This window comes from Dermacentor silvarum, chromosome 1 (assembly GCF_013339745.2).
Source record: "Dermacentor silvarum isolate Dsil-2018 chromosome 1, BIME_Dsil_1.4, whole genome shotgun sequence".
NCBI lineage: Eukaryota > Metazoa > Arthropoda > Arachnida > Ixodida > Ixodidae > Dermacentor > Dermacentor silvarum.
Window position 1 is genome coordinate 258,897,237 of NC_051154.1, and position 72,089 is coordinate 258,969,325.

The following is a 72,089-nucleotide window of genomic DNA, read 5'->3' on the forward strand; positions in this document are numbered from 1 at the left end:
GATGTAACGTGCAACGACTTATCCTCGCGCGTCTCGACTCTGAAAAGCATGTCTTTTTCGGTCTCGGGCCGGGTTCGGGCCGGTTTCGAGCCGGGCTCGGGCCGGGCTCGGGCCTAAGGTTAAGGGGTGGTGGGCCGGGACGGGCGGGTAACGTAGATAATTTTCCGGGCCCGGGCCGGGCCCGGGTTTTGCCATAAAACTTTTGATCGGGCTCGGGCGGGCCGCCCAACGTAAAAAGGGGCCCGTGCAGTGCTCTAATGCAGACAGAATGTACTAGCGCTCTGCATCGCTCAGACAGCTAGGCCTTTCCGTCTAAACACGATCGCTCGCAACAAAATGTTGTTTAGACATGGCATTCGGAAATGGGTATTGGTTAATGCTATTTAGAGAAACGGCACCTGTGTATTTTTATCAGATTAAGTCAGAATACATTTTATTCCAACGTACTTTATAAAGTAGTGGCATCATCTACCGGCACCGTTTGAACTAGAGAAAGAAGTGCTTTTTTTCTCTTTGTTGTCGCCGCTGACGACACACATGTCTGGTTTGGTCGCGAAGGTGCACACAAATATTAATTGGCCCACAAGGTTTGCTTTATTAACTTTATATGATAATGCATGACCACGTATGCTCTGAAGAGCCCTGATTTTGCAAACAATCTGCTTAGTTGTTCCTAAATATTCATGTGTACTTTTAATAAAACATATTTTAATGTGCAGTGAAATGACATAAATTGTCTATTGTTGTGAATATTAGAATGTAAAAATTGTTTCATATTAAAAATGAGAAGGCTGAACAATATTTTCGAACTATTACAAATATTAAGTTCGATTTTTGTTTCAGCACTGTTAGATTTGTATTTGATTCAGTTCACTTCTGGCACTAATCGATATGTGTACGATTCCGCCTCAAATACTACTATTTGCACACCCTTATTTGCTTATTTGCTTTGTATTTAGAGCCGCTCACACGACTATGCTGGGTACATTGACTCAATTTTATAGGCTGCTCTGTGCCAAGCGCGACCGCTGGTAATATCCGGTGACTTCAATGCCTCACATTCTACCTGTGACTACTCTCACTACTTACCAAAAAGTCATAAACTGCAGACGGTTCACAACAGCATACACTCACTCTCCTCGCTCATCCACATGCACTCACTTGCATCGGCATAGTCCTGAACTTTCCCTCCATCACGTTAACACACATGAGCTTGGCCTAACCTCGGTGAATAACGTAGGAGTGATCGCTGCGTGTTGGTTTTTATTTCAGCACCCTCGATTTTTCCTGAGGGGCAGTTGGCTGCAAAAGCAACAAAGCCAAACGGACGCACCCTCACCTTCCGTTAAATCAGCTGTATAGTGGAAGTTGGTTAAGGTTTGTGTTGTGCCAATTGACTCTTGTATATAACTAATAAAGTCAAACTAGACGGGTTCTGTCAGAATTTTATTTGTTTCCGCTATGTGTTGGAGATCACAACGTGGACAGGAAACACCTCGGATACACGACCCCTCTTTCATGAAACTTGACTCACTGATCTTCAGTTGTGCTTCGGCAATACCATCTGTCAACCCATGACTTCACCCGACATTAAAGACATCCACAAACACCTCCTCCATCTCTAGGATGCTCATTGGTAATCTGTTCATCGGTGGCATAAGCAATGCCAGGACTCTAAACTTAAGCTACAGTGCTGCAGACTCTCAGAAAATTTTTCTATATCTAGGGAGGAAAAGGGGAAATTTGTGAGAATCAAAGAAACTTTGGCGCTGAGACACAGCGGAACCAAATAAATTCTGACAGAACCCGTCTACTTTGACTTTATTAGTTATATACGAGAGCAAATTCGCACAACACATACCTTATGGAACTTCCATTACAGCCGATTGAACGGAGCGTGATGGTACGTCCATTTGGCTTTGTGGCTTTTGCAGCCAAACGCAACGTGCGTCTCTGTAGCGCTTCTAACACTCCACGCTCGAGCAGCGTAGGCTTGTTGGTTTCACGCTAGCATGATTTTAGCGGGGCTCTTACGCACTACTGTCGCACGTATTCCGCGCACCCTTATCTTAACTGTTGGCATCGAGTATAGGTACTTGCTTACCACGTTGCAGGCCCGGGTTCCATTCCACGTATAGGGGCTGTATTTCTTCTTTATACGCAGTCTTCGTATGGAGACCTCATATGCAAACCAAAATAGTGTGTAGGGTAGCCAAGGAAATGCTCTCGATGCCTTGTGTTCATTAACAAAGCACTCCAGCTGCGCTATTGCTATTCGTTCTTCCATCTGTGCTGGCGTTTTCTGTGCTTGGGATTCTAAAACAGCGACTATGCAGCCGACTATGCACGCGTGTACTAATTATAGAGCACTGCACGGGCTCGGGCTTACCCAAAAGCCCGGGCCCGGCCTTGCCCGTGGGCCAGGCCGGGCCGGGTAGGACAGTTTTTTCACGGGCTCGGGCCGGGCTCGGGCACGGCATGTGCTTTTTGACAGAGGCCGGGCTCAGGTATTTTGGCGCGGGCCCGGGCCGGGCTCGGTCTTTATGGCGGTGCGCATGTAACGTGCAGCAAGCCCAACGCAAAAACAGGCCCGGGCGGGGCCCGGGCTGAAAAAATCGGCCCGTGCAGTGCTCTAGTTCAGAGGACCGCACGAAAGAGCTCCCAGGCTGTATACACGCTTCTTACATGATGCGTTTCGGCAGTGTTGCTATGGTGTGTCGATACATTGATTCGATGCTGATCGAATTAACGTCCACGTTCATCGTGAGATGTGTTCAGTTGTATTTTCAGAGTATAGAGCACTGCACGGGCTCGGGCTTACCAGGCCAACTCGGACTTCTGGCGGTGTGCATGCAACGTGCAGCGAGTTATTCTCGCGCGTCTCGACTCTGGAAAACCTCATGCCCCGGCGCAGCTGGAAGCTGGCAGTACAACTCCTGTGTACTTCCCTTTGCCTCTTCCGTCGTATTTTGCGCTGTTTGAACAGAATGTAAAAGTCCAGAAAGACCGAAGTCGCCTCAAATCAGAGGATGCCATTGTATTCCTTACCAAAATCATTGTAATTAATGCTTTCAGCGCGGTGCAAGCGCGTTCGCGACTTGCTGATTCTTCAAAGGCGAATTGGTAAAACGATTACTGGTAAGATAAGATAATTGGTCACGCGGCTGAAATATGGCACTACGTCCATCTATGATTGCACGCATGTTCTCAACCGGCCGCCAAGCAGCAGCGCATTAAGCTGCACCATGGAGGAACGAGAAGCTTTCTTTCTCCATTTACTCCATCCATGCGCTGCGCTCAGGACCTGTCGTGGCGTGGAGATCAGTGGTCGTGGCTGTGCTTCTGCTAGAGTGTACTAGGATACGGTTGAGTGGGACGAGCGGCTGGGGCGGCGCATGCTTTGCAGTGAGGCGCCCGACGTGGAAAAATACTGTGGTGGCGTGGCGATAGAAGTGGATTGGGCTGCATCAAAGTCGCGCCGTTGGAAAGTGCTGGCGATACTGCTCGGCAGGGTCATTCATAGTACTTCGCCCGCTGGTATTTGGGTTCAGACCACTCAAATGGTGTTCTTAATTGCACATGACATGAATTTATGCCTTAAATATATATTCCTTTCATTCTCATCTTTATTTTATTTTTTAATGCCACTCGGTTATATTTTTCGGTCTCGGGCCGGGTTCGGGCCGGGCTCGGTCCTAAGGTAAAGGGGTGGCGGGCTGGGCCGGGCGGGTAACGTAGATTATTTCCGGGCCCGGGCCGGGCCCAGGTCTTGCCATAAAACTTTTGGTCGAGCTCGGTAGGTCAGCCCAACGTAAAAACGTGCCCGGGCCGGGGCCGGGCTGAAAAAATCGGCCCGTGCAGTGCTCTAGTACTAATATCTTCCGGGAACCAACCATAGCCAAAGCCACCCTGCACAGAGTCCCAGAGGCCAGATGTTTGGACGAGTTTTGGCATGGAGGAAAGAAAGAAATTGGTCACTTATCAGCATGCATCACTGGAAATTGCGTATAATCATGTAAGTATGGTGGTCCGTACACAGCACGCAAGAGAAATTTATTGTACATATTTTACAATGGTGTTGTGAAGTGGCACACTGTTTAGACACTGCTACATTCTGTAAGATAGGTCCAGTGCCCATGTCCTTACAATTTGAAAGGTTCCATGCCAGTCTTGGTATTTTCTTGTTGTTGTTCAACCTTCTTTTGCGTGTAGAGCAAAGTACAGACGTGCTGAAGTCTTTTTCTTTGAGTACGGCTTCAAGAAGCAGGATATGGTGTCCTGCCACACGTAACACGTACTAATTCAACCAAAAGCAGTTAGAGGCACTGATAACAGAACCGAAGTCATCTTTTAAGAACTGTTTTTGAAAGTTTTGTTATCAGCTGATGTGAAGAAATGGGGTTGTTGGTGGGGTCTGTTGCGGCGAGTAACGATGGCGTTAGTACGACTTTTGCCTTCTCGTACAGAACGTTATGCACATGCGTGCAGCATCTCTAGCCTTGGCTAATGTGCGTTCCATTTCCCGCCAACCTCAGCGTTCAATTTTCCCACCGCATTCCCTGCTATGTATAAGACGACGTTAGTAAAGCCAATATTCTTGAAGGAAATGTTAAAAATTTATGTATACTATACTCGCGTACCACGTTCTGTGGCAATGAAAGCAAAACTACGTTGACAAAGTGCGCACAAGTGAGATCACACCTTATAATGATTATCGTATATAACGAAAGTGTCTTATGTGTTGGATGAGACAATGTTTTAATGAGGTTCGACTTACAGTTCTCGCTTTTTTGTCCGTATGCTTATTAATTTTACATGTGCTCCATTTTTATGCTTGCTCTGACAGGATTTAACCAAGTGTATGGGCGGCTTTTTTTCTAATCTACTATGCAGACTTGCTGCTTAAGTATTTCTGAAAGGCCTTTGTGCACATTGATGTGTGAATTAGTACACTTGTATGGTGCTTTTTTTTTGCATGACTCGCCGGCAATCTGTAAACTTGGATGGCGCTTCTGCTGCATATCTGCTGATTTTACCTTGACATCCTTCATGCGTATAGAAATGAACACAGAAATGTAAAGTGAAGAAAGTTCAGTTTTATTTACTGCTTTTGCGTTAAATATAACGCAGTGATGAATAAAAGAGGCCTGTCATTGACCTCATACAGAAATTCAGAAGAAAGATGTCATTCACAAGACTGATGAAGAAGAAAGAGCTTCGAAGCAGAATCTATTTATCTTTTTATCTCCAGAGTTGCATGCATGAATAAGTATTTATGAGGCTATCATGAAAATATGCATATAAATATACAGGCAAGAGTTCTTTTGATATATATGTTGGATTGTTTGTGTTTAACAGAGAATGATGCAGCTTCTACAAACAGAAGTACATATTGTGAAGAAAATGTGCTTTGTTGATGCTTACCAAGAAGCCTGCCTCGACACCCGCATTCCCTTCTATACCAATGTACGAGACGACTTTAGTAAAGCCAATATTCTTGAAGGAAATGTTAAAAATTTATGTATAATATACTCGCGGACCACGTTCTGCGGCAATGAAGGCAAAACTACGGAGACAAAGTGCGTACCACACCTTAAAAAAGGTCCAACAGTCTCATCCACTTTAGTTTAAGCTGGCGAAGAGAAAACAAATACTTTATTTACGAAAGCAAAACAAGACAAAATACACAAGTGAATGTTAAGTTTCACTTATTTTTCGGTTTTTCTTTTTAACATTTGCGCAAATGCGAAACCGTCGCACGTTGAACCTACGCTGATTCGCCAGTATCTGTTTCAAGAAACGGAAAGAGCTGTGAAACAATGCCGGAGTACTTGGCGCAGTAACACATCTGCAGAAGCTCTGCCCCTGTAGTTCTCCTTTCATTGCCACAGAAAGCTGTTCTCGAGTATAAGGTACTATTTCGCAGGACTGCATGGAACTATATTCGGAAAGTAGCATTTTGTCGATGGAAAAACATTTAGAGTACCACACAACGTGTGTTCAGCAGTTCCTCTATGAAAGATGACACTTGAAAATTAATGTCAATCGGGTCATACCAAGGACATAAGTAGTTTTTTTAGAAATTTATTGAATGCAATTTCATTATTCTCCCACTACGCACAATGTAGAAGCCTTCTGAAAGGTAATGCTATTGTGCTTAGTCTGTGATGGAGGTATTACTAAGAATCTTTCATTAGTGTTTCTGTATGGCACATTTAGTTGATATCTTACTCATAAGAAACAAAAGATAATATGAAGTTCGGCTCATTCTTGCCTTCATACGTAAAATGCTTTTATCTTGCATTAAGGTTCTATTCACTCACCTTATCGTGAATCTTTCTTTTGCCTTATATCGTTAAATCTGCACCCCTTGCCTGACACCACAATAACCATGCCACTAACTATAGATACAGCTATAGCTGACAACTCACATTGCCATTTTTATAATGAAATTCATTAAATACTTCCTTGCTATTGTTATCTAGTACTGGCAGGGCAAACTTGGTGTCTGTGAGACTTGTGATGGCGCACGGCAGTTTGTGCTGGGCTCCGGTGGTTTTCGGCAGCTCATTTCCTTCTTCCTTATCCGCCTGCTTCCGTCGAGGCTCGAAGATGAGCTTGTCCAGCTTGCCTGTCGGCGCCTCGCAAAATATAAACAGCAGGTAACTTAGCAGGTAGCTCCAAACTAGTATCGTGAAGAAGAAGGACACCTGCAAGCAATGCAAGGACGAAGACTCTTGCGTTAATCTTGTTGTGCTGCTACGTTGCAGTAGGGCGTAGAGTATAATTGGCTAAGGATGTGAAACAAGTGATGTAAGGGCATTGCTCTGTCAACTTCTTTTTTTCAAAATTGTGGAAGCTAGATACACCCTGACATTCAAGACCAGAAGCAATGCCACCAAGAGCTGTGCTCACAACACAGTAAGGATTGTCTTTCTGGTTCATGAAACGCGAAACGAAAGATGCCAGAGTGATACAAGGTCATTTCCAGTTCGGTAAATAGTTCATGAGAGAGGTATTCTGACAGCATTGCATTTACACGAATTTAACGCAAACTCCATTCAAGCATAGGAGAAACCTGCTGTGTCGTTTATTCTCACCTACTAAAGTCGGCTCTTTAATACTTGCGGCGCTCTTGCCCACGTGATGAAAACGCAATTATGATTTATGAAATTTCATTTAATACAGCTACAGCTGCGTCGTCGGGCCATTAAACGAAGCTGCAATAAATTCGGTACATGTAGGCATAGCAGGAAACACTGAAGCCGACAAAATGGCTAGAGAAGCCCGTCATTTAGCTCCTGTCCCACTAATTTAATTCACGAGGGCTGACGCTAACATTAGAACAAAAGAATTATGCAAGTATAAAACACAAGCTTATCCATTCTACACTATGAACACTCTTCTGTATTGAGTTGACCGCCATCTCCAGTTTCAGACTTTTGCGGGTGCTGGCCGTGGCATAAACTCTCTCATTCATCGTATCAGGTGTGAAGTGGCATATACAGGTAGCTTTTTGTATCGTATACGTCGTTCAGCTATGATTTGTTGCACGTACGGTCATTCATGGTAGAATGTAGAAACTGTTTTATTAGGCTGTCCTAACTTTGAACAGCAATGATATGATTTGAAAGCGACGCTGATCACCTTTGATAATCGGCCTTTCAACATAGAAAAGTTGGTTGGGCCATGGGATAAGGCATCATTAGATCGTTCAGCTCTGAAAGCTTTATTAACCGAATTATTTACTGAAAATGGGATTGTATCAGTGTATTAACACTTTGTAAGCCCTTTGTGTGTTATTGCTATGTCACAGAATTCTGTGTGAGTTATAGATTAATTTGTGTGCTGTTTTATTTTTTATATTGGCTTTTGTTGCTAATCATGTTTCCGAAATGTGCTTTGGTGCCGTACCGTTTTTTTTATATCACTTCATGTTATCATCCTTTCCTCAATGAACGATCTATTGTTTGCGGAGAAGGCGGCGACACAACAGTTGCCCATATTTCCAATGTGATCACAATAAATCACTCACTCAAGCCTTATAACTCCTGAAGAACACTAATTTGAGTTTGAATAATTCTACTTACTATGGCTAGCAAGCTCTCTCAAACGCGACCAGGCCTGCTCGGATGGACAAACTTACTGCTAAGCTATGCTTTTCTGAACCCCGCGCGGGAGGCTAAATTTAGCTCCTGTGGAGCTACAACGGCGCCATCTGCGCACTCGACACATCCATGATCGAGTTATGACTTGTCTTTTCTACACAAAGATACCAAAGTAAGGCGTGTAACATTTTGTCACACAATAGAAAGGTTACATGCTTAACTTATGATGCGTGTAGCTGGGGGGGGGGGGGGGGGGTCCTGCGGTCTAATCTTGCAATGACATGTACTGTAGCGTAGCGAAAACAAGGACACAAGAACAAACAGAACAGTACACCGCCGTGGTGGCGTAGTGGCTTTTGCGTGACGTTGCTATGCTCGAAGGAGCGGGATCGAATCCCGACTGTGGCGGCCGCATTTGCATGGGGGCTAAATGCAAAAAAGCCCACGTGGCGTGCATTGTGCCGACGTAAAATACCAGTATTTAATTTTTAATTTAAGAAACGGAGCATAGACAAAAGCGCTTGTGTCTGTGTTCTGTTTCTCTTTGTGTCCTTGTTTTCGCTGCGCTATTCGATGATGATCAACCAAGCCCACAGCGCCACTTACGTAGGCTATTCTTGGAATCGGGCTCGCTCTATATTCGTAGTGGGCTGACCACGGTCAAAGGCGGTGGGTGCCAATTGGCACTTTTCTGTCTTGCTGTCCTACTCTCTTTACAACATTTATGAACTCTACGTGTCGAACACGGGGATGCCAAAGCAGAGAAACCATGAAATGTCTGCAAGATATTTTACACCTGTAGGCCTTATAACATCAGATGAGCACATGTTTAAGTTTGATGGATTATACCTACTATGGTTGAGTGAGCTGTCTCAAACGCAACCACTCACGCTCGGATCGTCAAACGCACTGCACAACCTATGCCTCTCTGAAAGCGCAGCGAGAGGCTAAATTGAGCTCCGATTGCATCACGCGTTGCGCGACAACCGCACCGTCTCTGCACGCCACGTATTCATGATCGAGTAATGGCTGCTTTCCTCGACACAACGATACCAAAGTAGGGCGTGTGGGCACAGTACGGTTACAAAGATATAAACGATAATTTTCTAACAACGTTTCGTTACATGCGGTTTTAGCAAGCGACCTCTAGACCGAACTGAAAGACGTTACACGTCAAAAGCGCTTGAACACGATTGACAGGTTGGTGGTGTAAATTTTACAAGTGTCATTCCTGGTCATCAGGCTGCTGTGTTACAGTCTCACAATCTTGTTCATCATACATTACGCGCAACTATGTAGATTGCAACCAGTGTGGAAACTGACAGCGCTGGAACTTACCACAAAGAAATGCGAAAAGAACAACCGCTCCCGAGCAATGTGCAGTGAGAGTTGTAGGAAGGGCAGGTGGATGATGTACACGCCGAAGGTCAGCCTGCTGAGGGGTGTGAAGGCACTCCACGAAAGGAACGTGTTAAAAAAACCTGCATAACACAAATAAAAATAAAAATCTGTGATGCCCTTGTTCTGTGCACTTGGATAAAAAAATGAAAAACGCAGGAACGTGTTTGAGCGGTTTGAGTGCTCGCTTCGGTTCCAAACAGCGTTCGAAACTTTATTTATAGCCAGGTGTGTTTTTTTTTCAGCAAGATAAACACTTGGGCTGTTTGGTTCAACATTAGGAACGGTAAAGTAGCGACAAAGTCGTAAACAAGAGCTAAACGTTGCACACACGTTTACAGGCGCTGACTAGCAAAAGTTTGTGTTATCGCCTATGTGTGGAGATCATGGCACATCTTGGAGATCATGGCACATCTGTTTTAATGAAGCCGGCGCTCCCCTAGTTCGATTGACTGATGAAACAATATTTAGGTATTTGTAAGACTTATTATTTTACTTTCTGAATTAAGCTGAAGGATGAGCAAGTTAGAAGGGAAGGAACCATTAAGTGAGAGTGAATCAGTTCGTTCGTGTATTTTTTTCACTTCTTCGTAACATGGGCAACTGGATGTGAAGTCTGGAGATGATGACTGCCAAGAAATATTTGTTTACTCTTCTGCTTGCGGCTGCCATGTTGTTCAGGAACTTTAATTATAACATCGCGGTTTTAAGCATCACTGTCTTGTGAACTGATGCAAACTGTGGTAAAGCCAAGCCTGACGAGCACAGTGAATTTAGGAAGAAACATTGGGCATCTTATCACACTTCAAGATGTTACGTTGTAGTGACGGTTAAGAAAAGAGTAGCAAAACTGTCAATGACAAAACTAACTCTTTATTGGGGGAACTTGTGCCCCTAAAAGTAAATGAGATTCAAAGCACAGCAATAGCAGCGGACACAGTGGTCGATCGCCGAAAATTTGATCAGTGGGTCAAGAGCGTCGGCTTTTATAAATGACTCGTCGAAGGTTCCAACATAATCGCTGGTTTCCGCGTCTCTTCCAGAAAGTACTACACAATTCGCATCGGACCTACAGTCAGATTGCACAAGGTTCCGTGACGATATACAACGGAGAGAACCATCGATAACATTCGAGAAACTTCTGATACATGCAGGCGCGTCCTGCGCTGAGCGATAACAGTTATTATTTGTTAGCCGGTGAAAAGCGGTCACCCGAGAAAGATAATCAAGTACACGTATCAATATCATGATTTAGCAAAACTCGGTCCAACGACTTACTTTCTTTAGCGGAATCACATTGTTTTATATCTCGCTTCAAGAGTGTCCCAGCTAACATGGGCCAAACAATTAAAAAAATGTGGTTCAAGATACGAAGACCGAACCAACGCGGTTATGTCAGCTGAAGTCATCCACAAGCTGGCTTATTTTTTCCCAGTCATCTCTAAATGACGAATTAGCCGAAATTGATTAGCCAATTCAATAATTACTGGTATAATGTATAGTGCATAAGTTGGAAGACCAAAATGTTCTTACCAATATATATATATATATATATATATATATATATATATCAGGGAAGTAAAGAATAACAGGAGCTGGCACAGAAGTAGTTAAAAAAATAGAAGCACGTAGGAAAAACATAACAGGACTTTACTTGTTACGTTTTTCCTACGTGCTTATATTTTTTGAACTATATATATATATATATATATATATATATATATATGGGCATTCGAAAGAAGAATGGGAACCGAGGGGCTCCATTTTGTTAATCATAACCACATAAAGCCAACAGACAACGAAGTCAAGGAAAGCATCGGGGAAATTAAGTGTAGTTGACATTGGAATGTAGAAAATAATGAAGAAAAGGGAAATGAAAGAGGACGAAAAGATAACTTGTCGCCGGCGGGAGCCGAACCCGGAACCTCCGCATTACGCGTGCGTTGCACTACCAATTGTGCTACAGCGACGGCCATCAATTCGTCTACTAACTTGGGTATTTATGTTTACTAGATCTAGCCCTAGGAGTGTTAGCAAGCGCCACTCAGAACCATGGTGGGCGGAGGTGGAACATCCTTTTTGGCCCGATGGCGTCACGATAGACGTGATCTTGGGAGAGCAGGCACGTGGCTAATAAACCCTCGCATGCTACCTAATGACATCAAGGCTGCCAGATTCGAGACCCTCGTAATGAAATACGAAAGAAGAATGGGAACCGAGGGGCTCGATTTTGTTAATCATAACCACATAAAGCCAGGTGTACAGATAGTTCATATATGGGTATTGTTACATGACAGATTTATAGCTGCGACGTACACTTGTATAGTCGTGTACAGGTAGTTCATGCTCAATTTTGCAACAGCTAGATGTCATCGAAATCGGTTCAGCATCGAAATCTTTGCTTTACATGCATTGAATATTAGCGCCGAGCGTAGGTTTTCTTTTAAGATGGTGTCGCTGCGTATCTAGAGTCGATTCACATTGGTATGAACAACGCAATTTCAGAGCAAATCTCCGTGCCGTATGGCGCACGTATGATGCCCGTCGTGCACAGTGCGACATATCGTATACGCGCCATAAGAACATGGAGGTCTAACTTTTTTTTTTACATTGGATGCCATTTCAGTAATGTACGCTGTGTCCACAGGGTACACAATGGTGAGGAAACGTTTGAAAAAGCGCAGGCACCGGCAAAAACGCATTCTTTTTTATCGCGTCCGAGAGATGCAGCTTGAAATTAAATTTTAAGACGCAAATGCGCATCCTCGAGCAATGCACCGCATTTCCCAAATCGAAGCCGCACCGGAATGAAACACCCCTGATACCAAGGTTTCCACATCTTTGTTCGCGATTGTACAAGGCACCATGCCTTGACAAGGGAATGACGCTTGTTTGTAATCTACAACCTGCTGATCGGCCTTAAAATTGTAAACATAGTGTTTGCACTGCACAGTAATATTATGTAGAAAACCTTTTTTTTTGCTGTGCACTGTTTAAAAAAAGTGGTCAGTAGCAGATGTCAAAAGATCTCGTTTCGTCATTTTTTCCCTTTAGTTAAACAATCTGGCCTGGTCAAAAGCAGAGAGCTCAGAGGGAAAAATATTTCTGTTAGTTGCTGGACCACTGCAATGGCGACATTGCAACACAAGCCGTTCGTGAGGTACAACCTCCGTAGAGCGCTGTAGATTTGGGCTGTAAAGGAAAGGAAGCGCAATCTCACAGCCACTCTACATTCAAGATATATACGGTACTCAAGAATATACGTAGTTTGCAGGTTCGTGGTGCTTTCCTTGATCTCTATCACTATCTCTAAAACTCTAAATCTGCCCTCGAATGCATGATTCCTCTTTCAGTAGCGCAGCGTTCCATCACTCTATAGATGAAATGACGGCGGCTTAGGCGCCTCGCACAAAGTGTTGCAAGTAATTGTGCTTACCTCCTCTCCCGGTGGCGCACGCGAAGGTGATCCAAGACCAGCATAAGGACCACAGTATTCGGTCGAAGAACGCTATGGATAACTTTCCGGCCTCAGTCGTAGGGTCCTTAGCCTGGTACCAAGGCACCTTCATGAAGATGCAGCACAAGCCGCAGGCGATGGCGACGCACCAGGCTGCAGTCTGGAAAACCTGAGAATGCGTTTCCGTGTAAATTGAAGGTGAAGACCGTGGATCGAACTCACCGGAGATATCATTACTACTCTTTTGTCATAGGTTGAACACTGCTGATAAAATAATAAGTTTGTTGTCACGATTGGCCAAGACGTGTTTGTACGAACCTCTATTGCGTACGAACAGCTTTGCAAATTAAGGACCAACGTCCGTATTGATAATACGTAATAACGCCCCCTCATTGATATTGATAATACGTAATAACGCCCCCTCATTGGCCGGCGTTCCGCCGTCCGAAACCCACATCATCGACTGAGGCCCTTGCCCTCTATAGCAATGACCAATTGCAGTCGCACTGCTCCTACGCAAAATAAGCTTCGAGATACGGATCCTAGTTGTACCGAAATATGCATTGTCCCAATTCTCTTGTCTGATAGGTTGCAGAAACGCACGCACGTACACACGCACGAGCGCACACAGCAAGAAAACAAAATGCAATAGACAGTTTTAGCAGAGCGCCGCTTACGCTCCGCTCCGCTCAGATTTCACGCTCTGAGATAGTGCAGGGAACTGCGTAGATTTCTCATTCGATAAACGCGTCTTGCCGAGACGCGAGCGACGCGCTGTCAAGTCGGCTGCAAAACGACGAAGAGTAGTCACGCTCCGCTCAGTCGACTTTGTAGCGGAGCGAGGGATGCGGTCTTCGTTCCGCCGACGGTATGAGCGTTGTGCGCAAGCGCAATAGCGTTCCCGCTAAGCGGTTGTGTGGCATTCGCTAGCATATGAGGGTGTGAGCGGAGCGGACCGCAAGCGCTCAGCTAAAACACTCTAATGACTGCGCTCAGTTTTGACGAGGTTTTAGTCAACGCCAAGGTGCCACAGAGCTTATAAGCGGAAGAAAGCTGCAGTAAGTTATAAGTGTATATTATATATAATATGACAGTGCAGCGGTCTAAGGCAAACTAACTTGTATTTAATATAAACGCGAGTATAGGCGCGAAAGTCATTTGATAGCGAAATCTGCATTAGTATTACAACTCTCATATCGCACTTGATTTATGCAAGCAGTTGATCGGAGTGCCCGCACTTCGCGAGGCGAAACCCTCCTGTTGCGGTACATTACACGTAGACGTGCATTACATGACAATCCAATCAGCCACGAAATGTGCTCACCTTAGACATCTTTTTTTGCCTGAGCTCTGCGACGAAGAAAAACGTCATGCAGCCTGCGAAGTAGCACACAGCGTGGTAGAACGGGTAGAAGTAGTAGTGGAAGCCCGTCTTCAAGAAAGTTCTGTGTTGAGAAAACAAATTGCACAATGAGGTAATTGTTCACCAAATACGCGCACTGTGAAACTACTTCCGGAGCACAGCCGTAACCGACAGAGTTCCGGGTCATGACCCTGCACGAGGCAGCATAGCCGCCCTTGACGGGGCTAAGCACGTCACCCGCAGTCTGAGAACTTTCAAGGTCACCTTCTTCCAATGAAACGCTAGCATCATTTGTGACTATGAAGACTAGAATCTGGGCAAACACACGAGACTTTATACCAACTTACGCCATCCAAGTTTGTCACGGAGCGGCATATTTTCGAATGGTTTGGACGCTGATTAACGACACGCCGAATTACGAGCGTCAAAAACGTGGGCTCTTGACTGTGCAGCGTATAATTTATTCGACATCGACACGCCGAATTACGGGCGTCAAAAGCGTCGTGGCCGCTCGGGCTGCCATCTCGATTCCAGACGCGACACGCCGATTACGGACCCCGAAGTGTGCGTGTACGGCCACGGGGTAGTGCCGGGCTCGACCTTGGCCCTTGACATTGGGAGAGAGGATAATCTGCGGTTCTTCGTCCATGGTGAAAGGGACGCGGCCAAGCTTGTTGGGAGCTAAGAGCCCTGAATTCGGAGAACTCTACATACCGGCAGTTTCCCTACATAGGGAACTAGGGAAAGGAGAGGCTATTTAAGCGCTGGTTTTGGGCCCTGCTGAGGAGTCCAGAAGCTGATCCTGTAATCTTCGGAGAAGTAGTCAAGGAGCTAGCGCCGTCCAGTATCGCCTGGGCCGCCTAGCCGCGTCGGAACTCCAAGTAACTAGTTGACGTACGAGACGTCAAACCAGCGTCTGCAACGAAGTCCTCGGTAGTCCGCCTCAAGTTAGCTCAACCTGCTTGAGGGAAGTCGTCGGATCTAGACTCCCGGGAAACCCAGCCCAGCAATTCGCATCAACCTCGACAAGATCGGACCGCCAGCCTTCTTCGCGAAAGCTCTGTGCACCGACTTCACGGTCTATGGACTTGCTGCTGCTGCCCGGCCAAGCGTATGACACCATTTGTTTTCTTTTGAACTTTGACTTCTTTGGAACTTTGCTTTAGTCAATTACTGTTAAGTGTATTCTTGTATATTTGATCCGCGCCATGTTTCATTTGTTTATCTACTGTTAATTGCTCGTAGTTATTTGTCTTCATCCATTGTGTTATATTAAGTTCAAGTGTGTTAGTCTGCCTTGTGTTTTCTTTTTAGTTTACTTTATTAATTTGCGTATATTTATCAGCCGATAAATATCTTGTTTTTTGTTTACTCCCGACTCTGACTCTTTTCACTGTGCTCGCTTGAGTACGGAACGACCAACCAGCTTGTCTACCCCGTCGATCGACTTCGCGCCGACGACGAATCGGGGACAGCTGTGACAAAGTTCCCCCTAGTTTGTCTCGGCTTGGAAAAGTGCGGCTGTGGTGCATCCGGACTAGGTGCGCTGTCACTCCGGCTTTCCTCACATTCTGGAGAGGAGCCCGCAACGAAATCACTTAAACATGCGTGCCTACAGCCCCGACGGACCAGGTGGATGTGCGCCAATTCATATGGACATGTCCTGGAATGCGGGCGGACCACGTGCGCTATTTTTCCCAGGCGGGGACACGGGCAGTGGACCAAGAAGCCTACCTGACATGTACGAGTGTTAGGTGGTGCCTACCCGTCACGCCGCTAGGAGCAGCGGCGTGACGGGGATCGAGAGCGTGCTGATAGGGTGGCAACCTGGGAGGATAGATGGTCTATCCGGCCGCGAAAATGTTCGCGAAGTGCCTGCGGATCAGGTGCCGAGAGTCGAGAGGCGTCATTTGTTGCGGACGTCGTCACGATCGAAGAAATGGGTGGGCAGGCGACGTCCATCACGGAGTCGGCAAGTTGCGCGAGATTCGCCAGAGATAAACCAGTTGCAGCGGCGAGCACCATGCGGACAGTGGAAGGCAGGCGCTGCAAGAACAGTTCTCGGAGTAGGTCTTGATCGAAAGAGGCCGCCTTATCCCCGAGGAGCTGCTGAAGACGGCGCATAAGCTGTGGAGTTCTTCAGCTGAGAGTATCTGCTGGAGTCGTTGCTTTTCCGAGGATGTAGTACGCTTCAGGAGCTCGGCCGACAAAACGTCATACGGGTTTGTCTCGGGCGGAGTAAGAATGAGGTCTCGGATTTCCGCGGGAATCTCTGGAAGAAGCGCAGACACAACATGATTTAAGTTTGAAGTCTGCCATGTTATCCGGGCCGTCTCGAACTGGCTGTTGACTTGCGCTAGCCAGAGGGAGAGTTAAGCTGGCCAGAAGTTCGGAAGGCGGAACAAGAAAGCCGAGACTGCCTGGGACGCTGCGGGGTTGGAGGCGCCGGTGGATTCCATTCTCACCGTAGTCAGCACAAAGTCGCAAAGTTAGTCAGCAGAAAGTCGAACTCCGTGTTCACCAATATTGTAGGTGTAGCGTGTATGTGTTGCACGTGAAGAAGTGCCTTAAGCACGAGTAAGCACACATCTACAAACAGAAACTTATTTATATAGAAACGTTGCGAGGCGAGAAGGTGGCAAAGACTTCCCACGCTGCTCGACAAGTGTCCAGTTCTCATCTGGTCGAAAACCTCCGACCCGCCGCCAGAGGCACCGGCAACAGTCACGGACGCCGCGCGTGTTCGGTGGCAACGCGGGGAAAACGCGGATGGCGTCGACAACAGTTCTGCGCGTTGCTGGTGCTGCTACAGAGGTATAATATGACAACTGGAACAAAGTGCATGCAAAACATGCGGTAATTTGCAAGCTTGTATGACTGGTGCCACATTGGCGCAGTAACGTTATAGCGGTCACATACTGATCGCCCTCCCTCCCCCTTTCTCATTTTTCTTGATCGCTTTTTGGTTATAGAATAAAGCGAAATGCCATCACTCACGTTAGTGACTCGGTCACTGGTAGGATGAATGGTGTCATTTCATTCCCGGCCACCTGCCACGTTGCCACGGAACAGGATATGAGGGACAGCAGACCAAAGGCAGCCACGGCAAGCCTTGGGCGACTGTAGAATAAAAAAAATATTAAACTTGTTTGTTTTTGTGCATGTGGAGCAGACGTTGTACCAAACACGAGCACGTCTTGAATGCATTTTTGTTTCGCCTGCAGAAGATTTTCTGGCGAAAGTACTACGCTGTAAGCATTACTCACGTTTGTCAGCATTCTTTCCAAGACTACCGCGGTTTGCTAGAACAGTGTCTTGCGTGTTTGGGTAAGGTTACAGTGGTTGTCAACTTGTGAGATTAAGAAAATGTGACGGCACAGGGTATAACAAAAACAGTTGGAACTTGGCGCCCGTGGGTGTCTGCTGTATGTGTGTTTCCGGTTACTCCTGTCCTTGTCGTTGTTTCGAACCGCTGGCGTATCTGTTAAAAAATATGTTACTACGCGATATCAGCGCCATATTCCAATGGCCCCCATATAGCCACTTGTTAGGAATAGCATGTAGCCGGGGATGACCTATACAGCGTCAATCAGTGAAAACGACTAATGTGGGTGAGTGTGCGCTTTTACTTGCCACTGACTCTGGCGCTGGCTTGCTTCCACGATCTGAATGCAACGGTCCCTTTCGCACAGTGCTGTTGAAATTAATCACCGTTTCGGTGCTGTCAAAGGCGATGCATAAACACGGACTGGAACTAAAATAAAATGGCTGTATCATTCCTCAACAAGCTGCAACATATTGGGTTCAGAAGTGTACCACGAACCACAAAGAAGCTGCGAAGAAAATTAATTCCATAATGCCCAACTCGCGAAATTCGGACACTATAGATGGCTGCTTCGCGTATGGAATTGCATTAATGTATGCACCTAAAGTGGCTCTTTACTTACCTCTTCAATAGTAGGAGCACTGGCAAGCTCACGAGAAAGAATTGGAAGTCCAGGGACAGGTACCATAGATGACCAAACACAGGCTGCAAAGAAAAAAAAAACTGTCGTTTTAACTTTTACTTTTAAAAATAAAACAATCTTACAGGCACATAGGCAAAAGCTGCGGGCCGTTGCGCGTGTTAGGTTTGTGTGCGTTGTTAGAAAAAAAGGGAGGAAGGGGGGATTGCATAGAACCCTTCTATCGAAGGCTGTCGGTGTCCACGAGAGAAAATTTGAACGAAGACCCACCTGAAGACTGTTACGCAGATATTGACAAATGTATACAGCGTGCTTATTCTATATCGAGTCGTTCCAGCGACGCCATCGTTTGCGGCCCAGGAGGAGACGGTGTGGGGTAATGTACGAAATATACAGTCGCGAGGGGAGAGTTGGGAGACCACGGCATGGATGCATATAGGATGCCATCTATACCTTAATATATAGGGCAAGTGACGGTGGTTTGCTCCGGACCCCCATCAGTTGCACTTCGCTCCTCGAAAATGCAGGACGTGTGTCGAGTGAGCTCGTGCATAACATTTTGCCATGTGGCGAGCGCGGTTTAACTCTTGCATCCGGGACGTCAAAGAGGGGAGACGTATTGTTAACGCATTTCTCTCGAATTTACCGCTACATCGCCACTGAAGTTATTGAAGACGAGATGGCAGAAAGAAAAAAGAGCCAGGAGATTGATCACTACAGAAGACTTGAAGGTCGTCTTCCGAAGAGTTCATGATCATTTCCAGAAATGCATGCTTAACGCTGCAAATTTTTTTACAGCGTAATGAATTCCTGCCAGTTTCACATAGAAAGAGCAACTGAACAACGGAATAGCGCAACTGTCCCGCCCTCAGTAGAGGCCCGTGAGTCACGTGACTGCTTGCGCCTAACCGTCGGGCAAGCATCAAGCGAGCGAGATCACGGCTTGATAAGAACGCTCACTTGATGGTCACCCATCGTTGTGGCGCTGTCAGTCACCGGTCCGCTGCTAGCGGTTGATCCTAGGGTCATCTGTATAGTAAAAGCAACCCAAAAGAAATCATTAAATTATCCAATCTTCCTCATCTTCAAGAAATCGTGAATGAATTTCGTAAAAAACAAGTATTTACCTAGCGGAAATAAACGCTCTTTAATTAAATCGAAAGGCTATAGTAGAAGCCCTTCAAAAACTACATATCTGTCATAGATAAACAATGAAAGTGATTCCAAATCGTGTAGCATGACGCATGTACTGTGTTTGCACGCGACCTGGCCCGGGGAACAAACTTTGGGTGCTATAACGTCAAGCTATTTCAATCTGTTTCTATCCCGTTTCTGCCATTAGCCCTCCACGATTGATCAAAATCTTTCGAGCCACGCACACTTCACCTGTCTGTCACGCGACGTCCCGACAACTGCGAAAACTACCCATTTGATATGACGTGTACACATTGATTATGAATGATTAAACTGAACCGAGGGAAAAAAGGTTATTTGTGATTCTACGCCTTTTTCTCCATGAGTCCCCCACTAAGGGTCAAATTATTTTAGGGCTGTGCCCACTTCCCCTGTTTGTCACGCGATGTCACAATACAGCAACAACTAACCACGTCAAAGTGACGTGTACGCACAACTATGCATTATTGTGCGGAACAAAACTGATATATATATATATATATATATATATATATATATATATTCAAGTGACAAAGACTCTCTGGCACTGGCCAGTGAAAAGGGATTTATTCGCGTGTAATAAATATGTTTGCCTTTAATTGTAACGCTGTAACGCTGAAAGGGCTCATCACGTATACGACGTCATTCTGTCATCTCTTCTCCGCTGAGGACCCGTTCTATAGCGACACTTCTAACTCCCCTTTGCACGCCGCCGCGATTTTCGACCTGCAAGGGGAAGCGGGTCAATCACCGACGCCGGCCCCACTGTCCTTATCCGGTTATCTGCTTTCACTGCGCTAGCTCGGCCCCAGCAAAAGGTTATCCACTTTCGCGTGCTCCTCGCCTTATGTCAGCCAATTAGAAAAAAAAAATATGTCAATGAAAAGCAAATTCCATTCGCCTTGAAAGCAAACAGAAGTGATCTGCCATAAACGAGGAGAGCGTTTGATTAGGTTGTTGAAACAATGCTGCGGGTCACCGCCCGATGCTTGCGTCGGTCCTGATGTAAATTTGACGTCAGGAGATTAGAATAAAATCAGAATGGAATACTCAGACGTTAAACAGCAATTTATGACCCAATTTGTACACTTTAGGAGTAATAATAATGTTATTAGTAATAATAATAATAATAATAATAATAATAATAATAATAATAATAATAATAATAATAATAATAATAATAATAATAATAATACCAAAAAGCTCGTACGTTGTGGTCACACAACACCAGTTTCATATTGCTGGCAACAATCATGAACTCGAAGAACTTATTTTTCCAATGGCTCTTATTACCTATTACTATAAGGGAGCATATTGCAATATTAAATTTCCCGTAAAGATGGAGGTGTATCTGCATCCGAAATTATTCGGTATTGTTGTTTGCAACGAACTATCATAAACTTTGATAATTTTTTTCGGCGCTATAACAAAATTCAATTGAATTAATTTCTAGGGTATTACGTGCCAAAACCGCGATATACGTATGAGTAACACCATGAACAGGAAAACCGGAGTAATTTTTGCCACCTGGGGTTCCTAGACGTGCACCTAAATGAAAGTACATGAGCGCTTTTGCATTTCGCCCCCATCAAAATGCGGCCGCCGCAGCCGGGATCGAACGCTCAGCAGCGCCACGCCATACATCCACTGGGGCACCGCGGCGGATGGCTTTAAAGAAAGCTCTCGAGGTGAGAAAAATGTGGCAAGCCTAAGCGCTTGTACAGGTTTGGATTTTAGCTCTTTCACGTTCATTCACTAATAAAGAAGTCTTCATGCTGGCCGCAAAAAGAAAAAAAAAAGAAAGAAAGCAAATGGACAGGTCACGTGGTATCGGCCAGACAGCCACGCAAGAAACTTCGTCACGAAAAATCATAGGCGCGCAAGATAAATTTTAGCGATACAGGGTCGCCATTATAAAGGCTGCAAATTCTTTACTAAGGATGTTTATGCCCACGATGAAGGCTTCGTTTCTTTAGAATACACTGTAGGGTCGCTAAAGTCCGGACGAGCAAGAGCGTAGTGATTTCGTGTTTTTTATACATGGTAGGTTTTGTTCTGTGCCGGGAAAATGACTGGGGGGACACCTAGAATCTCGTTACAGTTTATCCTACAACTATGCTGTTACAATATAATGGCGTCAGGTAACTATGTTGTTGCGCTATCACGTTATCGTATGACTATGTCAAATAACTATGTCGTATATTATGGACCATCAGAATGGTGCGAACCACGCCCACCATAAAATAGAAGTCTAAACGTACCGAGTTGGCATTGACGTCGAAGTCGTAGTTCTGCACTTGCAGCAGTATAAGCAGCCACTGCCTCTGGAATTCGGTGTGCACCTTGTCGAAGTAGCTCTTTGCATCCGGTCCGGACGTAATGAGTGGCATAAGGTGCAGGACCATGATGAGAAAGAAGACCGGAGCCATGGTTCTGGAACAGCACACTCAGTTGAAGGCACGTCCCACAAATTCCGGCTAAGCATGCGGATGCGAGGTTAGCGTCAGCAAGCTACTAATACAAGCCATTGCTCTGAGTTTGCGTTTGTACACTGCTCGGAGTATAACCGTTAAAAGCTCCATCTATAAGGCTCAGATACAGCACAGTCATATTGGTCATAGCCTACGTCCGTTCCAGCCATTTTGACGAACGAAAAGAAATCATATGCGTTTTCGTTGATTCAAACGTCAGGGGTGAAGGGGAAGGGGGGGGGGGGGGGCTCTTTCGATAGAGCATTCCATACATGAATGTTTAGAGAGAGGTTTTTTAGCACTTTCCAATCCGCCATTTCGACGCACTACGTAGCAAAAGTGATGTGTGCGTGCGCACTCGGGCACTGCCAGCCACGCATCGAACTAAGGCAGGTGCGCCTGCGCAAATGGCATCGAAAATGCATAAACACCCTGGTAACTATTGTGTATCTGAAGCAACTCACGCTTCCGAAGCAAAATTACCTGATTAGCCTTCTGATCGTAGCAAACAGGAACAAGACGATTCCCGTCCTCTTTTGCTTGCACACGACATAGGCGAGGAGAAATCCGCTGCAAGAGAGAGACAGAGCATTGGCGAAGTTGGTCAAGCCTGTGACTGGGCACAAGCTAGCGCATGCAGACTAGCTAATGGAAATGTTTCGAACATCTCTTAATTTATTATTTAGGGACTAAGCAGTTCTCTCGCGTGTGTTAATTTTTTGTTTTTTTTTATTCAAACTTTTGTTTCCCCGTGACAAATGGTCTAAAACGTTAACTTGTTTTCAATTTGGAGGCATCGCGCCAGTGTTAATTATAAGATAAAATAACGGATATAATGAACTTAAGATACCAAAGAGTACATACACCAAACCAATTATTATGATGTGGAAAAAAGTATACTTTTCCCCGCGTAGCCACTTCGAAACGGTGGTCACCTGTAATTACGCTGAAGAGTGAAGCGACGGTTACAAGGCGGTAGTACTCACCTCAGGAAGAAGAAGCAGTCGACGCTCATGAACCCAACTGTTGTGATTACATTTTGCCACTTCTCGGCGTATATTATGACGTTCACCATGCGGGCTATGGAAAGTAGAAATAAAGAAAAAGGGCTTTAAGTTCTTAGCCGGTCACCGAATGGATGCATCGTAAAATTAAAATCAATAAACGTTCATCTATTTTTTTGCATTTATTTTTGTTGTTGTTTTATGGCAGAAAAGCGACTGCGCGGACGTAAATCTGTGGCTCGTAAACTCGAAGAATCCAGTTCTAAAACTAACTACATTTCAGAGGTTTCATAACATGGTAAATATAGCATAAGAGTTAGAGCTATGCACCGATGTATACGTTTTGAATGCGGTTCACATGCATTCGTGCCTTCGTACTCTGATTCATTACTAATACTCTCATAATCCAGCAAACCTGATGACCTGTCGCTTTCACATGCCCCCCGTACGCGCAAACTTTGACTCCCGTTCTCTGGCAAATAGCATTTTTGTACGAAATGGCATGAACCTTCTTTACTACACCTTCTTGCACCATTCGCCACCCATTTTTTTCTTCGTGGAACTTCAGCAAATCTTGCTTTTTAATTGGATCGTGAAAAAGAAACGCATCTATAGGGAAAAAAATGCCAGCTATAGTTTGCCTGAATGTGGAGAATTTGGCGCTCGTGAAAATGAAGTCACTGGGGATATTTAGGCACAGGTTTTACGAGAAAAGCGAGTAGAACAGTGTCACCAAAGAGCACGACTTTTAGTAAAAGCCATAAAAAGCCAAGACATAATGAATCTAAGGAAAGCAAAGGGGAAATTAACAGCTATACATTGTGAGGTTATATACCATCTAGCTTCACACCGGCCGCGAGACCTTCGACTCCTCCTTGGTGCCTCATTCAGCCAAAGATCAACCTGACAATATCTGGAATCCGGAAAAAAGCAGGTATGTCATCGCTGGCTCTTAACCACCCTACCTTACTCCTATTATATGGGAAGTACGGGAATTACATAGACATATACACCGACGGCTCCGTCCTGCGGAACAGCTCTACCGCAGCTGCCGTCATTCCAGAAAAAGTCACCACTATGAAGTTGAAAACAGAGAAATTGCAGCGCTTAGAGTCACACTACACTTTATTAATGACGAACCAACACACAAACGGTCCATTTTCTGCGACTCGAAGACGGCACTGCTGTGTTTACTGCCAGCCTTACGGCGCGGTCCGCATGAACAGTTGGTGTTCGAAATTACAGAGACCATATACCACCTGACTGAGAAAGGACATGAAAAATTTTTCAGTGACTATCAAGTTACTGTGATATTATCGGCAATGAACGTGCCGATCAAGCTGATCGTTTAGCTCATGTAGAAGACAACCGCCTTTCAATCCCGCTTTTTCGGACAGATGATGCAAGGTTGGTCCTCCTACTTGAACGCCAATGCACCACATTAGGGTGGAATGAACCACATTATATGCATTTATGCATTTATACACCCTGGATCCAACCTTAAGCCTTCGACTTCCACCAAGACTTCCCCGAAGAGACACGACCCTTTGCTATGGTTGGACGTCGCGTTTACCAATACCTACGCGTTCCGCATAGGGATCGCAGCATGTGGCGACTGCGGCGACGAGGAAACAATTCATGTTCTATGCCAGTGCCCGCAGTACAGTGTGCAGAGGCAATCGCTTTCTTTCGTGCTGAACCAGTTGGACGACCAGCCTCTCTCGGAAGAAAGAACTTTAGAACATCGACGCGACTTAAGGATCCCATCCATCGGAAGGCCATGCAAGTGCTATTGCGCTTCTTGAGATCGACCGGCCTGTGTGAACGCCTTTAACTGGAACTCCTTTTCTGTTAGCTGTTCCTGTTCTTTTTTACTTCTCTTTTCTCTCTCTCTCTTTGCCCTCTTTCTAACCTTTATATCCCCCATCCAGTGCAGGGAAGCAAACCGGAAACTCGCCTCTGGCTAACCTCCCAGCCTTTCCTGTCTCTCTCGCTCTCTAAATGTTTAGGCGACACTTTTCTTTGCCTTTCCACCACTTTGCGGGTGCTGGGCCGGTATTCCTTTCTCTCGATTCCATTCCGCTCTTTTCACCCGCCGCTCACAGTCGGCCAATACCGGTGATAATGTGGGCGTAGCCGCACTCAGACCACCGAAGAAGCGTGAAAAGGAATAGCATTGGAATAAAATCGTTACGTAATCCCGGTTCTGGGGAGCTCTAATGTTAAGCTATTCCAATATGTCTCTATTCCATTTCTGCCACTATCCCCTCCACTAATGGTAAAAAAAAAATGTTTCATGCCACCCCACTTCGTCTGTCTGTCCCGCGACGTCACAAAAACCGCGAAAACTACCCATCCAAAGTGACGTGTACACGCTGATTATGCATGATTAAGCCAACTAAAATAAACATAAACATTTGCAGTTGTGCGGCTTTTTAGCCATCAGCTATCCGATATTCAAAGCTTTTCGGGCTGCGCCCATTTCGCCTCTCTGTCACGCGAAGCCACAAAACCACAAAAACTCACCATGTCGAAGTGACATGTACACACTAAAGATAAATTCATACGCCATACACCGTGGTTGCTTAGTGGTTCTGGTGTTGGGCTGCTAAGCACGAGGTCACGGGATGGAATCCCGGCCACGGTGGCCACCTTTGGATGGGGGCGAAAGGCAGAAGACACCCGCTTACTTACATTTAGGTGCACGTTAAAGAACCCCAGGAGGTCCGAGTTATTCCGTATTCCCCCCCTACTACGGCGTGCCTCAAAATCAGATGGTGGTGTTGGCACGTAAAACCCCGTAATTTAATGTAATCTGCCGAACAAAACTGACAATTTTTTTCTGAATCACCGGAGACTAGCTGGCCCATTCCGAAAGGAATAAAAGTTCGGCAAGTGTTACATTATTCTACCACAAGAAGGTGAAAGCCTGCTGCACATTTGGTAATTCATGTAGTTATACAATCGGGGCTAGACTGCTTGCCAGACATAACGAGCCTGGCAGTAAGGCGACCTCATTAACGCCACTAATGAACAATTAACGTAGTACCTAAAGTGCACGCACTATAGCCACATATTTAGTCAGCGAGATGGCTGTGACGTGACGTGTGCAATCACGCACGCGTTAGGCACACCTTTAGTAAGCCCGAATCATGGAGCAGCCGTGGCTAGGTCGTCTCGCACCTCGAAGGCCCGGGTTCGATTCACACTCAGACCGAAATGTACCCAATTTCTTTTTCAAAGCCACTAATTTAGTTTGTTTACATGAACTTCCCTTAGAAATGTGACTTCAATCCGATAATTTTTTTGCGGCGTCGGTCAATTTTCGTCACGGCTCATGCAGTTTCGCCAAGGTCACCGCCAAGGGCAACGCCAACGAAGGCACCTAAGGCTTTCACCTTAAAAGGATGCTTACCCGCCAATCGCTCTGGCACCGGTTACTATATAGAAGCTGGCGGGCAGAATGAATTTATCTGCGTATAAGAAATTGCAGCATGTATACGACGTCGCTCATCCAACTCCTTTTCGCTGAGGATCCGTACCTTCCAGTGCACGCCGCGGCGATTCTCGACCAGCCACCGCTGTTACGTCTCAAGACAGCAAAGCACATTCTTTGGGTGTTACCCTCCGAGGCAGCCCCTTTCAGCAGCTCTGTCCAGATGGCGACAATGCCCGACACCGACCATGACAAGGTGACCGTCACCGAGATGCCATTGATTGATGCTAGGGGCCATCTTCCTGGAATTACTACCGCGGGAACAGTGACGATCTCAGTTTGCCAGATGGCCACGCAGTTGCGGCGAATACGAGGGTGGGGGTGCAACATTGGAGGCGGAGGCCAGCGGGACGGCGCGACGTCATCGGCGGGATATTGTGAACAGCCGACGATTGTGACTGGCCGAGACATAGTTATCAGATTCCCTAGACTGGTCCCCTAGAGAAGACGCCTTCTTTATAAGCGGACACATTTAGGGTCCTCGCGTATCCTGAAGTGTTCTTATGTGTACTAAAACATATAGTGAGGCAGACAGTCAAAGTGATCCTACATGGAGTGGGCTTCCATAGCTGGAACCGCTGTGCATATTGTACAATAAACCCTTTTCCTCTCGCTCCTACACCCGGACGTACTCATTCCTATGACTGAAGGATCATCGGCCTAAACGCTACCCCCGAGTCCCAACACCGCAAGCTAAACAAGGGGAAGCGAACACCGGCGCACCGCGCCTCCTCATCTGGTTATCTATTTTCACTGTTCTAGCTCGGACCCAACAAAGCAAACAAAAGTGACCTGTCATAAACGAGGAGAGCGTTCGATCGGACTCTCCAAACAACGGTGATGGTCATCGCCCGATGCTTGAGTCAGCGGCGACGAAAATTAGATGTCCGAAGATTGGAATAAAATCAGAATGGAATAGTTGCACGTTATACGGCTCCTGGCCATTGGATGCTGTCTTGCTCAATGGGGAAGTCTCGAATATTGGGAAAATCGAGGCGTCCCGGAACAACCAGGGGCATTACTCGCAGAGCTCAAACCCAAGCTCCAACACCAACAAAATGGGGCTAAAGGGGATAGTAAGTGCAGAGGAGGCTCGGAAGAAGCGTCGAGCGTAGCTGAAAAAATTTTGATACGCGGCCTGGTTTAGAACGCTAGCGCTTGCTGGCTCGTAAACGCGAAGTGGAGAAGCGTCGAGTGGCGGCAATGAGCACAGACAATGTGAACAATTCGCCCATAGAAACGCGAAGAGGAGCAGCGTCGATACTCAGCGACAAATGGCATGAGTGGACATTGGTTGGTAAACGTGAACAAAAAACAGCGGAACCGGACCATGTATAGTTTATAAATGTAAAGAAATACTTTTGAAAACACTTCGCGCAGCTCGAGTTCGGTTCTTTGTGCAGTGTGTGCGACGGCGACTCTGATTTCTTTCTGACATGTCTGCTATGTTGTAGAGCCCCAAGTTTACTTGTCCATGCTCGTCCTGTAGTCTATACTTGCAAATGGTTTCTAAACAAAGAACAGAATTCTTACAGCAAACACACACACAAAAAAACTTCGCCTATACCTATTGCAACAGCGCGTAGGATCCAAAGAACTTTTTTTATTATTGAACAGTGCAATTAATAAAAGACGAGCGTTAAATCTAGGATCTCAATCAAACAAAATAAAGCTCTGATGCCGGTGGGAGCTGCACCCACAACTTCCTCGTCCCGTGTGTGATGCTTTACTGATTGTGCCAGGAAAACGACTGCCCCTCCGTCTGCTTTTTGGGGGGCATTTACGTACATGTATTTTAGCTATAGCCCTGGCAGTCTTACGAAGCGCCACTCACGACCATGGTGGGGCATGTAGAACACCCATTAAACCACTGGCGTTACTGTTGCGTGATTTAAAAAAAATATAGAACTGGCTCACTTTGCTTTTCCTTTACTAAGATTATGAAGTTTATCATAAATATAATTTTGATCTTTATGAAATTGTGCAGTTGAAAAGTAATAATTAAAATAACAGGTAATTTCCTCTAGGCTTTTATTGGTTTCATTGTCTGTTGGCTTCTTAAGGTTCTACGTGAAGTATCTAATGATTCCGCATGTCCCCCACATGGGTCATCGAAAGTTCAAGGGTAAGCATAAACCAAGGACGGTTCACATACAACATGTATGAGCACTCTGGCTTTGGCTAATTATCGAACATTACGTATTCATGGAAACCTCATGATAACCACGTGTAATAATATTTTAGGTTCGCTTGATAAGAAAAACGCAAACGTTTGCTTCCGAGTGGGTATAACTATCGCGGATGAGCGCGAAATGCCTTTCACGTACATGTATGCCCGCAAGAGTGAAATTCAATCCTGATTGACATGTTCCTCCAGGATATCGTGCGGGCAGAGTTGCCACGCAAAAACACAATCACACAAAAGTTACAAAAGACGAGCGCAGAAGATGGGACCAAACCGCCGAAATTCGCAACGTGCCTTACGTAAATTAAGCAACAGGGTAATAATATGAAACTGCTCTATAAATAACCACCAGTCACCTACTCAACCAAAGGAGCTTAACGTGAGAACAAAATGGCGGTAATAAAATTATGTTTGTTTTTATCAATCGATCAATACCGCAGTCCTCTTTTTACAGAGGCGAACAGAAGGAGAGGTGAATCGCAATGACACAGCAGCTAAAACAGAAACGAACACGATACTATGACCTATCTAGTCTAAGGCGCCACCTCGCAAGAACCGAGTTGCATGTAGTGTAACAGACGTAGCAGTGATTCTCGCATAAACTGCTGCTAACTTTAAAAGAGTTGAATGTCGGACTAGTTGAGACTTTGACATGAGAACCATCTTGAAATAGCGCGCGACGGGACGGCCCAACAGAAAGGAAGTGCGCGGTGTTCGTCTTCCTTGTGCTGTGCCGTTGCGCGCTATTTCAAGATGGTGCTGCTAACTTTTTCAAGAAGGCTACGCGTCAGCGCATTTAGGTATGAAAGCCGTATCCTGCTTACTTTTCGACCCATATCTTATTTTCATCAGCTACCAAGGACGAGGTCACGGGCTGGATATACTCGACTGCTGCGACCACACTTTATCGGGGATGCAATCAAAAGAATAGTAAACTGAGTAGTAGGTATGTATTCAAGTTGAACTTTAAACAAGGACGAAAGGGAGACCACACGACTACAGCTCTCAGTCGTGCGGTCTTTATTTCGTGCTTGTTCACTTTTGGCGCTGAAATTTACATACGGGAATCAAAGAATAACAACTGCGGTGTTCTGATATTTCAGCTCAGGTGAAAGAAGTGACTGATTGAAAATAATCGGAGGTTCACGTACACCAGACATCCGAAGGGGCCCCATAGCTGTGTCCAACAAGCACCCAGACAATGCTCCAGAAACGAATGCCGTGCAGAAATTTCATGCTGTAGGAGTCGGAGGTCTTGTCTGTCGGTATGTTGAGCATCATTCGGGTATTGGACACCACAGAAAATGACGTCACAACTGAAAGTAGTATATCTGAAAACAAGACAAAAAAAAGTGAGAGAGGGAATAATGGTTAACGTTAGCGCGAATATCAAGAACAGAGAAGAGATTTCCTAGGACGATTGCTTAGATTGCTTAGGAAGCTTTCGCTAAATGTTATTGCAGAAAAACGAACAGTTATATCGGTTGTTTCAGGTCACCTCAACAAAAAAAAAAAAAGAGCAATGTTGTGCATCTTACACAAATGAGACCAACGGAAAATTCCTTGTAATCGTCTTGAGTTACACACACAATTTTTTTTTCATTTTGCATATACCTATCTAGCTATAACTCTAATTGCACCCAATTTTATGTATATTTTTTTGAAGACATAACTTTAGTATTTCAAAAGTGGTAGTGTGTGCTAAGAAACACCGAACAGGTTGTTTCTATTACGTTATCTTTTATGTGGCTGTTTTTTTCCGGTATTTCAAAAAAAAGACGCAAAATACGAAGAAAGAAATGAGGACGCTTATAGCGTTATCGGGCCCCGTTCGTATCGCATTTTTCTTTATGAGTAGGCTTCACTGCAACACGCAATGTGGGAAAGCCAGCTTACAAATACCAAGCTTACACCGATCCTGTTAATGTCGGCTTCACTTTTAAACACAGATGCATTGCTGAGAAGACATTTTTGCAGTGGCAATATATGCCATATTATATAAGAAATTGGAGGACGCTTAAGCTTCGCCTTTAAGAAAGGAACGCGATAGCGTTATCAGGCTCCGTTCGCATCACATTTTTCTTTATGAGTAGGCCTCACTACAAAACTCAACGTGGGAAAGCTAGCTTACAAAGACCAAGCTTACACTGGTCACCATAAAGTCGGCTTTACTTTTACACACAAATGCATTGCTGGGAAGACACTTTTACAGGAGCAATTTAAGCCATCTCATATCACAATGTGAAGGCCATAGGACCTTTTTTTATCATTTTATTAATTGTTTGCTACTGCCCCGACGCGCGCGCGTGTCCAAAACGCATTAGGCAGGCCAAGTCCCAATTTGACCTGCCGAGGATGCGAGCGCCATCTGGATGAGATTTTCGCAAGTAGCATACCCGAGCGCGCGGCTGTTGGTATAGTAGAAATGCTGGCAAAAGGGGTTTGTGTTTCAGTTTCCTCGTAACAGAATTATGTTTTCTCGTACATTCAACTAACAGTCCGACGGCACCATGCCTGTAGGTTGTGGTTAAGTCGTACTTCGCCATTTTTCTGACGGATTTCACTGTGAGAAATTCAATTTTCGTTCACTAACACCTAGCACCACGCGGAGGGCCGGCGCGGTCGGGGTGATTCGCGATGATTTTCTCCACCACGGATGCCGACACCCACGCCGGCGCCGATGCCGGATTTTCTGCGACACGGGGCCTTTAACGCTATCACGTTAAAACAGAACAGCAACAAACATGAGTATTTGTGTCTGAATGCAATTATGACGCTTTTATAAGCACTCTCCACTTTTCAAGGCTACGTGTCAGTGCGTTTGGATATAATGGTATGTTGCATCTCAAATGTCTCACTGATGAATAGGCAATAAAGTGTGTATTGATGGCGTTGGTGATTAGTGAGACCTTCGTTACAATAATACTGTGTGTAAAGCGCGAACGTGAAACTGCGAGTCATGAGCACGAATACACGAGGACAAGCGCTCGTCCTCGTGTATTCTTCGTGACTCTCTGTTAAACGTTCGCGCGTTACACACAGCATAATGCAGCACAAACTAGCTCCGAATCAGCTACGCTACGTTCATTCTACTTACTCTTGGCTGCGCCTTTCTCCTTGCTGCTGGAGCAACACAGATCCACTGCTGTTCCAAGCGCGATCAGCAGGGTGAGAGCGCCGAGACATGCTCTGCCGAATGAAGAACACGGAAGATTGGTGGGAAAATGTCGCTGGACGTCTTTCTTTTTTTTTTCCACCGCTCTTATATAGTTAGCATCACTGAATAGGGCCTTTGCACATACTCACAGTATGATACGTTGTGTCTTCGTAATCTCAGGAGGTATCGATGTGACGCAGTTTGTGATGGTGACGTCTACAATACGAGGAAGCACTGAAAGAGTAAAGCGATACACAAGGTGAAAAAGCGATACACAAGGTGAATGCGGCGATTGTTCTGGTAGGATTCGATTCTTGGTGAGCGCCCATGACGTCAGCGATACAATAAATGCGAGCCGCGGTGGTGGCTTAGTGGCTTTGGCGTCGCGCTGCTAAGCACGAGGTCGCAGGATCAAATCCCGGCGAGGCGGACGCATTTCGATGCGGGTCAAGTGCAAGAACATCCACGTAAGGTGCATTTTGATTGCACGTTAAAGAACCCCGGGTGGTCAAAATTAAATAGGAGTTCCCCCTCTACGTAGTACGGCGTGCCTCATAATCAGATCGTTGTATTGGCACGTAATACCCCTTAATTTTAGTTAAATTTTTGAAAAATAATTGTGGCCGTTCGGTTCATGTTGTTCGTCATGCGCGCTGAAGCCAGAGGTGAAGTTCCTGGGTGGGAAGGGCTGAAGGAACCCACCTGCTTTTAACAGAGAGTTCAGTTCTCTCTCGCTGCAGGCGTCGAGCACGCAGATTCCTAATCGTAGTATCGGGACCCTCTGCTCATAAACGTGCTCTCGAAATTTAGGTACCTGTGTGAGAAACAACAAGAAAAATTTTAGTCAGGAACACTTGTTCAGGAGCATTTCAATGCAAGAGTTAAACGCGAGATGCTCGTTCCTTAAGGCCACCTTATAAGCAATTATTCAGTCAACTGCTAATGCTAGACAAATAGGTCAAGTACCGTGTATGGCGGTTTTCGGTAAGCCAGAGAAGGTAAAAAAAAAAAAAAAACTTCATCAGGTCTGCGCAATACGTTAGTAGGCATACATCATGAACAGCATTAGCTGTTAAAAGCAAACCCCTAAATGCCCGCAAGGACTTCCCCAGTGATATCTAACGTTCTTTCCGATTTTGGTAATGAAAAAAGGTTTTAGCTGTTCTGTTCAGTTATAACGTGGTTGCAGTGGACAGATTGACGAGGAACAGTATCTCAGTTTCGCCAACCCTGTATTCACATGCCAACATGTATTTGTTGTCGTGGCTCCCTTAACAAATATATGCTGGTAGGAGACATTAAGGGCTACACCAGTATGGTCTCTCGAATCCAAACTTTGCAAGGATACAGGTTTGACCACGCTGGAACGACATGGTTTTCTAGTGTATAGCGCAAAAACGTTTGAGCCACGGACAGACAGAAGGCAAGACAAGCGCTTATTGGGGTTAATACGCTTCTTTGGACGAGATCGCGCTGACGAGGATTGTATATGCCAATGAGTGCTTCGCATTTGAGCCCTAAGGCAACAGAGCTTGAAAGGGATAGTTCGCGTCGCCTTCGGAAGGCCATGCATGTCGAATGAGCTCGGCCATGCACTTCGGGTCCTGATAACATGCAGTCACGGTCACGCGTGCTGTGACCTCGAAACATGAACATACAGACGGTATAGGTTTTCCCAAAGTAAACGGTACATAGACCACGGTGTTGGTGTCCATCCTCACTGACGCGTGAACCAATGAAAATTATGGCCCGTTCGCACCCGTGCGCATACACGCGTCGCTCGTGGTAAAAAAAAAAGAAAAAAAAAAACGACTGTTAATTCGCGCGAAGTATAGTGTGCGCGCGTTTACATTATGTCATGGAAGCTCGTTGTGTTAACCTTTGTGCCCACTTACACCTTATGTGGCTTGTTTTCCGTGCTATTTTCTTGTAACTTGCGGGATATTTTCAAACGATTAGCAGTCTTGGCATTTTAAGACCAGTTTTCTTTCCGGCTGTCCATCTAACCGTTTTCGCGGGCCGATCCCAAATGAGCTAAAAATGTGGGCCTAACCTTGCTTACGCAGCTCTTCAATGAAAAAAATAAATAAATTAATAAATAAAGGAAAAGATCCTCGAGAATTCATCCGTAAATATTTTTGTATCAAAAGAATGCTATTCCCACACTTGAATAGTCGTCGTAAATGAGTTATGCCCGAATTTGTGGTAACTTACTTTTTTTTTATACACAGAAGCCACATTGCTTCGCGACGCTTTCATTTTTATCAATGAAACAATGATCATCAGACAAATCCGGGTGAATATGCGGATAGCCGCTTTAGAAAAAGTTCAAGTAAGCGTCGCGTTGTCATCAAAAATAGCAGAAAAAAAAAAGAAACAGTGAAGTTCGACTGAGCAATTACCTAATTTGAAAGCCCGGCAGGCTTTTTCGTAGACAATATACTTTTCCCTTGAAATGTGTGTCTTAGACTGGTTACTGCAATTTGTTAAAGTTTGATGAAAATGGCAAATGTTAAACAAAAGAGAGAAAAGAGAGAAAGTAGTCATGCATCACTAACCGTGATTCGGTTTAAGCTGCTGTTCATTTTTACGGAGAATCAACAATCTTTTCTATATTATGGTTGTCTCTGTGCGCTGATAACCTAAAAGAGTTCCTGGAAAGCGAAGGTAGAGGATTCAAAACATGACGTCTTTTTACGAAGGCAAAACACCTGAGACCAGGGCCAAGCCACATTCACAAAACCCTTCGTTGGCAAGTATACCCTTTGTCATTGGTCAGCCTCGGCCACCTTCGCTAACAATATGCCCAGCATCAGGATTGGCTGATATTTGCTCTTGCGAACAATTATAGCCCAAAAGCTTTTTGTGAATACGGATAGAGGTATTTTTGAAACAGATACAGCGAAAGCTCCTCAACAGGCTCGCATCAGCCGCGTCGGCAGATAACATCATCGAAGGGTTTCATAGAAGGCAAGCCAAAATCCTGCTATCGTAAATGGAACGTACTACAACAGCTATATGGGTTGCTTTTGTACGAATTCTATCCAGGGACCTTATCACGGATATCTCGGTAGAAAACACGTGACCACAGTGACGGCTAGTGCGTTTTTCTCGACACTTTGACTTGTCTTTGTTGAGGCCCAGACGAAGACAAGCAGGTGTACAGAAACATATGCACTGCCCTAGGCATTACTGGCGTGCTCTTTTTTTTTTTTTTTTACTTAAAGATAAGCTTTCTTTTTTTTTTTGCGAACACTCCCGGACTTTCCTGACGACCATGGCTGCTGCGTGCTCTGCGGTCTTGCGGAACAGCTTATGCTTAAAGAAAAGTAATTACGAGCCCCATGGTTTGATCGAACCTCTGAGCACCAGCACAGCAGCCCGATGTTCTACCATTAGGCCATCATGACACGTATACGTCTACTACCACTAGCTCTTTTTTGAGCTAGTGGGCGTTGTGCTCTTGCACACCCGTGCTAGCGCGCCAGTTTCCGTCACGCCGATGACGCAGGAATGAAATGGGCAAATCGATAGCATTTGATTAACCGCTTCACGATAGCTTCGCTTCACATAGATTCCAAGATGTGTGTTGGATCTGCTTTTTTTTCCCCCTTGGTATAATTTGAGCGTGTCCACTGTGGCAGTCTGGCTCTATAAGAAAGAAGAAGACAGGACAAAATGTATGTTCGCATTTTAAATGTTCTTGGGACGCGACTAATGTGCGATACATTTTTCGAGAGAGACGATATTTCGCGAGAGTAGAGCGAAAGGCCAGAGCCACCGTAGTGGTGCTATCCCGACTTGGACAATCATCGTAGTCAATTTGTCAGTGATGGTATAGGCACAAGCTACCGCTGAACAGAAAAAAGAAAACTTCCGGCAGAATCCACTTCTGCCGAAAGCTTTTTTTTCTGTTCAGCGGTAGTTCGTGCCTGCCATCACTGACAAAGTGAAAACAAAAATAGCGCTATACGCAAGGACCGGTTCGTGATCTGTAGACTGGGTATATATTGCCTTACAAACAAGGGGTTGAAATCACAAAGCTTTTTGCTTGTACGAGTTGTTTGCCATCGGCCGGTCGACCTCCCTAATAATGCGTCCAACACCGTGATTAGCTCGCTGCTGCGCTTAGGCACACTTTTAGCATAAGAGTTTTTTTTTGAGTACGGACCAAGGATTATTACAAAAAAAAAAAAAAAACAGCCGAAGCGCCAGCTCACCCGCGGGTGCGAGAACTTTACGGCTTCGGTAATGTGGTCGTCGAGGTCCGTCTTGTTTCCGGCGTAGGCCATTAGGTTGCAGTACTGCGCGCGCGCCGTTTCGCGACCGTAGTCGTCGTGCACCACGGTCTCGACGCACTCGTCGAAAGCCCCCAAGTCGACTCGCGTCGTCGAGAGGGCCCCCGTCGGGTACTTTCCAGACGCGTCGAACACTGCGAGAAATGGTTACTCGTTAGAAGAAAAAAAAAAAAAGAAGAAAATAGCTTTTGCTTTGCTGCAACGGTCAAGACCCCATGAGAGAGGGGTTAGATCACAAAACGACAGGTACAAGCAGAGAACACAAGCACTTGGGAAAAGATTGCGCGCTTGTATACATGCGGTTTTTCTATTGTATACCTTTGTGTTTCTTAAAAATTGCCACAGATAATATGTCTTAAACGTCACGCATCAATTAGCCAAACAAAAAAGCATTACTGATATTTTAAGTGTTATAAAGAGAGAGAGAGAGAATAGGAAAGATAGGAAGGTAGGAAGGCTAACCGGAAAAGCGCTCGATTGGCTACCCTACACAGGAGAATAGAGAGAAAGGAATATAAATGTCAGAGAGACGAAAAGAGAAAGAGACAATTTCCTGACCATATGCACGTACAAGGTAATAGTTAAATTTGGATAAAGGTGTCCGCACAGGCCCAATGAATTTAAAATAGCACTATAGAGCCTTCTGAACATGGTGCATCCATGAAATGGTAGTTACGCGTTTAGAATTTGGGCTACGGATATAAGCCAGTCGTCCATTTGTGATAATGCGTGGGAGAGTGATTGCCTCTGTACGTCGAACTGAGGGCAGTCGCACAGCAGGAGGTCAGCACCTGCAATGCGCCAATGCAGATCATGTGCTCGACGGGCACCGAGTTCAGAAAAAAAAAAACAGATGAGGTGAGCAAAATTCGACATGGATTTGGGCAAACTGGTTAGGATCCACGGTGAAATGAAGGTACCGCGACGAATAAAGACGCCACAAATCCTTACTCGCAACTAAAAGATTATATTCGAAAAAAATGTTAAAAGCCAGCAGTACTAGCTGCACAGGCACTAAAATGTTTTGTACGAAGACCACTTTGCCCAGGTGAAAGCCAGAAGAAAAAAAAAAAAAAGAAAACCAGAGTGAGGCAATAAAACAAAGATGGTAAAAAGCGTGCGCGCTAAAATTCAATAAGAGAAGACCACATCACGCAGGCAGGCCTCATCACTTGCTATTAAATATGCGTTTTTTTACATAAAGTTTTAGTTGCGAGTAAATTAAGCCCTTGTACTTCGTCGTTGTTGGTCGCGCTACCTTTATTTGGGATAGGGTGGCATATCTCGGTCTGTGAAGCTGCAGGGGCCTTTTCCGCATGCCGCGGTATGTAACTTGGCCAAGGTCGTATACCTACACGACCCTCGGAGCATCAAACGTACGACGTCACATCTGCGAGCGCATGCAGGAGACCTCGCGGAATCGGTGGCGTACGTGCGTGCTCGGCGGAAGTTGGCCAAAACCAACCACCTAATTAATTTTCCGCCTTGGTTCGATTACCTCAAGACTTCCTCAATTGTCTTGTATGCCTGCTCTGCTCGAGTACCCGTACCAAATGAACGTAAAACCGCCGGAATATGGTCATGGCTACAATATTCCGTGACAACGCCGTGACAATACGTGTTTTTTCTCGGAGCAGTCGTTGGCGCGCCTCGCGTTATGAAGTCGCGGCAGAAGAAAGAGCGAAATGGCGGTTCAATGTGCTCTTTTTTTTTTTATTTTTTGCGTACCGTCGAGGTTCTTCCTCTTTCAGTGCCTCTGTGCATCACCGAGCCGAGACCGCTGCGTTCATTTTGCCGACGCGACACCTGTCGCAAGCGCGAGGCTCCTGCGGAGCGTGCACGGCTGCAGCCTCACGCGTTGTATGCACACGCATGCTATACGCTACAGCGTTCCCTTGCGTGGCGTTCGACGCGTCTAATACCCCGCGATGAGGAAAAGTGTTCCTTTGATGGGACGTAGGATTTTATTAAATTACTCATTACTGTGGATTCGACGTTAATGCTGAATAAGGAAAAGATTCCCTTAACGTCTTGTTTACTCTTTGTGGATCTTTGCTTCTGTATGCGTCACTCTCTATCGCGCTAAAGACATTCGTATCGTCATAGCTCAGCGGCACACCGTACTGCTCATTCGCTGGAGTAAGCAGTGCAGGGGCGTCAACTGCACACGCTGGCTGACAGTATGCTGAGTTTGTTGCTTAGTTCTTTGCGGGCGCCATTGTGCGTCGGCTTAGCGCTTAGTGCACGTAGAAGACTTGCTAGCGCGTGTGAGGCCGCGTCAACCGCCCCAGTGGCTCAGTGGCTATCGAGCTGATCTGCCGAGCACGTGGTCGGGGGTTCGATCCCGGCTGCGGCGGACGCAATCCGATGCCGGCGGATTGCAAGAACCCTTGTGTACCATTCTATTGGTGCATATTAAAGAACCTCATGTGCTCAAAATTTAATCAGGAGCCTTCCACTACGGCGTCCCTCATAATTCATTCCTGCAATTTCGGGGCGTTAAATATCACAGTTCGATTTAATATAGCAACGCGCTCGAAGCCACCAAGAGAGAGAGGCGAGTCTTAATACAAGGCCGGGATTCCATACGTAACGATTCCATTTCAATTTATTGCGTTTCAGGATTTACTCAGTGGCCCGAGTGGCGCTCCGCGCACATTATCACCGTGCATGATCGACCGGTCGTGAACGGAGTATGATAAGGAACGAATATAATTGAGCCAAAGGAGTATTTACATCGTACCGACGGATGCATATACTCAATCATCATCATCATCATCGTCGTCATCATCATCAGCTTATATTTATGTCCACTGCAGGACGAAGGCCTCTCCCTGCGATCTCGAATTACCCCTGTCTTGCGCTAGCTGATTCCAACTTGCGCCTGCGAATTTCCTAACTTCATCACTCCACCTAGTTTTCTGCCGTCCTCGACTGTGCTTCCCTTCTCTTGGTATCCATTCAGTAACCCTAATGATCCACCAGTTATCCATCCTACGCGTTACATGGCCTGCCCACACATATTCCATAAATATGTTCAAATAAAAAAAATAATTAAATGTCACCTAGTAGACGGATGAGCACCGTCTGGAGGAAATTAGAGTCACTTTGCGATAAAGTCGATGTACGGCTACGCAAGAGTCAGTTATGCAAACTTTTTGAACATATATTTATGCTTTTCTTGCAGGGCATACTTGTAGCTCGACAAATTGTACACCGCGTTCGTACACATTCTATGTATACTTGCTCCTAACAGGTTATATATAAACGTCTGAAGGGGTTGTATTTTCCGGGTTCTAAACAAAATCCTTTTGAAGCACGGGAAAGAGAAAAACAGCTTCACAATGCCGGTTGCACGCCTCGGTTGGAGTGCTCTCAAGCGTGCCATCACCGAGCAAAGTGCACAGTTTGGGCGGGAAGAAGACGTGGGCTGCGGCATTCACTTTCAAATCGGTATAGCGCACGTCAGCTGCAGGCTCGTATTCACTCATTTCTCTTACCTATAGGAGCGTTTCCCGATTGGCCGGCGTCCGGGTGGTCCCAAATTATGATAGTGATTGGTATGATAACGAGGAGGCTATCTCCTTATGACGCCGATCCCTATCGTGAATGAGAGGCCCCCTCAAAGCCAGCCAAAGAGCAAATACTCGAGAAGTTTCACGAGCATACGGGTCGGGATTCTTTGCGAGGAAGGAACACGCTTATTAAACCGCAGTTGATAAGCGATAGGTTGACCACGACAGCACATAGAAACATTGTTAATCGCACCATGCATGCTTATACTCCGCGAGTTCTGGCACTTCAATGCATTAGATATAGTTGAGAAGATAGTGTTAGTAGTTCGCATGTGCGCGAACATGTTTAATTGTCGGTATCCATGCATGCGCCCGGCGCCTCGCAGCAGGGTGCTCGCGACATGTGTGCGATAACAAATCAATAAAATCGAGTGAAAAAAATCCTTACATTAAACCAGCCAAGGGGGCCGTAATGTAATGATTGTTTTCCTCCGATATTATTTTTTTCTTATCACCTATCGCAACGAGAGGCCGATACCGGCAATAACGTGTAGGCGTAGCATCCTGCCAGCAAATGGCGAAGGGCGAAAACAATGAAAAAAAAAAAAACCAACAAAAATAATCTTTACATAATACCGCCCCAGGGCCAGTACAATGTAAACATTCCTTACGCTCGATTCTATTCATTTCCTACGATCACCCCTGATCAACGCCGATCGATCCCGGTGATAACGTGGGTGCACGAGCAGGGACCACTCGGACCACTGTCGAAGCGCGATAACAGAGTAACATTGAAATAGAGTGGCTGTATTTACCCGACCCAGGTTCACATTTGTATACCGCACTCATGTCACGGTCTACACCATGTGCTCGGTGTCGTGCGCCTAAAGTAGAGGAAGGGGCGGATGAGGGCAAGGGCATGTGTAGCAATGATGCCGTTGTCCAACAATGCAGTTGGCACGATAGAAAGCAAAGAGCAATTCCGTTCATCTCGAGGACCAGGCATGCATACTGAAGGACTCACATCGCATCGCCCACGGGTCTAGGTTCCGGATGCCACGCACCAACTTGAAAAGACCGATGCTGCAGTCGACCGATAAATCCGCCTCGAGCACCTTGCGCGCGAGTCGAGGGGAGGCCCCGTCCATGGCATTGCCGATGAACTCCCTGAGCTTGGCCACGTAACTCACGTTCGGCTGCACCGTAGCTGCCGTCGTGAGATCCGAGTCCGTCTCGCCGTCACAGAGGCAGGACGTCGCCAAAGCGCACAGAAAAACAGTTAGCACGAAGAAGGCCGACGTCGTCGACGAACACTTCGCGCTCCTTTGAAAAGTCATGACGGACGCCAAAAAAGAGTCAGTGTCAAACACGTCAAGCCCGGATCAAAGTGCCAAAAGGCAAAGCTGCTAATTTGTGGGCGTTTAATAAGGTCGTTGCATTCCTAAATGCGATATTAATTCGTCGAATTAAACCACGCAGCGCGCATTGCTCGCTCGTCAACACCTACAATAATGACATTTGCGAGTCCGAGCGTGGGTAAAAGAGACGCGCCGTCGCATCTCCGGCCCGACCTCTCAGTAGCCGGCCCCTTGAATAGAGCGACTTCACGTATGGCAAGCAGCGCGTGGACTCGCTGCCCACCTTCTTTTATAACCACGCATGTCGTCACGAAGCCCGTACGGTGCGTCGATCCCCTCGAGATGGCCTTTCCAGATGAAACGCGGAAACACGGGCCAAGCCGATCGCCTTTCTTCTTATTTTTCTCGCTCTCGCTTTCCTTCGCGCGGTGGTGACCTTCTGGAGGCGGCGGTTGCGGCAGCCGCTTTGGCTCGTTCCTAGCGTGCCAAGCCTTGAACCCGCCGTGTTCTCTTCACAACATGCACCGCAAGATAGCTCGCACATTGCGTTCGCCGTCCTCCGAGCCCGCTCGCATTAAAGCGATGAACCAGCAAAGACACCTTTGACAGCTCATGACTTACGTGACGAGGACTCGTTAGCGGTCATAGTCTCGAAATGACCCGTTCGCACAATATTTGCAGTTTGCTCCTTCTGTTCAGCAGGTTAACCAACAGGCGGCATCGAAAGTTTGCAATGCCATTGAGCGGCATTTATTTCCTTTTTTTTTCTTTAGGTTACGCGTATAAAATGCGCTGCCTTGCTGAATTACAGCTTCACGGGCTTTTTCGGTGATGTTTTTGGCAGCGATTTTCTCACTTATTTACGCTTCACGCGAATCCGTCGAGGCGACAGGTTTGTTCAGGCATGGTAGAAGGACCACTGTTGATTCGGTGACAGACTGACGTCGTTTACCGTGAGTAAACATCGTTGCACCTGAGCATTCGAAGTCTGCAATGGAACCTTGAACTTCGTAGCACTTGGGTATTCGATTTCGGCATGGGAAAAATATGAAGCACTGAAAAAAATGCCATTTTGAAAACATTCCTTTACGACGTGTTTCATAAATTTTTTTTGCAATAACTCTAACATTAGGGTGGTATAAAGATGATTTACGCATTTTAAAAAATGTTTTTGCATGAATGACTCATTCATTCATTCATTCATTCATTCATTCATTCATTCATTTGTTCGTTCATTAATAATGTGCCCTCTGTTTCAGTCGTATAATTTGTACCGAAAAAACTGCCGTGATAGTTATGTATTTTTGAAAAGTTTCATTTTACAATTTTTACTTCCTCTAGTGGAGAAGGGGCAGTGCGGTGCAATGAGAAATGGATTCATGATTGCGTAGTACATTCACTGAACGTTTCATCCTATTTGTCACATTAAATGTGCCCTAAGCAGTCTATAATTTGGTTGAAATCTCCAATTATCCTTCTAGCCTCTGCATCGTGATCGGTCAATCATCCACCCAGTCAATCAATCACCTATTTGCTGCGGGAACCGGACCATGCCTGTAAAGTTTCGTCACTTTGCCGCACAAGTGCGTTCCTCTTCGTCGCACACGTTGTGCTACTTTTATTCTAGTAAACCATCAGTTATTTTCTCTGTGCATTACATAATCTTAACCTCTTAATTACGCATTATCTTAATCGCAACTGCTATACTAACTGCTCACGTTAGATCTCTCATTCATAGTGACGTCACTTGCTCTCTTAATGTCGACTGCTATCGCCTTTTTCATCACCCCATCGCTCGTAGCAGGGGCCCGCAGCTTCCTTTCTGGATTGTTGATTATTCAACAAGTTTCCGCGTTTTAGGTCGCAATTGGCAGTATGCAGTGATTGTTTACTTTTTATTTTCAGGGATATTAGTAAGCTGCTGTTCATGAATACCAAATCAACTTCCATTCTCTTTCATTTTCCCCCTGCTTGATCCTATAGGTTTCAGTAACGACAAGGCATATAGGCAAACACGCTGCTTCGCTGCTACCAATTAGAAACCGCTGTTCCCGGCGATACTTTTCCACTGCACTTTAGTTTTCCGCGCATTAGTTTTCAAGCCTACCTTGAGACTTCGCCGGGCCCTGATCTACGTGGTCGTAACAGCCCCATTGTTCGAACGTGAGCGTATTTTTCAAAACCAGAGGACCGCGGCCACCAGTTTCAGTAGGCACAACCAACTGCTTCCTCCAGCGCCGCCAAAAGCGAGGTGGGAAGTAAGAGCAGCCAGTGGCTGGCTGTACAGCCACTGACTGCAATAAGCTATTGTTCCTGCGTCGAAGCATCTGTAGGGACATCGTCGAAGCATCTTAAAGGCCCTGCGCCGCATTTTATGCAAGACGTTAGCGACTACGCTGGACATTTTAACTTAGATAGTGAATGCGAATAGACAAAAAACATATACCAGGAATAGTAAACGAAGTGTCTAGCTCATTAGTGGGGGAACTTGTGCCCAGAAAGCGAAACAGCATTCAAGTGACTATGATAGCGGAGCGCAGGATAGGTGGTCGTCGAATCTATAGTGTCATCGATCGAGTCAGTCCGTTCTACATACGTCACCGCAGGTACGTACATTCCGCAGGAATCACCGATGCTCACGTAATATCGGGATCGCAGCAACACTATTCGTGAAGCTGCGTGCAACCTGGCAAGATACGCCTGTCTCGATGTCGAATTATCAAAAAATGTTCGCGAAGTTTCGGATACAGCAAACGCACGTTGCGCGAGGCATGACCTGATAACAGCGACAATGCGGGTGGCGTCACGGGCAAAAAAAAAAAAAAATATGGCCGCGTCATTTCTGCTTGAGCGCCACGTAATAGGAAGCGTTGTCGTTTAGTTGTAGAAGGGCATTCCCGAACCGGTGGCAATTTTCTGAAGCGAAACGTACGCCGCAGGCTGTGAATATGAAATTTTTATATCGCATTGCATTTTTAGAGATGACGATTATCTCGTCTGGTCGGAAAGAATCATGGCGAAAAATAAAACAGACGCCGACCAAGGTGGAAAAAAATTTTTGACATGATTATAAAGTTAAGCTTCTAATTCGAAGCAATAATTTATACTAGAGCTGTTGCGGAAAAAGAAGAAAAACGCAAGTTAATTTGCTTTCTACCCATTTGTTCCCTGTATTAGCTGCTATCACATCAACCGAGCTTTGAAACGTAAACTTCAGTATCCGGCAAATTGTTTTGCGGAATCCCGCAAGTTGGACGAAGGTTCATGAAAGGAAACATTGCCATTCATCCGTATGCAGCACGAAGCTACAAAGGAAACCCAATAGGAGCTTCTCTTTCAAGCTACAGTATCACTCAATTTCTGCTGCGGTGGCCGCTTTCCTATGGGGGCGGAATGCAAAAACGCCAGCGTATGCTGTGCACTGGGTGCGCGTTAAAGAACCCCAGGTGGTCAAAAATTAAGCAGAATCCCCCCCCCCCCCCCCCCCCCCCCCAAGGCTTGTCTCAAAATCCTGTCGTGGTTTGTACGTAAAACCCCAGAATTTAATTCTGATCTAAGCTTCACTATCTGTTTCAATATTTAACCAATGTACGCACGTTTGTAGCTGGGATTTAAATTCACTTATAGCTTATTTCACAACTCGAATTTCCTTTGTCGGAGCTGCGAATGAAGGTGTTTAGATATCCTTTAATACAGTGGGAGTTGGCGGTGAGGAGTTGATAAAAGACACGCATATCATGCGCATTGCTGGTATCAAAATGACGCGGAGCGTTTTCTGTTATCGAGATAGCAGCGATACTGCATGAATGACAAAGAAAGCCTTCACTTTAAAATGTGCGCAGTTTCTACACCTCAGCCCTTCATGCTCGTGTTTAACCTCAGGTATGTTCACACGATGATCGAACAACAGTGTAAAGCTCTGAGAAACCCTTCATTATGAGAGAACACACAACGTAGTTTATTCTATGAGTCCGCGGACTCTATACGCAATACGTGTACAGTCAACCGAAAAAGTTTGCGGACCACGGGATCTCAGAAAACGCTAAATATCCGAACGGCCTCAAAACGCAGCCCGGTATTCCCATTTCCAAGCCTGTGCTGGTATATGCGACGAACATTGTGCTGTACGGTTTCACTGGATACTTTTGAAGGCTGCTCGGATATTTAGCATTGCCTGAGATCCCGTGGTCCGCAAACTTTTTTGGTTGACTGTACGTCCTTGATCTAGAGTTTATTTCACTTCCCGCGCCAAACGAAGTTACATAAATGTAGCGAAGCAGATAATCGCCGTTGTTGTTGACCGAACATACAGGTACTATAATGGGGGCCACGAGAGGAGTATCACGAGACGCGTACACAGGGGGTGGGTTGGAAAACGCGGCTGAAGGAAGTCTCCCCACAAAATTGATGCTCGCGGCCTTCGGCATCTCGGCTATTGCCTTCTTTTTTTTTCTTTTTTTGCCACCGATTGTCGGGTATTGTCGGTAAGAGAATGTGTGAGCCTACCAGCAGGGAGAACGCAGCGGCCTCGTTAGCGCAGGCGGTGACTCATCGAAGGAGATCAAGCGATATGGTGACGCACGTCTGTGGTGGCGCTTCTTTGGTGACGTTGACAGCTTTCAACGCCACGCTGATGCTGACAGGTAGCGCGCCACTCGATGTGATCGCAACGGCACTTAGCGAATGCGATCTTCGAGTGTGCTGGAGTATTAGTGCTGTGGGTGTCCGCATGCGTGCGTGTTTGCGTGCGTGTGTGAGTGTGTATGTGCGTGCGCATGTGTGCGCGCGTGTGTGTGGGTGCGTGCGTGTATGTTTACACTAGCGACTTCAAAATGGGCCCCTAGGCTTCTGCCAAGGATGCATTTTATTTGTATTTGAGCTCTTCCCTCTTTTCTCGTCTCTGCAAGCGAACTGGCTGGCACAAGGGTGGGTTCACATGCGTGATGGGTCAATGCTCGTCCAGACATGCTTATCATCAATATTACTTTCGTACATCTCCTTTCGTACATCGCCGAGGCGCCTGTCAGCACACTGCTCTGCCCAGGAAATGCAAACCGGCAACTGTCGTTTTATCTCCTCCATTTCAACAACAAAATGCGCCATGAGACAGCAGAAGCGAAGCGAAAAATTGTAAATGAGTGTGTGGAAGTTGCCACGAAAGACGGCCGTGGCCACATTTATTAAATATTAAATAAGGAAGGCGTCGGTGGCGAAGCGGCCCGACGTATCACTTGTCCTTGGCCTGTGCTCAGGACTATCTTCGTTTTCCTTCATCCTCTGGCCCGCTCTTGGCTGAGGCGATAGCAGCGCCGCTGCAGGTGCTCTCCTCCTCCACACAGCGCTATATTCAAAATGATTTACAATGGTGCCGTGGATATGGAAAAACTCGAATGTGAAGGTACGTACTAAGTGTGCTATGTACAGTATACCTACATAGTGCGCGATGACACGTAAAGGACGTGCACATGATGTCCTCATAGTTCATAAGGGAGAGTCAGGCTGGAAAGTCTATAGATAGAGTCGAGAAGACGGGGCTGGCTGTTTCGCAGCGTTCGAAGTATGGGTGGAACACTGATGTCTAACGACGGCGTGCTGGACGGCTGTAAGGCGCCTACGCGCACAGCTGCATAGTGTCTGGTGGTGATTTGTGTTGAGGCCACTGTGTCTGCGTAGACATTGTCAAGTGCGTCTTCTCGCTGATTTTACAGTAGGTGGCAAGCGGAGTCCACGGGTAAAACGCTTCCAGCACGCATCTAGAGTTTCAGGCGGTCGACTCTCGCTGCTGCGTGTTGGACCAAGGTCCCAGGTCACGTTGTCGCGTCATGGGTGTGGCTGAATGCGTGTGTGTAGGACCTGCCATTGTCCTAGCTAGTTTGCGTGTGGATCATTGAGACATTGGCGAGAAATAACAACGGACGTGAGACGAAAACAACAGGGCAGGTACTTGTTCTGTTCTCGTCTCACACGTCCGTTTTATTTTAGTGCAAAGCATTATTCTCTGAGTTCACCTACTTTTTTGCTGGCGGTTGAGGTATGTCGCCGTTTATGTGGGTCGATCACCGTGACAGTGCACCCTCTCTGGGTGCTTTTGTAGGCTGATCCCGATGATTGTACAGTTTAAAATGATGTGCCACAGAAACGACTGGGCATGTCCACTGAGACCACTGGGTATACGCACAGGGTTTTAATTTGCTTTTAATCTACCTTGCCATTAAAAAAAGTCTGTCTTACTTATAAAAAAGAACTATGGCGGCACCTGAGAAATTCTTAGGTTGTGTGAATGCGAGAGAAATACTTGTCGCTGAGTGTGCGCTGAGTTACGTCGTTTAGTTTAGTGCTGCTGCGTTATGTTTCCGAGTGCAATGTTGCTGCTTATGAGGTCGCAACCACGCAAGACGACAAACCGGCCATATTGCGATCTTTCAGCTGATTTTTATTAGCCGAGTTTTCATTAAAGTACTGTTTCACGCACATTACGTTGAGTGCTCTTTCTCGATGACACCACTTTTCTGCCCGATGACACCACTTTGCCGAGCGATGACAGTACTTTTCCGAGCTGCACCATGGTGTGGACACCACATTTCTTCATCGGTTTGGTAGACCAACTCCACCTCATACTCTGGGTGGATGTCGTAGTCGTCGTCCGACGGGTACCTGGAGCGCGTTGCATCTTATTCGTCGTCATCGACCATGGGCTCCGGCGATGGCGTCCTGCGGGTCCAAGTTGATCGACAGTAGTACTTCGTCGGCAGTTAACCGGCGCCTCCGGCCACGCTTTGCTGTCTCGCCTGATGATGTAGACGCGAGCGATTCAACTTCGGACGATGAAGACTTCCTAGCGCTGACTGTGGCGCCACTCCTATCATGCACCATCTAGTGAATCACCCGCCAGGCAGAGACCAACCACGTGCACAGCCTCGAAGATATGCAACACCTTCGTCTGTTGCCACGGTGTCGCAGTGGTTATACGAAGCGGTAGTAGTGGCAGTGGAGGCAGGGGATCGAATCCTCAGCACGGGCACTTTTTCCGCCCTCTTTAGTTGAAGATGATGTAATTTATGTGGTGTTTTTCTGCCACGGCTTTCTGATGACGGCGGGGTCACACAATGAGCCAAGTGATGCTCTCGCCTTGCTAGAAACACTACCTCATATCCTACATAACCGTTCACTACAGAACAGTTACGTTATTTATACCACCGTTCTCTAGAAATCACGAGTGCTTCGCACTGCGTAGACGTAAATTGCAGTTGAATGGCCAAAATGTTTTTGTTTTAGTGCGGGGCCTTTCAATGAGTAGAGGTTACAGCGCAGTTTTAAAGCCACTTTAGCCAAGCTGATATGTCGCTACGCGTAGATTGTGTCGACCGGACACGGCCTTTGGTTCGCGCTCCCATATAAACACTCATGGAATAACGCTCGCTCACAAGTGTGGTTTAACTTTAAGTGATAAATTTGAGAGTGTAGAAGGCCCACGTGCTGACGATGAATATATTGCGAGCGCGAGAACACACAAGATCTTTGCGTCCGAAATGGGCACCATGCCTTGCGCGTGCCGCAGGCTAGATTTGGCTATTTTGGATCACAGTCAAGGTTTTTTCCTCTCGTGCATGAAATCAAAAGTGCTTGTTTTCTGCCTTCTCAGCGTTTATTTTAAATATGTGCATACACAAGTTTTGCGGCGCGAGTTTCCTGGGAAGTGTAGTAGGCTACTCGCTATATTGGTATTTGTCTCTGTATTCAACAAGGAAGTAATTTACGTCTCGTAGTATACGACATGAACAGCTACATATACGGTTCTCCTTCATAACGTACCAAGCGTTCAAACGTACCAAGCGCGCTACCGTTATTACTGCTTACATGCATTCAGTGATAGCTGCGTCATTGGTTCCTCCTGTGGTAAGCTAACGCTGGCAAGCATTTTTAACCGAGATAACGAACACAAAATGACCAGGAAGGCCAAATTGAAGTCGATAGTGTTCCAGACGACTACACCCGTTCGTTAACGGATGGCATACGCCGGCCCAAAGGCGCCTTACACGCACCAGTTGTTCGTTGTAAACAAGGGGGACAGCGCATTGCAACGGCAAACCACCGTTCTACGTCGGCAATGCTGCAAGACAGCAGCGTCTCTGTTCCACATACCAATGTACAGGCTCGCCGGAGGCTGCTTGATCCACCTTTTCAGGGTGTGTCCTTTTTTTTTCAGGACATGTTTTACTCTACCATGGTGGATGGAAACTCCCATAATCGAAGACAGGCTGGCAAGGTACTTCGCGCTCTGTCACAAGACCAGCTGGCTTCATTCGAAGGCCTTAAAACCTGGGTGTCAAACCGAATCCCAGTCCGAACTGAAAGCAATACCCGAATCGAAATTTTAGCCGGAACTGAACCTGAGCTCAAACCGATATTCTTCGAACATGCCGGAACCCGAACCGAACATAAACTAAAAAGCTTAATAACGGTGACCGGTTCGGCACGAAACGGTAACCGTTATTAACATTTTTGTTCTCCAAGTCAGCAGTGAATAATGAAATAATGCTTGTTTAAATAAAATAAATCATCGCTGCATGCACAGGTACATTATCAGTGTGCAAGCTACTTACAAACTTCCTCTGTGTGTGTGTAATATATTGCTACATTTACTTTTCTTCAGCTGTGATTGCAAAGGATCAAACTTAATGAAGCTTGAAACGTTTCCTTTGGTCGATTGCGATTATAAGGATATTGTGAAATAGGGGCAGGAGAACGGGTTCTCAATAGATAAGTGATTCTTTGAAGAAATTCATTCTTCAGATCGGTACGCAAATTGTTACGACTCGGGAGTTGCGTTGTGTGCGGGAATTCGGATAGACTATAGGTATTTGCTAGTAACTATACTGCCACGTATTCAGCAACAATGGGAACGAATTAGAAGAGAGAGAGAGAGATTCAACTTATATTGGTGCCAGCAATCACGAGGGCGGACGCAGACTCCCTCCGCCTAGCAGACGGCCGAGATTCCCTGAGCCTCAGCGACTGCCTCGGCTAGCTGGACGGCCCAGACCTGATCTTGCTGATCTACTGCTGAGCAGTAGGGTCTCCCTCTGCTGACGGTTTTGAATTTTGCGGCCCTCGAAAGGAGCCGCCTTCGAGCATGTCCATAGAATATGTGGCTGATGCGCCCTACCTTTACATACTTTGCATTTATCATTGTATTGCCCTGGATAGAATCTGCTGCAGGCTACCGGGTTTGGATACATGTTTGTTTGCAGGACGCGCCAGGCCACAGCCTGTTTCCTGGTTAGCGCGGGATGAGCTGGTGGGTACCGGGCGCTTCCCAGCCGATAGTAATCGGTTATTTATTTGTTGCTCACCATGCGGCCTCCTCTAGTTCCCGGCTGGGTCGGCTCACTTGCTCGGCGAGTAAGTCCTCGAGCTACGTTGTGAGCCGCCTCGTTGCCGGGGAGAGAGGAGTGCACGGATGCCCAAATAATTTGGATCGTCCCGCGATGACGGTCGCTGTTATAGTTTAGAATTTTGAGCGCCTCTGGCGAGATGCGTCCTTTCGCGAAGAAATAATTGAGGGCATTAACCGAGAAATTGTAAGAGTGGGGTTGTACACGTGGGAATCCTCGGGTCCTATGACCGCCGCACGCGTGGCGAACGTCTCGTCGGATGCATGCGCGCCAGGCAGGGTGGGGAGAGGGGAAACTTTCCTTTCGCGGGCAGCGCACGGGAATCGCAAGCGCTATCAGCGCCACTGGCTGTGTCCCGTGAGATCCCTCTGACATCGCCCGAGTTACTTTGGTCACCAGCAAGCGGAGATAGCGGGAGGCTCCGCCGCCGCTCCCGGATTCCCGCACGTGGTTAGTCAACCGCGTTCTTGCCGCGGCACACGCCGCGGCCTACCGTATCCCCCAGTAGGTAAGTCGGAAGCCCTTCTTTACCTAGCGTACTATTCTCTTCGAGGGAACTCTCAGCGATGTCAACTGTAGCTAGCTGGCTTGCTGGAACTGTTAGTTGCAGTCGTAATAAATGCTGTCCGAGTGTACACGTGGTTGTCGTCTATTGTTTCCTCGAGCTTGTATCGTACCGCGGTTGATGGGCAGGCATGCGCCAACCGCGGGCCTCGGTGTGCCGAGGCAGAGCGCTTTATGGACAGATTTATGGAATATATGTGGGCGGACCATCTAATGCGTAGGATGGATAACAGGTGGACCATTATAGTTACAGAATGGATACCAAGAGAAGGGACGCGCAGTCGAGGACGGCAGAAAACTAGGTGGGGTAATTAAGTTAGGAAAGCTGCAGATGCAATTTGTAGCCAGCTAGCGCAAGAAAGGGGTAATTGGAGATCACAGGAAGAGGCCTTCGTCGTGCAGCGGACATAAATATAGGCTGATGATGATGATGATAATGATGAGGACTGCCACCTATCCGCATGCGCCATGCTAATCAGAGCAGCCATGCCAGTCTCCCATGCAAACTCATCCATGCCAGTTGTGTTCCGCGGCCTAAACGTTGCTTCAGGGGCTCCGCGCTATGACCAATTTTGTTGAAGCTCCCAATTCGGGCGTCAGGTCAGCTCGCTACTGTTACTAGAAAAATAGCTTAATAGACACAAGCGAGAATACTCGGCGAGAAAGCAAGACATTGTTTTCGAAAAGGCAAAGCAGGCAAACCAACGAGTTCAACAGCACGGCTTCTTGTTACCATAACACGGCGGTTGCTAATGAATGTCGTCACCTTCTCAGTATAGAGATGGGCAAAACGGCTCACTTCAGTGAGTGGCTCGGAACGGCTCAGCTCACTAAAAAGAACCGGTTCATTTGAAGGGCTCACCGGTTCACTTAAACGTGTAACCTGTGTTATGCATATTCCATAGTTATTTGGCTTTGAAAAAACGATATATGCATAATTGAATAACCGTGTTATTGGTATTTTCGCTATGTTTAGAGAATATTTTTACATATATTAAAAGCGTGAATCTTTTGTTGTAACGAAACTTTCTTTTCTGATGTTGGGGATAAAATGCTTACGATACTGTAACTGCAGGCAGTATGCGACGTACTTTTTTCAGAAAAAAAAAACGTAACTTCATCGTCATTACAGAAGCTTCTCAGTTTTTGTGGTACTTTAAAATCAACTTTCGTCAAAATAAGAACACAAAATGTTTGTACATTATCTTTCAACTTTATTCATTTATTCACATACGTACGTTCACTATAATATGGGTGAGCTGTAACACCATGCAAAATGAATGTAGTGTAAAGGGGGTTTATTTGGGTCGTAGAGCGGCAGCGAGAAACGCAGCACCAGCAGGTAGGGCGTAGCCAGAGAGCGAACTGGGTACGAGCCACACGATGGCAACGGGGCTGTTCAGCGTGCCGATCTTCTTCCTCACAATCACCCCCCGGTATGGAAGAGTAGCCATCCTGGCGACCTAGGGAGAGTGCAGTGGATCGCAGTACGGCTTGAGCCGGTCAATGTGTACAGTCTCTCGCCCGCGACGACGGAGATCGGAAGATGGCGACACGGGTTCAACCACGTAATTAACTGGTGAAGTTTGCGCGACGCGGTAGGGCCCGTGGTACTTGGGAAGGAGCTTTGACGAAAGACCAGGAGCAGCAACAGGCGGGACCCAAAGCCACACGAGGGAGTCGATGGCGAAGGGTGAGGAGGTGGTTTGAGGTCCTGACGCTGTTTTTGGCGACACTGTTGTGCAGACGTCAACGAACGGGCAAGTTGTCGGCATTTCACGGCATGCTGAGCGACCGTAGCAACAGGTGAGCAGTCGGCAGGGTCTGGCCGGTACGGGAGAACCGTATCAATGGTGCTGGAGGGCTGGCGGCCGTAAAGCAGAAAGAATGGTGAGAACCCGGTAGGGGCTTGGGAGGCAGTGTTATATGCGTATGTGACAAAGGGAAGTACAGCATCCCTGTTGGAATGGTCTGACGCCACATACATTGATAGCATGTCACCAAGAGTTCTGTTGAATCGATCAGTTAAGCCATTCGTCTGTGGGTGATAAGCGGTGGTTGTGCGGTGAATAATTTGGCATTCCGATAGGAGTGACTGCAGCACGTCCGAGAGGAATACGCGACCCCGATCGCTCAGCAGTTCACGAGGTTTGTCATGGCGGAGAACAAAGTTGTGTATAATGAACGAGCCGACGTCTTTTGCTGATGCGGCAGGTAAGGCGGCGGTTTCAGCATATCGTGTCAAATGATCTACGGCGACGACAATCCATCGGTTGCCAGCGCCTGTAGATGGAAGAGGCCCGTATAAATCAATGCCGACACGGTCAAATGGGTGAGCTGGGCAGGGAAGTGGTTGGAGAGGTGCGGTGGAGAGGTGCGAGACACATTTTCGTCGTTGGCAGGCAATGCAGGAGCGTACGTATTTGCGGATGAAGGTGTACATGCCGCGCCAATAGTAGCGTAGGCGAAGCCGTGTGTAGGTATTCGACACTCCGTCGTGACCACACTGGGGGTCGGAGTGAAAAGCGGGGCATAAATCGTTTCGAAGGTGGCGGGGCACGACTAAGAGCCATGTGCGGTTGTCATTGTGGTAGTTGCGGCGGTATAAAAGTCCGTCGCGGATGGCGAAATGCTGGGCCTGTCGGCGTAACGCTCGAGTTGCCGAAGCCGCCGGAGGGTTGGACAAAATAACGAATATCGCGACGATCTTCTTCCTCACAGTAGAAATAATTTCTTGAAGTACAATACAAAAATCATTCGAAAGATCCACAAAAATGCCGTACCTTTCGTGTTTTTTTCGTTTTTTTTTCTCTTGAGCGCACGCGCGATACTGGCGATCATGCCATCATGCGCCAGGACAAAAAAAAAAAAAAGAAAAAAAAGAAATTAAGTTCTATTACAACACAACAGATCATTGGCCTCGCTTTAATGACGTGCTAAAGATACACGCTCAGAAAATGCACAGAAGTGGATGCCATGGGCGACATTTTCACGACTACACTAATTAGCACAAATAAGGATCAGGGCGTAAATTGTACGTTCACCAGCTGTCGTTAAAGACACGGAAGACCATCTTCGAAGTCTTCTTGCACCAGCGCACGATGTGCGATCGGTGAGAGTCGTGAGACATCGTTCGAACAGCAGCAGGCAACGAATGGTACCATCCTTTGCCAATTAAGGCTTCTTTACTTCTCCCCTTGGTGGCATCGGGTGCCACACCATAGGACGCACAAAAAACCAAAGGGACTGGTGCGCACACCACACACTGCGAGCGAGTACGAATAGCGCGAGTCTGCCCACGCCGGCCACGACTCTTCGGTCAGAAACCGAAACCTCGAAACCCAGCAGAAGACCCGGCTCAGACGGAACGGTTCGGCACGGCTCACTGAACGAGGGAGAGCCGGCTTCCTCTTTCCAAAAGAACCGCCACTCACTTACTGAACCACGGCTCCCTCGCTCTTCAAGAGAGCGGCTCAAAAGATCCGGATCGCTCCTGAGCGCTCTCTAGGAACGGTTCCTCACGGCTCACAGAACGAGAGAGAGCCGGCTGCCTTTCTCCGAAAGAACCGCCGCTCACTTACTGAACTACGGCTCCCTCGCTCTTCAAAAGAGCGGCTCAAAAGATCCGGCTCGCTCCTGAGCGCTCTCTGGGAACGGTTCCTCACGGCTCCCTGAACGAGAGAGAACCGGCTTCCTCTCTCCGAAAGAACCGCCACTCACTTACTGAACCACGGCTCCCTCGCTCTTCAAAAGAGCGGCTCGAAAGATCCGGCTCGCTCCTGAGCGCCCTCTAGGAACGGTTCCTCACGGCTCCCTGAACGAGTGAGAACCGGCTTCCTCTCTCCGAAAGAACCGCCGCTCACGTGAACCGCGACTCATTCGTTCTTCAAAAAGAGCGGCTCAAAAGACAGCCGAGGACGAGTGGGTTAAGGCGACTCTTGCAAGGAAGGGCGGGAGGGCAGTTGCTTTCTCGTACCGCTAATAGATGGCGCGGAAGTCGCACGCAGCAGAAGACCCGGCTCTGACGGAATGCATCGGCACGACTCACTGAACGCGAGGGAACTGTTTCCCTTTCTGCAAAAGAATCGCCGCTCACTTTTGCTGAACCACGGCTCACTCGCTCTTCAAAAAGAGCCGCTCACAAGATCCGGCTCGCTCCTGAGCGACCCATCTCTACTTCTAAGTGTGCTGCAACCACGATTATGGACCCTATTCACGGCGATCCCACGGGCGCCTCCATGTTTGATCACGTGGTGACGCGTCCATTGCTTGCCTCAGCAGCCTCCATTTCCTCGATGATTACAATGGATGTGCATGACGCCGTTTGGGCTCAGCAAACCTCTGTTCCGGCGGATATCGTAGATGGTGACTGGGTCGACGGCACAAAGCTTTGGCCACAGCTTCAGAGGGCCATGTAAGCGCTTTCGGAAATCATTACGCCTACTCCGAACGGCGCGAGCAGCGTATACGGTGCTTCTACTAGAAGCAGGGTTAGAAAATTGTTAAAGCTGTTCAAGCTTTACGCTTAGGAATGAATCAGGCTCTGTGTGTTTTGTTCTTCGTTCTTTATTTATATTTAGGTCACGTTAAAGAACCCCTAGGAGGTCAAAATTGTTCCGGAGTCCCCCACTGCGGCGTGACTCATAATCACATCGTGGTTTTGGAACGTAAAACCCCATAATTGTTTTTTCGTTCTTTATTTGGCAAACACTTTGAAGCGGCGGCTTGTCATGTTTCTAAATCAATAGCGTTCTTCGGTGCAGTCCCCTATATGACTGTTTATTTTCTGCCTAATCGATCACGGATTTGCTCAACTGCGATATAATTTTTCTTGCTGCGCACAAGGCTCGGAACCTAGATGTCTGTATTTATATCAGCTTGTAGCAAATATGTATTATCACTAGTTGCTCGCTTAGACGGGGGACCATCACGACACGTTCAGCTTTGAACATCCGTGTGCTGTCGGTGTAGTGGCCGTCACCAATGCTTCGGTGCATTGATTGAAGGGTACTCCCTCCCATTCGCTTATTACTGATAAGTTCGCGATAGAGTGGGCAGTTTGCGGGTGAGTTGGGATGGATGTGTATAGATAACGTGCCAGAACGAACTATGGCAGGAAGCGGTGCTACTTCCTTTGTCACTGTGTAACGAGCGGTACTCACTCTTCCCTACGTTCCGGGGTTAAAGTAATTTATTTGGAGGCTAGCAATACAACGCTAGCGGATGAATGAATTTATTGTCCTCGAGGAAAGCCGTGGCATCGTGAAGGGTCGGCAACAGAGGCAGTCCAGTCCTTATGTAGCAGCGGTCCTTGAACTTGGCCGCACAGATTCATTCCGTTCCTTAATGCGGCAGTCTCTATTTTTGCAGCCAACTACTGCACACGTCATCCCGCTACCATTCCACATTTTGCAGCATCCATTAATGGAGCACAGTGCGTTAGCGAACAACCACTTGCAGTTCGGACAGCTGATCGCACAGTAGCAGGGCAGAATTAGTAATGGTTTCGTATTCGTGCGCTTTCGCCGAGCCAAAGTGCGGGACACCGCTGAAACGTCATCTCCTTCCTCTAGATCCAACTACTCCGCGAAAAGGGTCTACAAACTGCACGCGAAGTATGCTTTGGCTACGTGTCATGGTTTAACGTCAGTTTGGCGCCTACAAGGGGAGTGCAAGGCTCTTAGATTTCTACAAATCATTCCGGGGAATAATGAGTGTGCTTCAAACTTGTTTTCTTTGTCCGCGCTTAATCAGCACAAGAGTCCGCTACATGTGCAGATGTGTAAGACAGGTCGTCGCGGTGTTTAACACAAATTCTCCTTGTTCATCGTTCAGAAGCGCCGATTTCCTCACCTGCTTTTATTTTTAAAAAGTCAGAAAACTCAGCTAAATCTGAATTGCTGGGGCGATATAACGTAAAATGATTGCAAACTGTTTTGATTCCAAACTCCTGACGTCAAATTTACGTAACCACCGACGCAAGCATCGGGCGGTGACTCGCAGCGTTGTCTGAACAACCCAATCAAACACTCTCCTCGTTTATAGGAGGTCACCTTTGTTCGCTTTCAAAACCAATAACATTGTCTACACTCAGCGGTTTTTCCTTATCTAATTGGCTGACAAGAGTCGAGCAGCACGCTCTAGTGGAGAGGCTTTCGATGGGGCCGAGCCAGCACAGTGAAAATAGATAACCGCATGAAGAGGGTGGTGCCGGCTTCTCCGATTGGTCCGCTTCGCCTTACTTAGCTTGCGGTGGCTGGTCGAAAATCGCGGCGGAGTGCAACGGAAGGATAAGAGTGCCTCTAAAACGGATCCTCAGCAAGGAAGAGCTGGCAGAGAGATGTCATATGCATGCCGAAAGGGCTCGATAACGATTTGCTGCCACGCAAAAAGGTTTATCATGCGCAAATGCTCATGATCACCAGCAGGTGCGAGTATAGCGAGGGACTGAGCGATCGGCGGGCAGCCATCTTGTATTCCTTTCGGAACGGGGCAGTCTGTGGCTATTCAGAAAAATTTTCTGTTTTGTTCGGCATATTAATACATTTTTTTCGCGTACACGTCACTTTGACGTGGTGAGGTCGCGTGACAGACAGGTGAAGTGGGCGTAGCCAGAAAACATTGCACCAATAGCAGAGGGCTAATGGTGAAAAGGCGTCGAATCAGGAATGATTATTTTTTATGTGGTTTATTCATGCATAATTATTGTGTACACGTTATATCAGATGGGGAGCTATCGCGGTTTTCATAACGTCGCGTGACAGACAGGCAAAGTTAGGAGTGGCCTGAAAATGTTTCTACGAATCGTGGAGGCTGATAGCAGAAATTGGAATCAAAACAGTTTGGAATCATTTTACGCTATAGCACCCCTGTATTTTTTTCGGCTATTAAGTAGAAGCTTGCAGTTGTAATTTATGTAATACAGTGTGAATCGTGCGCCTGTGTACGACACCACCAATATCATATGCCAAATTTCGCTCACCGCCCGTTCAGCAGTAATTACCTGAAACAAAAGAAAAAAAAACTATTTATTTCACTGCCTATGATACTATCAAGATAAATGGCATGGAAGCTGAGCAGACCACATGCAGACACACGGATTTTCACTGAATAACAGTCTGTTTGATATGTATACATAATAATTTCTCCGTATCTGTGCAATCCATTTGTAAACTGAACCTTATAGCGAAAAACGTCTTGATTCATTTTTATCAAGGTGCGTTGGCGGCTTTCCAATGTGTCATTTTCTAAATTCATCGCTAAAATTTCGGCAATGACATTAACGCAATAAGCTTATTCAAGTGGCACGCACCATGATTACAACATTGAGTTTATTTCCTTCCTCCATTGATTCGATTGAGTGTACAGAGCTAAACAAAGAAGGGCCCAGCGCGGAACCATGCGGAAATTTTTCACGTTGCCGGCATCACAAGCCCTAGATTTACGCATCATCATCAAGGTAACTGCAAGGTCACTGCTACCCTACCACCAGTGTGCAAATCGGACGCGCGTCTGGTTCACCTCCCTACCTTTCCTCTCCTTGATTTCTCTCTTTCTCGCTTATAGAAGGAATTCTTAGATGGTTCGGCGAGGCGTCTTTCAGGTGAAAATCTGCCTGTAGCGTGAACCACGAATGCTGCCGGCGTTTAGCGTGCCGTGTTTGGCTCGGCTGGGCGTTTGCCTTCTTGCAACTCGCGTATCGCTCCGTTCGATGGCTTCAAGCGCTTTGCCTCTCGGTCCCTGCACCTGCTTTGCGCAGACACACCGTTTCCGACACTCCACTACCGCATTTTCGCTCGTCCTCGTCTCGCCTCTATTATTATTGCGATAGCAATCATACAAATGCACATAGATTACGCCTCGTGTGTTAGACAAACGTATATTTCATTGCAATAAAAAGAAACAAAATGTCTGAATGGCCTGATCTCCCGACACCCTTGAAATATCAGGCACGCACCACGTGACTTAACTTTTTATAATGATTTGTCAAGCAATAAACTTTCAATTTTCAGTTCAACTTTGGTGTCGTCCATTCCTTGTCCCTCGTCTGTGTCGCGTTGCACATATACGTAAAAATGTTAACCTACCAACTCGCCCAACTTTCCGTATTGATACGACAATAGATCCTAATTTTTTGGCAGGTATTTATAAAGGCTGCCTTCACTGCGCATTTTTCGAATGAGTGTATGCAACGTTCTCCCTCTGCGTTGCTAGCGTTAAGCTCATTACTATACTACATATGTATACACGAAGCCATGTCGACACCATTTCTTGTATGCCTCAGTGGTCAGCTCACTTAGTGGAAGTGGGCGCAGGCTCTATGAGTGCCAGATTCACCAAAATTGCGTTCGACGCGCTCCAAATTGCTGTGGTTTCCCAAAGGAATGGAGTCGGGGTACCCGTTGCCCTTTCCTTCAACCGTGGCGCGTTGATGCGGATGTGACACAAAGGGAGAAAGAGAGAGAGAAAGAAGAAAAAAAAAGAAGAAAAGCGTGAGAGATAAATAAGCGAGCGAAACGATGCCTGTCCCAGAATGACGCGTAACTGGTCGTTAAGCTTGTCGGGGACGTCGCTTGAAAAGAAGACGCAACGCCTTTTCTTCTCTTGCCCTTGTACATTAAGGTGGGGCGCGCTTATGCTCGTTTTTCTTTCTTTATTTATTTTGCCCTGTCTTATTTGCTGCCGAGGCAGACGGAAATATGTGATCATTCGTGGCACGTTTGCAGTAATTACATGCTGCCAATGACCAGCGCAACGCGACTTCTTGGTAATCGTTTCGAATGACCATTTTAGCCGATTCATAAGGTTTCCCTTTTAGAAGCAGTCGTCGCAGTGGTAACTGTCTCGCTGGCGCTTTTCATTGTAAAACGATACCGCACGGCAACACACATTACAGCAGGGCTCTCTTTTGTGCTGTTCGTTGGACAAAGCATTCCGACTTTCCTGCGTTTTGGGAGCGGCATATCTTAGTGGAGATTCGAATGTATGGGCGACTGGACTCTGCTATTCATTTGGGTCCAGTTTTAGTTTTCATGTCAAACGGCGGCACCTCGCTCAGCGCGGTTAGCGTCAAGGTCATTATGATGTGTATATACTTTAACACAGGCACCTATTTGCCTGCAAGCTTTATTCGAAGACAGTTCCTGTTAATACGGCAATCTGCAACACTGTTATCTTGCTCTTGAACGCTTTTTTGATTTATTTCATGAACAAGGAACGAGAATAGCTCAAAATGTCCGTCTTCCTATTAATATAAACTAGACAATACCAAATATAAATTCGATATTAATTCAGTGCATCGGCGATGTTCAATAGGTTCAATATAAAACATTCGAGCTCCCTATCTGATAAGCTTAAGAAAAGATGATGCTAAGGGCCCATTCACACTTGCGACTATAGGCGAGGTCGCGCGACCGATTGCGACTGGCGACCAGAAAGTTACTCAAGACGAACGATGTTCTCACGCACAAATGCGACTGACGAGTCGCTAAACCGAAATGTCTCACGATATGCCGTTCACGTCTGCTTGAAATGTCATCGCCGCGTAAAATAAGCGTCCTGTTCCTTCGCATCTGATTGGTTCAGCTGTACTGCGAGCGCGACTGAAAAATCGAGCAGTCAGCGACTGGCCCGAAACGGTCGCATTTCGAGAAAAGCGACCATTTGCGACTACTTGCGACCAGTCGCTTTGCGACTAACTTGGTCGCGCGACCTCGCCTAGTCGCAAGTGTGAATGGGCCCTTAGCCGCAAAGCGACCAGTCGCAAGTATTCTTGTCTGAGAGTAGTACTAAAGTTCGAGCAAATACGACACTGTTTAGGTGCTAGAATAACCCAGCTTCGCATGACCGTGTATTCGTACGATATACGCAGCGCTTTGCTTACCGCACCATGCAATTTAAGCGCATGAACGTTTTCTGCCTTCAGAGCCCGCGAGCGCCTTACCGCCGATAGTATGTAGAATCCAGCTGCTGCTGCAGCAGGTCATAAAAGCACCGTGGCGTATTCGCATCAGCGAATGCGTTAAGCAAGAAAGAAGGAAGCCAATTGGCGGACGCCGCACGGTGCCATAAATGAAGAAGGGCTCAATTAGAAGCAATTTCTTCCTTCGGAAAATAAGCGCTCGAAGGAAGCCACGTGGCTACATAAAAATGCTACCCGAAAAACACAAACGTGCGCGCGCGCCAACACACGCACACGACACACACACACACACACACACACACACACACACACACACACACACACACACACACACACACACACACACACACACACACACACACACACACACACACACACACACACACACACACACACACACACACACACACACACACACACACACACACACACACACACACACACACACACACACACACACACACACACGCTCGCGTGCGCGCGCGCGCTAGCATCCTCGCACTTGCACACAATCCAGAGGTAACAGAGGGGAAAGCCAGCGTGTAAATAGCGTCGCGAAGCAAAATCGTCTGGACTGAACTCGCATTCATCAGGGGTATTTGCGCCTGTAAACGCGAAGGTCGCCTTTTGAGCCGTCGGGATTATTTGTTTCCTCTTCCTGCTTCACCACCAGGAGCGCTGTGTGACGCGCCGGAAGGAAACCGCCACTTACGCGAGGGTTATTCTCGCCGCGGGGCAGTCATCACTTCTGACCTCTGACGTCAGGCGACTCCCTGGTTCGCTAAAGATGCGCAGCGTTCTGGCATTCGCCGCCGACTATACTAGCGGCACGAATTCACAAAGCTGGGGCACTATAACCTAAAGTTATTCTAACCTGTTTCCATGCCATTTCTGCCACTAGACCTTCACGATCGGTGAAAAAAATTTCACCTGTCACGCGACGTCAAGAAAACCACGAAAATCACCCGTCTGATATGCCGTGTACTCACTGATTATCATGATTATGCAGAAAAAGAATTGATCACGATTCTACGCCTCTTTCGCCACGAGCCCTAGCCTATTGGTCGAAATTCTCGGGCTGCACCCACTTCCCCTGTCTTTCCCGCGACGTCACAAAACAGCGCCAACTGACGTGTAGAGAGAGAGAGAAAATTTATTTGAAGGAAGGCAGAGAGGTCGGCCTGAGCGAGCGTGCTCTAGCCTGCTATACTTGCACAGGGGTATAGGGAGGAGGAACGGTGACGTAAAGGCTGGATGAGAGGTGCTGATGACATTCAAAAAGGATGCACAACGATAAAGGCAAGTTCAGCTTGCTCATGGCTAGCACCACTAAAGATATCTCAATATGCCAAACAAAACTTTTGTTTTTTTTGAAATCGCCCGAGACTGCCGCGATCCGAAAGGGATAAAAGATGACTGCCCACCGATCGCTCTGGCACTGACTATTCGAACAGGCCTGCGAGAATAGAGTTCTCTGTGTATATTAGAAGTTTCGCGGCGACAGTATAAGGTTGTCTAGCCCTTTCGGCCCGTATACATGGTTTTGGCAACTGTTCTTCGATGAGGGTCCGTTTTAGCGGTATTTTTAACCTTCCGCTGCACGCCGCCACCATTTTGGACCAGCCACCGCAAGCTAAGTGAGAACGGACCAATCGCAGACGCCGGCACCGCCCTCCTCATCCAGTTATCTACATTCACTGCTCTAGCTCCGCCCCACCAAATCCCTGTCCACATCTGCATCCTCCTCGCCTCATGTAAGCCAATCTGATAAGAGAAATCTGTCAAGGTAGGCAAATGCTAGTTGCTTTCAAAGCGAAGAAATGTGGCCTTCCAAAAACTTGGAGAGGGTTTGATTTGGCTGTTCAACCAACGCTCTGGGTCAGCGCCCGATGCTTGCGTCGGCAGTTGCGTAAATTTGACGTCAGAAGTATGGAATAAGGTCACAATGAAATAGTTTTACGTTATACGACCACTGTCTTTGACCGACGTTCGTGAGCACGTAACCACCATAACAAATTACCGGATGCAGTCAATTGATTATTACCATTTTTCGTTTTTTTTTGTTTTTTAGTTAGAACAGGCTTTTTAAATATCGCCGGGAGTACATAGCGCAATTCAGCCAATTGAGGTGGATTACATGAAGAGGAAGACGTTATTTGCGTGACAAACCGCAATGTCCAGGTTGCTAATTTAGAATATTAGCTAATTAACTATATAAAGTTATGCACTTTGGAGTATGTGTTCTGTGAAGTACAGGGTGTTCTTTTTTTTTGACTGCACCAAATTTTAAAAAATTGCCTGTGGCAAATAGGATAATTCTAACCCTTTGAATAAATTACGTGATGGTGCTGTCATTACTTCTACGAGAAATCAAGATGCCAAACTGAATAATTAACGTAAGTATGATACTTAATTTTACAATTAATTACTGTACGGCCCATGTTTCAATCTACGAAATTTAGCTATAGTGAGTTTGCAAGGCAAGTGGACTTAGAACGAAATCTGAGGAGTAAGCCAGTAATGAGATCATAGTTTTCAAAGTGTCCAACGAAGTACAGTGGCGTTTCAGTTACTTAAATGCTTCAATACATAAACAGCGTTTTCCCAAAAAAGTAAGTGGAACAACAGTGCATTTTTACCGCAAGTTTGACTACTCATATCTCGAAACCAGTGCCATCTTCAGAAGCCATTCGAAGTCGATATGTTTTGCATACTCACTAGCTATAATTTGTAGATTTAAATATGTGCCGCGAAATATTTATTGAAAAGTTCATTAGAGTAATTATGTTAATTATTCAATTAAGCATTTTGATTTCTGATAGAATTAATGGCCGCCTCATCGAGCAATTTGATCATGGGTTAGAATTGTGCTATCTGCCACAGCAAATGTTTAAAAATTCGAAGTATCTAAAAAAGAAAAGACCCCACAGAAGTCGAGGAGTATAGTGAAGTCATGTCTGCTTAGAAGAAATCCTAGGACTATTTAGGGGCCATTTTCGAAAGAAGTTGCAGTTTCACCTGAAAGGCGAAGCATCGATTGCGATAGCAAATTAGCCCAGAGACATACGTAGTAAGGATAGTAAATTTACCGGCCGGATCATCCGGCTTGTAAACATTCGCTTGCTAACTAAATTAACCAGCATAGTGTCAGAGCGCACAGCAAACATGAACAAATCACACTCGACGACCGCGGACACTCGCTGTCAAAACGGTGGCGTGAGGAAACGCGGCGGCGGCGGCGGCCCCTCCTAGACAATCTCTCGACAAGTTTGGTCAATAATTTCGGACAGTGACACAGGCGTCAGAATTTCTTTGGAAACAGGTTCTTGCAGAACTACCAAAGAAGCGACCTTCTGAACAGCGTAATAGGCGAGTGAAGAAGATAGGTGATGTTGACCTGCCCAATGTTGTCGAACACGTCCTTAGCTTAGGACCGAAGTTCGGCGTTGCCCCGAGGGCGGACAAGACTGAGCTTCTCGCAACGGTGGGAACTACGGCCAGCAAATCCCTCCTACCCGAAGCGGATCGCATTATCCTGGAGTGTACTAAAAGAAAATAAACTAAAACTTCATCAATCGTACGAAGTGGGAGGATTTGTTATTCACACGTTTGGCATCTACTGTGAAAAGGCGGATTGCGCTATCAACGAAAACTTCGTTTCAGCCAAAGGGTTTCTCCCGACCAAGGCGAAGAAGAAAGCACTGGATCTTTGCGAGACTGCAGGCCTGTCAAAGCTCGCTTCCTCTGTGAAAACTTCGAAAGTTACGTGCCTCACCGCCTTCTTCACTGTGAAAACACACAAAGCCTCCCTCCCGTTTGGAGTGATCGTGTCGGAGAGAGATACTTGGCAGCGATGTGTGGGGTCCTTTATTCAAAAAGGCCTCTCCCTGCTGAACGTCGACGATCCGTTCCTCATGAAAGGGTCAGGCGAGGTATCTAATTTCCTGGAGGCCCCTTGTCCACCTTCCGTTTACGCGTTTTCCGTAGACATCAAGGACCTCTAGTATTCCCTGCCGCAGGCTGCGCTCGCCGAAGTAGTTCAGGCTGGCATTTATGAGTACGGGGCTGTTCGTTTCCAGAACACTATTAGCACCCCAATTGACAGATATAATGAATTGTTGACCTTGTATCTAGCGTCCATGGTTGTTAATCACAACGGGAAGTTCTTTGTGCAAAAGGCCGGCATATGCATCGGGTCACGCCTAGCACCAGGGTTGAGTGACCTTCAGCTAGCCAAGTTTGACAGAGACCTTAAAAAAAGTCGGTTGCCCCATGTGGTCACGATTTTTAGCTTCGTCGACGATTATCTCGTCGTCTTCAATGGGACACACACAGACACACACACACAAAAAAATAGAAGAATTCTTTTCCAAATTCTGCAAAGCGTTTCCCGGACTAACTCTCACCAGAGAACACCCCCCTTAATGGCCATATCCGCTTCCTCGACATGAACTTGCACTGCACCCCAGAGCATACTTGCTGGATGTACGCTTCGAGGTACAAAAAATAAACGCCTTCTTCCATTTGAATCCAACCACTTCAATTTGGTCAAACGTGACATTGCACTGACCACTATCAACAATGCACTCGCACGGTCATGTCTTCGTCAAGTGGCACAGAGCCTAGCTTCGAAAGTAGAGCGATTGGGAGAAGCAAGTTTCCCTGATTTACTTATATTGGACCTTGCGGAATCCCTGCTGCGTCAACTCCGAAGGATCAGTGTTTCGCCACCGAAGCAAAACGACAGGACAAAAACTGCCGTCATCCCTTAGGCCTCATTCACACATCCGTCAAACCCTCCGTCACATCACCGTCACGGCATCCGTTTTCGTCAGGGGAGAGGGTTTCCGAGTCGTTTTCCCCTCAAAAACGGCTCGCCGGCGACGCAGAGCGGTGCTCTACGTTTCCGTCGCCAGCACGGTGACGGATCCCCGCCCCTCAAATATCGACCAATCAGAAATTAAGAAGCCGACGCTAAATACAGCCATATTACAAAGCTGAAGCTGGCAACAGCAGCGGCGGCTGGTTTGTTTACATGCGTGCCAGCATTGGTTCCACGTGCGGCACGTCGAAAACTCAGCTGTGCGTTTCGCTGGTGCTCAAATGTGCGACATGGACCACGCCGATGGCCGAACTTGCGATTCCTGGACATTTTTCGCCCCCACGTACTTGTTCGTCGCCGAGCTTTGCGCCCTTGTTGCGGTCTCCGCTTGCAAATCAAGAACAGCAGCAGAAAAGCGCTCGGCATTGCGAAAGTCGCCTATTCGTACACTGCTCCGTCGCGCCTGCTGTGCGTTTTTTTGACGTGACGGTGACGTGACGGAGCGTTTGACGGCTGTGTGAATGAGGCCTTATGTGCACCAAGTATCACATAGAATCAAGAAGGCTGCGGGACGCGCCGAAGTTAGGGTTGTGTTTTCGGCCCCCAATGACTGGGTAGTTTGTACAAGCGCGTGAATGTGTGTGGCGAAGGACTTAAACCATGTAGCAATAATCATGTCAGAGGCTATGTGGCATGCAATTGCGTTGTCGTTTACAAAATATCTTTGTCTTGCAGACGTGTTTACATCGGCCAGACAGGCCGATGTATCAATGAGCGCCTACGCGAACACGCCAACAACTCAAAGCTAAAATCGGGCAGCAATATCGCCTTGCACTGCGCCACATGTGCACATGGGTGTTCCCCACTTTTAGACCACACTCTCATAATGGGAAGATATAAAGAACAGTTCGCCCGAAAAATTTTCGAAGTATCGTGCATCGATCGGCTTGACCCGAGTTGCGTCAGCGCCCCTTCCGTGTCGCTCTCGCAAGAACTTGAATATCTATGTGTATAACACTTTCTTTCCTTTTTCCTGACTGAGGAACCTTTGGTGTATTCTGAGTGGCGCTGGTAACCATGGTTCTGAGTGGCACTGGCTAACACTCCTAGGGCTAGATCTAGTAAACCTAAATACCCAAGTTAGTGGACGAATTGATGGCCGTCGCCGTAGCACAATTGGTAGTGCAACGCACGCGTAATGCGGAGGTTGCGGGTTCGGCTCCCGCCGGCGACAAGTTATCTTTTCGTCGACTTTAATTTCCCTTTTCTTCATTATTTTCTACATTCCAATTTCAACTGCACCTAATTTCCCCGATGCTTTCCTTGGCTTCATTGTCTGTTGGCTTTATGTGGTTATGACTAATAAAATCGAGCCCCTTGGTTCCCATTCTTCTTTGGTGTATTGGGTTTACAGCTGTTTCAGTGTCCTATTGGCGTTTTGTTCACACCCCTATCATAGCGCTTCTTAGCTTTTTGTATACTCGTTAGTTTATCCTTCTGACAATCTTTTGGTCAACACTTTTTATCGGTTCATGTTTTCATAGTGTAATCAAAGCGTTCTGCAGACTCGTGTAGGTATGAGTGCGCGCGGTGGGGCATCATCTCACGCAGTGAGCGATATAGTTATCCGTGGTTGTGACGCATGCGCCGTGACTTGAATGGTGAATGTATATATAAGGGGTTTCTTGCAAATAAAATTAGTTGGAAGCAGCGCTCTGTTTGTCTTCATTTCGCTGCCCGTGTCCTTGTGCGCATTGTCCTGCCTTAAAAAAATGATGCCGTACCAACTAGCTCGAATCCAGATCCTTGTTCATTATAGCGTAACGTTCTCGCATGCGTGGGATCTGAACATCTTCTTTGTTTCACTTTCACGGCAATTAGGCCTCCTATCTTCGCACCTATATCTGTCGCTCGGGGATGTTGTGAATCGACACCTCATTCAGCTGACGGGAGTTCCGACCTCCACAGTTCTGCACGCTTTTATTGAGAGATGTAGAGGATCTTCCCGAAGGCTATTTATTATTTACCTCATTGGCCACACGTGCCCGCTGACACGCACGAGGTGATCGAAAAAAAAATAAGTATACATAACAAGGGCACGTCGCTTCCTCGCGCTTTGGCGCCAGCCTCTGGCGGAAAGCCAGGAGCGTAATTGTCCACGCATATTAAAAAAGGCCACCGTGGGGCGGCGGCGAAAAGTAATTCAACCGTTCGCCCAAGAGGAAGTCTTCCCCCGCGTAGTCGTTGACGATTTTCCTATCGGAATACCTGGTAAACGCGGAAGTGTGGCGCGTCGGGCAACTGCGAATTGATTCAAACGAAATTTGCAACGTTAAAAAGAAAAAGGGTAAAAAAAATCAGGAAAACGTAGTGACTGATCCTACGATAAGCTTGATTTTGATGTTAGCCTTCGTTTTCGTGTCTTCGTGCGTGTGTGACTGTGTGTGCTAGTAAGTGTATTGTTGTAGACCAAGATCACTGAAAAAAAAAAAAAAAAAAAACTTGGCGCCAATGCAATGGTAAACTCGGCGGTAATGCATTTTCACTAAACCTGAAAGCTGGGGAAGTGCGGAGCAGTGATTCGCCGGTGTATCCCTTGCGTTTTCCTTCTGTTTATCGTGTTTTATCCTGTGTTTATGTTGTGTTTAGCTATTCTTTTCCCGATGTGGGGATTAGCTTGCCTGCACTGACGATTAACTTCAGCTTCTCGGGCGCGCACCGCTTGATCAGCCCTGCACGGCGCGGTCTTTCACGGGCGAGCGCGCGCTGTGGCTCCAAGCGTGCATGCTGCTCGGCATCCATGGCGGGAAAGAGCGTCCCGGAGCGCGGGCCCTCTTTTGCGCTGCGCCGGTATCAGCCGGGCGGGTTAGAAGCGATTTTAACGAACTTCGGTTAATTAATTCGATTAATTCATGAGTATTGCTGTATTCTATATTATTCTGAATCTATTGAGTTTAATTTTACCCGGTTTTGCGCTTGTGTTTTCTGACCGTGACGACATGGCACATGGCACATTAGACGCCGGCAGCCCGGGCCCCTAAAGTGCTCCGCACTTAATAAGAAATTCTGTAAAACTGACCAGTTGACGTATACTGAGCGTAATTTGGGACTTAGTTTTGATATGCCTCCAAATAATTTTGACCACCTGGGATTCTTGAACGCACACCTAAATCTAAGTGCACGAGCATCTTTGCAGTCCGCCCCCATCGCAATGGGGTCACCGAGGCCAGGGTCAGACACGATACCTTGAGCTGAGCAGCACAAAACCACAGCCACTGCGCTACCGCTGCATAGTTTCTGTACGGCGCATACATATATTTCAGCGGAGCACTATGGTCTCGGGCGCGATTCCCGGCAGCGGCAGCCTAGTTCCAATGCGGGTGCAATTCAAAAAGGCTCACGCGGCATGCTTTGAGCACACTTAAAAAAACAACAGAAAAAAACATCGTCTAAATTAAATTGGAGCTATCCACTTATAGGCCCTCCGTCATGAGTCATAATAAACTTTGCTGCTCCGGGACGCTATAGACGTGTTCTCTCTCTTGTCAGCTATTATAATCATGTTTCATGCAATATACGTTCTTGACAAAAGAAGTCGCAAGAAAAGACAACTGTATTTTTTCATACCCAGGGCTCTATTCTGTGTACGCGTCTCGTGAGGCCGTCGTGCCGTCTTGGAGTTGTCGTCGTCGTCAACGTGTCGTGCATCATCGTCGCCATGTCGTCGCCACCATTCTAACCGTTATACCAGTTGCCGTGTGCTGTTATCGTTGTTTCTTTGACTGGGCCTCGACATTTCCTGTTTTGTTTTGAGAGGAGCTCCTAGAAATTCTCCGAATATATACTAATGAAAAGCGTGCCATCGGCTTTAAGCCTTCGTTTATCGCGGGCCTCACGTCGAGCCACCGTCGCGGAACCACCGACGCAGGGCTTCCTGCACACGACACGCTGTGGACCACCTGCTCACGCAACACAAGATATGCGTTCGCGTTTTACAGGAATACGGTTCGTGCGCTGGTCATTCAGTCGTATCACGTTAAGCTCGGTTCAGCACCGAGACACGTGCTCTTTACACGCAACGCAATTCGTCCAGCGTTGCGATGCAATATACGGCGTCAGTATAGCACTTGCGTGGACCACACAAAGGGGCTCCGGTACACGCTTGTTCTCGAGGAGGCTCTTAGTAGAGCGTTCCTAATTGCCAACGCGTGACCAATGCAAAGTATTGCGCCGCGTCTGGTAGACAGAAATGAAATCAAATAACTTTTGCGGAGACGGTCGTGCCTTTGGTGGGGCCTAGCAACGACAAAACAGCTGCTGTTCTTGATAACAACAATGAACAATGGCCAACACTTTGTCCTAAAGGTGAAATTACAGTAAGCGAACCATTATTTTACGATTTATTTTTTGTCGCGAGGGAGGTGAAGTGGCAAGGATGAATTAGCATCGAATCAGCCGGCTATAGACACCGCCTGAAGTAGACACAGATCAGCTATATAATTCATAGAGCTGTTTTGTTTAATTGTTTTTAATGCGGAGCATTCTTTGCCTCATTCCAGGCACGTTACGGTAAGTAGTTAGGTAGGTAGGTTTCTGTCTTGCCTCATTTCGGACCTCTTCAAGAAAAAGAAATGAGTGGCCGCGGGTGGAATCAAATATCTGCGCAGCAGCCGGATACTGTAACAATTAGGCCACGGTCACCTTTTTAATGCGAGAGCATTACTTGGCTCATTGTGCCACCCCACCGTCATCAGAAAGCCGAGGCAGGAAAACCGCACAGCGCGCCTAAGGCCGTGTCGTGTCGACACGATCTGCGCCTAGCGACATATCAGCTTGGCTAAAGTGGCTCTGAAACTGTCTTGTAACCTCTACTCGCTGGAAGGCTCCACACTAAAAGAAAAAGCACTTGGCCGACTCAACTGCTATTGACGTCTACGTAATGCGACGCACTCGTGATTTCTAGAGAACGGTGATATAACGTTACTGTTGCGTAGCGAACGATTATGTAAAGTTATGCGGTAGTGTTTGTATCAATGCGAGAGTATCACCTGGTTCATTGTGCGACCCCGCCGTCATCAGGAAAAGAAAAAAAAGGAAAAGTGGCCGATGTAAGGATTCGATCTTCTGCCCCGCTGCCACTGCTACCGCTCCGTAGACGAGGATGTAAACCACTGCGCCACCGTTGCTTTTTCGTTTGCTTCTTGCTTTTCTTTTTTTTTCATGTCATTTATTACGAATATAAAACGTACATGCATGAAGCTATTTACGAAGCGGCGAAAGCAGTCATAGCCGCGTCTACAAGCACAAACACTTCACAGTACAAATATTACAGTAACCATTTCTCTAAAAGGAAGCCAAAAAGGATACACTGTATCAACAATGGATACCAGTCTTGTTAGAAGTCTCTTTGATTATGCAAGTTTTTCAGTTGTGAAATATACTGATTGAAATGTTACTGCCAAGATACAATTGCTTCTGAATTCCGATCTAACATGCGAGTTTTCCATAAACTGTGCAACGCCATAAGTAGCAGCATGTCAAAAGGCACATCTTCGCATTTAGGTGCCATACAAGATATCGTATCGTATGATGATTTATATCAAGATCCTTTTTAAAGTCGTTTGGAGAACGTCCCAGAACAATACGGCGTCTTTGCAATCAGTAAAGCACTGTCCTATAGTTTGCAGTACATTACACAGAAAACAGTTAATCGAAGATACAAAAATGCCTTTCCTATTTAACCAGGCTTTATCAGGTAACGTTTCAATATGCACTTTGTAGAAGAATGTTTTGGAGTGTGGCGAAATAGGCTTTTTACAGACTCGTGCAAGCGCGTCATGTCCAGGTAAGCCAATGTACAGCGATCGGTATAACGGAGGTTTAAAAAGCATATCAATTAGATCTTTATACAGATTTTTCCGTGAGATAGAGAATAAGTACTCATTTGTGTGCTTAGAGGTACACTTCACGCATGAATCCCCGCAATAATGGTCGTGAAGCAAAATTTGCCAAAATTACCAAATTTGCTAAAACGTTGACGAGATTAACTTGAAAGAACGCCCAAAGTAATGGGTGAGAACAGTCTCGAAAAAAAAAAAAGAAACGAGACACTAAATGTGTAACGTAAAGGTGAACCAGGCCAGGACCGCCTGCACTAACTAGTCTGAAAATATTGTAACGCTTCATTGGCTCATAAGCCACCGTTGCCATAGGCGACAGTTATGGATATCTTCGAGGCTGTGCACGTGGTTGGGCTCTGCCTGGCGGGCGATTGACTCGATGGCGCATTGGAGGAGCGGCGCCACAGTTTGTGCTATAGAGTCTTCATTTTCGAAAGTTGAATCGCTCGCGTCTACATCATCAGGTGAGACAGAAAAGAGGCGCCAGTTTACTGTCGACGACGTACTATACTGTCGTTCAACTTGGACCCTCAGACGC

General features: G+C 46.6%; 1 protein-coding gene across 2 annotated transcripts; it reads right to left on the bottom strand.

Moving 5' to 3' along the window:
• Positions 1 to 5,082: 5,082 nt before the first annotated feature.
• On the bottom strand, positions 5,083 to 41,180 carry LOC119437089 (nose resistant to fluoxetine protein 6). 2 transcript variants are annotated; one of them, XM_049660265.1, is made up of 16 exons: positions 40,615 to 41,180; positions 35,998 to 36,209; positions 32,480 to 32,591; positions 31,927 to 32,011; positions 31,718 to 31,809; positions 29,772 to 29,951; positions 22,922 to 23,015; positions 22,419 to 22,505; positions 21,726 to 21,897; positions 19,252 to 19,320; positions 18,274 to 18,356; positions 17,324 to 17,446; positions 14,288 to 14,408; positions 12,943 to 13,132; positions 9,447 to 9,589; positions 5,083 to 6,710 (listed from the first exon to the last, which is right to left on the bottom strand). In XM_049660265.1, exons 1-16 carry the CDS (start codon positions 40,925 to 40,927, stop codon positions 6,414 to 6,416), a joined length of 2,373 nt encoding a protein of 790 aa, XP_049516222.1. In that variant the 5' UTR covers positions 40,928 to 41,180; the 3' UTR covers positions 5,083 to 6,413. The 2 variants fall into 2 exon arrangements, with proteins under 2 accessions (XP_049516222.1, XP_037560094.1); XM_037704166.2 differs by lacking the exon at positions 19,252 to 19,320.
• Between the last annotated feature and the right edge of the window lie 30,909 nt (positions 41,181 to 72,089).

What these genes read in the sequence shown, in the direction of transcription:
- LOC119437089 (XM_049660265.1), bottom strand. Translation starts at nt 40,927, where the DNA reads ATGACTTTTCAAAGGAGCGCGAAGTGTTCGTCGACGACGTCGGCCTTC. An exon ending in GACTGCTTCTTCTTCCTGAG is followed by an intron (nt 22,506 to 22,921) that starts GTGAGTACTACC and finishes TCTCTCTTGCAG; the next exon opens with CGGATTTCTCCTCGCCTATG. An exon ending in TCTTTTCGCATTTCTTTGTG is followed by an intron (nt 6,711 to 9,446) that starts GTAAGTTCCAGC and finishes CATTGCTTGCAG; the next exon opens with GTGTCCTTCTTCTTCACGAT.